Here is a 72089-nt window from a genome sequence, read left to right as displayed (position 1 = left end):
TTGAAGTTGGCGCTTGGTAGTAGAATCGGTGACCCCTGAGTTGGTGCTTTCCTCAAACTCTTTAAATTTATTTCAATTTTCTGTTAATCAATTTTATCTATTATCTGTTTAACATTTTTTTTTTACATTGCTCGAACGCATTCCAGGTATGGCATCGACGATTCGCAGAGCGAGAAATTTCGCAAAGCAGTCGAACGCTTGTGCCCGGCGTTCGTCCAAAATAAATCCGTGTGGTTGCTATCGGATATAGCGATGATCCCACCGGATTTATTACAGGATTCGGTGTCTCTTTGCCGGGCTGTGCAGAATCCGGGCGAATTTATTATAGTTTTCCCGAAAGCTTATTCATCTTCAATTGCCACGGGATACACAATATCCGAAAGTGTGTACTTCGCTACATTGTCCTGGATACACTGTCTCGGTGAAACGTTTGATGTAAGTTGAATGTTTATTCTAGTAAACTCGAACTCAAAATATTCATCTAGGTAAACATGTACACTTATGAACGTCAAAAAAAAAACAAATTAAATTTGCATTTACAACCAGTTCGCAAGTCAAGGGCGTAGAGCGGGTAAGGAGAACTGGCAAGAAACTTTCCGCCACTCTTTTCAATCGCCAAGTTTTTAATACAAATTGTTCGCCACATTTATAAAAGGCTTTATTAATTAATTTACTTTTAACGAGGGCTTTGAATTTATTTACTGATAGTTCTCTAATTTCGCTTGGGAGTTTGTTGTAAAAACGAATACAAGTAAACGCACATTTACAGACACACACACACACACACACACACACACACACACACACAAACAGTAAACCCTAATGAAATTTACTTTCAATAAACGTCACTGAGACGAATAAAAAAACACTTGACAATATCAACAATCTATTGACAAACAAGATAGCGGACGTATATATTAGTATATAATCTGTGTAATTTCAAAAGAATAACAATTACTGTGTGGAAAATGTTCTAAATGAAAGTGGGGGGCCCAGTGAGAGTGGGGTATTAACGTTTACACTGTATTTTCTGTAAGCTAATTTGATAGTAAAACTTAATAAAAATAATAAACATTTTTATTTCAATAGTTTTATTTTCAATCGAAAATTAAAATCCGAGATTTTTAAAAATTTCGTTCAATCAGTCTTCTAAGAACAAAAGCAAAGTTTTTCATGCCATATTTTTTTTTCCGTCTTATTACGACCTAAACTACCGAAATTTAATGCTTTGCAATCAAAGTGAAATTTCATGTTGATCCGTGTTATAGACAACTTATATTTTAACACAATATCATCAGGAAATTGTAAAATATTTACATTATTATTTACATTGTCTATGAAGTTGCAAATTTCGCTTGTGTAAATATACAATCAGGGAGGTGGTAAGGCAGCACCTTGCATTGTGCCTTTCGAGGCAGTTTTTGGACCATATAACATATTATTGTGTTTTACATACACTGTCCTTTCATTCAAGAAGTTATACGAGGCATATTCAAAAAATAAGGGCCGTTCGCTTATATTTCAGAATCGACAAGTCATTACACGTTTAATCTTGTACATATCTGTACGTGCACTACTCGTGCAGTTATTTCAGGTGTTGTTTTGATTCAGTAGTAATTTTACTAGTTGTGCGTACAGTAGACAATGTCCGCGATAATCGTTTCTCCCGCTAGCTGTGAAGTTCGCGCTGTAATAAGATTTTTGTGTGCAAAAGGACACATTGTTACCGGCGATGAGACGTGGATATCCTACGTCAATCCAGAAACAAAACAGCAATCAATGCAATGGCGCCACTCAACTTCACCAAAACCAAAAAAATTTAAACATTTCAGCTTTGAAAATGACAAGGAACTTCAGAACGCCGTTGAAAACTGGTTCGACTCGTGTACGGAGTGTGTTTAAACGCTTCCGAGTTCGGAATCGGGAGTGCTCTTGTGGACTTGTTACGTGGAATCCACGATGAAATATAAATATTTTTCAAACTCTCAATGGATCGTCGCCCTCGTGATGTGGCCGATCAAGCAAAACATTATCTCAAACGTGAGTTTCGAACGAGAGACGACGCTGCGACGATGCATCGCGATACAATTCTTAATTTTTCTTATTATTTTTGACAGATAGAAAAATATTCGGCGACTTGGATTACTTTTTATGACCTTCTCGACGAGGAAAACGTAAAAAACGAATCGAACACGAAGATAACTCACTCGGTCAACGACAAACTGTTGTTGTTCTTGTCGAGCAACCGATCGGCGACCACGCCGCTGAGGCTGACGAGCTTCGTCTCCTTGATTAAGCAGTATTTAAACGAGAGAGGTTCGTCGGTCTGTTCTATTCAAACGTACATACCTTTTAGAAATTTAAATTGATCTTTAGATTGACATTTTCAGGAGCGAGCATTCGGAAACCGGAGCATTTGACCCTGAAAATTCTGTCGAAGCAGAGGAACGACGAACTCATCGGTCCCACGATCTATTGGCTTATGCTCGACTGCTTGAAGTCGCTCATCGACGCGTTCGTGCTTCACAAAGACGTCGTCGAAGTCAAAAAGTTGCTGCTCGTCGCGAACACTACTTTGAAGGTGACGCCGAAAATTCTTGCGACCCTCAAGGCTGAAGTGAGTTTTTTTTATAGAACAGCTTGCGAGTGCGTTGCTAGCCTTTTAAGAATTGGTACGACTGCATTTTGTGTCCTGCGCTCGTTCTCAATTCGTAAAACACTTTTAATCGTTTCATTATTTCGTTGTCTTTTCAGGATACCGATTCGCTTCGTCGTGTGGAATGTCTCTTGAAAAGTATTCATAATCTAATAAATATAAACGAATACTCGAAATTGAGCGTCATCATCGAGGAACGAATGAAACGGGTCGCGACCCATTTGGCAGGTCGGACGTCGGTGCTGTCGAGTCCCGTGAAACTAATATTTTCTTCCTTGATTTCACACGAAGACAGAGTGATCAAGAGGCTCGTGAAGAAGATGTCATCGGATGTCGAGGCTAAAGAGACGACCAGAAAGTCGACGAACTCTAAAGGCAGTAAAAGAGTGTGAACATCGTGAACACGGTGGTCGAAAACGGAGACGCATTCGTCCAGATCGAAAGTAATTGGAAATTTAATCCGAAAAAATTAACGGAACATCAGAAGGAAAAGTTTCAAAGAAAGCGAGAAGATATTCCTGCGGACGTGGATAACCGATACCATCGAAACGACCTCTTCCAGCAAATCCTTCGGTTCCTCCGCCGCCGACAACATCACGCGGACCGACACGGCCGTTCCCGAAGTGGTAAAAACCAATGATTCAGAGTCGGCCGCGCCTAACAATTCGGACATCGCTAAAGTGACCCCGAAGATCAAAGACTCCCAACTCTCCACGAATACTTCTCTCAAAGATCGAGTGACTCGTAACGTAAAGAAATTAAGGCGGAGAAATCCTGTTTGAGAAAAGACGGCGTCAGCCAACTGGTGGTGGTCTGTGGAAAGTTGTCGCCCATGGTGCCCACCGTGGCGAAACACACGTTAAAACAGATTGGGGTGAGTCCAATAAAAATTAAGGTCGTGATCGCCAGCATCACGGATGTTAAGGTTAGGATAAATTTGGTTGTGCAATTACGTCGAAATACCAATAACAAGTACAACTTTACTCACATTAAATATAAATATTATTAAAATCTATTTTAAAAGCTATATTAAGCCGGGTCCACATTTGTAGCATGTTGGCGTATCACGATCAGTCGTATCGTATCTACTATTTGTATCATAAATATGGACGTGCGATGAATTCTCTCTATTCGATTCTCGGTGTATAATAATAAACGCCTGCTTTGTTACAACAATAACTAAGTATATTTCCAACACTTCTTATCCTTAAACAACCACACAGCTTACAATTTAACGTCCGTCTTGGTCAAGCGGATCGGTCCGAATGCCCCCCGCTGCTTTTTGATCGTCTCAAGACGACTCGTCATTTTGTTCGTGAATGTTGGTATCGAGTCAATCGACTTACTTACATCGAGTAAAACATATTTAACAAATACAATCATCAAATAATCTATACTCTAAATTATAAATAATAATTTTAAGCATAATAAAATTGTAAAATAATAATAAGTTATCATAAATTCATTACATTCGGCCGTCCGACTACGTGCGATCTCCTGACGCACGGTATATAATCATGGGAAGGTTTTATAAATTCAAATAAGTACACTAACAAAATATTTTAGTTTCATGTGAACTAATTGTAACCTATCTATACATTTGGTTTTTATCATAAATTCATTACATTTACATCATTATTACAATCATTACATTCGGCTATTATTTGGATTCAGTTTGATTGTGTGATTGTTTATTTGTCACTTTTGTTACTTTCGCTATCAGACGTACTACTGCTGCTAGCTACTGCATCTAAATAATCATTATGTTCGGACACATTTATATTGATCCACGGGCAAATCCTGTCTACCGCAACCACACTATCGAATTTATTTTTGCGTTTACTAAAGCCAGGTATTTCGACAATTTTATACCTATCATTGCCCAAAACTTTTGCTATTTTGAAGGGGCCTATAAATTTTGACATTAACTTAGTACTATTACCTTTATTACTAAAATTAGTTCTTGTTATTTTAATTAAATCCCCTACTTTATAAGTCGGGGCAGGAACTCTGTTTTGATCGTAGTTATGTTTTTGTTTAATTTGACTAGACTCAATTTGTACGAACTTCTTGCCTCACTTCTGTAAGGTTTGAATTAGGCTCGTTATTTATATCTAACATATTAGGCTATCTTTCAATCTGGTTCCAAATAATGCTTCCGTAGCTGTCTTTTGAGTGGTGGAGTTTGTTGCATTATTAATTCCCCCCTGAATTTTTCCTACACACATGTCCCAGTTCCGTTCGTCCTCACCGTCAGAATACTTTGCAAGTGAATTTAATATCGTTTGGTTATATCTTTCGGCTTGGCCGTTGGCTCTGGGACACGCAACAGCATTCAAAACATGTTTAATACCATGGGTATCACAAAAATATTTAAAAGCTGCTGAAGTAAAAGAGGTACCTCGATCTGATATAATTCGGGATGGTAAACCGAAGTCATAAAAAATATTTTGTAATACTTTAACAGTTGTTTTAGTCTTTGTATCCTTAACAGCTCTTACAAACAAATACTTGGTAAATCCATCCACTATGGTGAGAATGTAAACATTGCCTTTCTTGCTTTTGACAAATGGACCCAAGTGGTCAATGTGAATGGTGTGGAACGGGATGTTAACCTTCTCTATCGGATACAACTGACCATTCTTATGTCGAGACGTATTATCCTTATTATAAGCACACGTAATACAAGACTTAACATACTTTTTTACAAATCTACGTAACTTAGGAAACCAGAAAACAGATTGAATTTTCTCGTTATCGTTATCATCAACTCTCCTATATACTCTACTGTTCTTAATTAAATAGTTTCTCTTAATATCTTTAGCTTCTTCATCACACTCAGGCTTAAGAATTTTATATATTCGGGATATCTCAGGATCTGACATTTGTAAAGTCAAGAGCCAGTTATCAGTGTCGATACTGTAGACTGTAACTGCAGAGTTATCGATAACCTCGGGTTTTAATTTTGTGTTACGGCTCAGTGCGTCCACATGAGTCATGCGGATGCCTGGTCGGTATTCTATACTAAAATTGAACTCACTTATTAAAAACCACCACCTAGCTATTCGGGGTATTAAATCGCGTTTCGTTAATGTAGTTCGAATAGCGTTACAGTCTGTTACAATTTTGAACTCAATCCCCAACAAATATACCCTAAATTTCTTTAACGAACAAACAATTGCAAGGGTCTCGAGTTCATAAGAGTGCAAGTGACGCTCTTCCGGGGTGGTTTGCCGGCTAAAGTAAGCAATTGGCTTGAGAGCACGCGACTCCAGCTGCCATTGCATCAATATCCCACCCACGCCTAGAGAACTTGCATCCGTATGCAACTCAGTTTCAAAATTAGGATTGTATAGAGCTAAAACTGGTCGGTCAATTAACTTATCTTTTAAGGTATTAAACGAATGAAATTCTTTATCTGTCCATTTAAAAACATTACCCTTCTTGAGTAAGTTGGTAAGAGGCCTGGCTATCTCACCGAAACTTTTGATAAATTTTCTAAAATATCCTGCTAGTCCCAAAAACTGACGGACTTCATGTACGTTCTGAGGAACAGGAAACTCATTAACAGCTAGAATCTTACTTTCGTTAGGACGTATGACTTCTGCAGAAATCTCATAGCCTAAATAGTCCAGGGTATTATTGAAGAATCGGCATTTAGATAATTTTAAAGTGAGCCCATTTTGCCGTAACAATTTCAAAACATTCTCTAACCTCTCAAATCCCTCCTCCAGGGTAACCGATGGCACAAGAATGTCATCCAAATAAGCCAACGCTAACTCATCACGATTATTACCCAGCATTGTATTCATTGATCTCTGAAATACAGCTGGAGCATTCGCGAGACCAAACGGCATCCTTTTAAATTCATAATGACCATCTGGCGTCACGAACGCAGTCAATGGACGACTCTCTTCCGCCACCGGCACCTGATAATACCCAGAAATCAGATCTAACGATGAAAAGAATCTATTGCCACTAAGGTTAGTTAATTGATCATCGATTATCGGCAAAGGGAAACAATCCTTCCTCGTTTTACTATTGAGAGCACTATAATCAACGCATAAGCGCTGTTCTCCTGTATTCTTCCTTACCAATAAAATAGGACTGGCATAATTTGAATTAGACTCTTGTATAATATCATTTTGCAACAAGTCATTTATTATCTCCTTTACCTGACCTCTTTCCGAAAAACATAATCTATACGGTCGGTAAACTACAGGTTTGTCATCCAATAAGTCTATTTTCATTTTAGTTGAGCTGATACAACCTATTTCTCCTAAATTAAATGCAAAGCAATCTCGATAATTGAGTAAAAGCGAATGAAGTCTAACTAATGCCTCTTTGTTAACTTGGGGACCAACATTTATGTCAGATATTAGTAAAGGCTCATATTCCGAATTATTTTTGGTTACTTTATTTACATAGGTACTATCTTTTTCAACAAAACAAGTTCCTTTAGCAATAGGGCATTTCTTGGATAATGTGAGATTTTGACCAGATAAATTTGTCACGGGCAAATAGCACTTTCCATCAACAACCCTATAAATTCCCTGGTGCAAATAATGCTCTTTCCTAGGCTCACCATTACAATAACCTTCAATATAATATCTCTACAGAAGTCAGCGTCAGATGCGGTAGCTTCAACTAATCGTGATAATGAAATGTCGGTATCGTTATCAAGATTTAACTTCAAACATTTTACCGGCTCTGGTATGGTATCGATATCAGGGCTCTGGTAAAAAGTTAACTGACGACTATTCTTAAATACTGTAACACAAGGAAGTTCAGTAACATTATGACCAATAAGTAAAGCCGACTGAAGGAAATGATTGCTAACCACCAGTACCTCTACATTAACCTCAACTTCATCTAATTTCAAATCGACGTTGGTCCTATATACTGGAAATACTTTAGAGTTCCCGAACCCTTTGATTACTGGCAACTCCGTTGAGTTTTTAGTTAAATTCAGACTTTGAGCATCAGATTCCCTGATTAAACTACATTCACTGCCGAAATCAATAAATGCAGTTAAAGACTTATCGTTTACCTTAACCGTTTTGTAAAATTTGTCGCTGTTGTTATTGAGGGTAGATATAGTTAAAATTTTTCTATCCTGGTTATCCGTTTGTTTAGGCTCATTTCGCAAGATCAACGGCTCTAGTTTACAATTATCGCTGTTGTGGCCTACCCGATGGCATTTTACACATTTCGTAAGAGGTTTAGGGCATCGAAGGTAAGGGTGTCCCTTTGAGCGGCAATTGAAACAAGTTAACAAACTTTCGCCTGAGGATGATGCAGTGTTACCCGTTCGAACTATCGTATTATCGCTACGTTTCCTATTGAATGTTTTATTTTCTAACATAGGACGTTGGGAGCTTAGAAAATTCAACAAGTCTTCCGGTTCGCCACAAGTCTAATAGATGTATCTAGTATTCCGTGGATAATACAATCGACGGCCTTTTTGCCTCTTATTTCACATCTGTTCAACAACGTTAACTTATCGTAGAAGTACTCACGTAAACTTTCGTTACTACGAGTACTGCGAGATAACATTTCTTCGAGAAGCCGACCATAATTTTGCTCATTTGGGAAAGCTCTTGTAAGTTTGTCCTGCCACTCTGACCAATTGAAAACAACGCTAGGAAGGGCTTCGAACCACTTCTTTGCCAAGCCAGACAGTTTCTGCAGAGCAAAATGTATGGTCTGCTTCTCGTCCCATTCATAGATTAAAGCACATTCATTTACTTTCCTAACCCAACAGTCGATATTCTGAGTTTTACTTGACGGATCAATTCTGGTATTACATTATTGAGAAGATTATTATTTAAATTACTTGTCTTGCACTTATGCCCTTGAAGGGTATTAAATATATCCAGTACCTGTTCAGTAGACCAACTACCTTTTTCCTTGGATCGTCTCTTACTTGCACACCGTGAACTACGGGGTGACTCACTGTTGGAGGAGGAGGAGCTGGAAGACTCTTTGCGTTTCTTCTTTGATCGCTTTTTGCCTCTCTTAGACTTAGCTGCTGCCTTGGAGGAAGACCGTGAACGCTTTCTCTGAAATTCATCATTACGAGAAGGCGAGCCTTCGGGAGTCATCAGTATCCATACCTCAAAAATAAAATATCATTTTATTATGTTAGTATATCAATTCATTGTCTAGACGTACTAAAACTATAAAGATATATGTTTTTTTTAAACATTTCAAAATTAAGTATTTAAAGAAATAAACTTCATTTATTTGAAATTAATCCTTGACTGAAAACAAAATACAATAATGATTTCGTTAACGTTGACACGCTCTAAGGGATACAATAAATTTTATAGGCATACTTAGCTTCTTATTTTTTTTAGTTTTGCTTCTTCTAGGTACACATGACCTCTACTCTAACTTACTACACGCTCACAGATCAGGAGGCATACATAGCCTCGAGTATCTAAAGCACACTTGGCTTCCTATTGTAGGCACACATAACCTCTAACGACTAAGCACACATGGCTCGATAGGCATACATAGCCTCTAGCAGCTGAAGCACACTTGGCTTCCTATTGTAGGCACACATAACCTCTAACTACTAAGCACACATGGCTCGATAGGCATACATAGCCTCTAGCAGCTGAAGCACACTTGGCTTCCTATTGTAGGCACACATAACCTCTAACGACTAAGCACACATGGCTCGGTAGGCATACATAGCCTCTAGTATCTGAAGCACACTTGGCTTCCTATTGTAGGCACATATAACCTCTAACTACTAAGCACACTTGGCTTCCTATTGTAGGTACGCATAACCTATAACTAATTAGCACACATGGCTCGATTGACGTACATAATCTCTAGTAGCCAAAGCGCACGTGGGGCGTTCGATTTCTAATCATTTATAGAAATAACCTTAATAGTCGTATAAAACACTTGTACGCACCTTAGATTGGGTCTTGTCCCGCTTCTGAAATGCGATGAATTCTCTCTATTCGATTCTCGGTGTATAATAATAAACGCCTGCTTTGTTACAACAATAACTAAGTATATTTCCAACACTTCTTATCCTTAAACAACCACACAGCTTACAATTTAACGTCCGTCTTGGTCAAGCGGATCGGTCCGAATGCCCCCCGCTGCTTTTTGATCGTCTCAAGACGACTCGTCATTTTGTTCGTGAATGTTGGTATCGAGTCAATCGACTTACTTACATCGAGTAAAACATATTTAACAAATACAATCATCAAATAATCTATACTCTAAATTATAAATAATAATTTTAAGCATAATAAAATTGTAAAATAATAATAAGTTATCATAAATTCATTACAGACGCTCATTTTGTCCATGTCGTATCTTTAAGGCGTATTTTGTAAAAAACACGTCCATACTTAGCATAAGCTGTATCATGTCAGTGTATCGGCTTTTGCTTTACAAATATAGACGCTCACTTTTCTTCCGATGTATCATTTCCTGATACGCGTGTCTTTCAGTGTACCTTTCCCTTCTCGTACGGTTCAGTCATGTCTTCCTTCTCAAACGGTTTAGCCATGTCGGCAATTGCTGACAATTTGGCGGTGACTTGCGCCTGTTATCAAAGTCACTCTGGAGATTCAACTAGTGATGATGAAATTCCTATACGAAAGAAACAAAAGATGAGCATTTTGGATGCACCCGTGTTTCGACCTATGGTTGATGAATTTAAAGTCAGTATTGAAATTTACATTATGGATAATATAATTAGCTATGATTTAAAAGTAACAAGTGTGCTTTTGTCAGCTGTGCATAGCCAATGTTAATTTTTTAAGTAAGCAACTATTTAATCACCCTTATCTTATGAAGTACATTTCTGTATTAAATAGAAAAAGGATTGTGAAAATAGACTGAACTCAATGGCTTAGTTGATATGGCAAACAGTATTGTTAACATTTGTGCAACATTGAATTCCATCCACTGAAATAAGTAGATAATAACCCGCTTATAAATTAGTTCATGTTTTATTTTTCTTTTTAAAATTATAAAGCCATCTATTAATGTGTACCATATATATATATTTCCAATTGCAATAGTATTTTTTTATTGTTTGTGAAATTATCTATTGCATATTTTTTTCTTAATTATAATTAACTATATATACAAATTTAACTTAGAACTCCAGGCAATTGGGGTTCAGTAATTAAACCTTAGCATTTGTTAATATGTCAAATAAACAGACAAAACATTTATTGTAGTAGTCTAAAACATAAAGACTAGTTTAGTATTTACTTGGAAAGGGAGACCACTCGGCTACTGCTTAAAATGATCACCAAATAGGAATGATGTGGTTCAAGAATATGTTGAATAGATTATTATTGTGTCTTAATCTGATTCCAGGAACCACTCACATACATAGAGAAAATTTTACCAGAAGCGTCCAAATATGGCTTATGCAAAGTTATACCACCTGATGGATTCACACCACTCTGTAATCTTGATGGGTCCATGAACTTTAATGTTACAAACCAGTATGTCCAACGGATGTTCAAACGATATGGGCCAGCTGCTACCAAAAAGTTAAGCGCTTTCAAAGCCCTCTTGGCACCGCAAAAAGTGCCATTCAAGCGACCGCCATTAGTAAGCGGCTTGGAAGTGGACTTACCACATTTATTGAAGCTAGTGCAGCAAATGGGTGGCCGAAAGAAGTTAACAAAAATAGTACAGTAGAACAAAGTGGCTGAGCAATTAAAGTGTTGTAAGAATTTAAAAAATCCCGGTCAAAAAATTAAACAAATTTATGAAAAATATCTACTCCCATATGAAGTGATGACATCGTTGGAGAAAGAAAATTTGATAGAACAAGTTGAGCATTTGTGCGAAAGAAGTCAATCAAGGATGTTTAACCGTGCACGAAGTCCTTTGCACGCACAAAAGCAAATGCTGGAGCCAGGTGATTCAACAGATAATGATTCGTCTGATGAAATCCCGACAAAAGATGGTTTAGTATTAAATGCCCTTGCTGAGACTGAAGACTGCATTGTTCCCGGTCGATCAATGAAACTCCACGCATTTCAAAAAGTAGCCGAAGTCGCTTCCAATGCATTTTTGTCTTCCACAACTCGGAAAACAAATTCGATAGAAAAAGAATATTGGGACCTTGTCTTGTCGAGGACAAAGCATGTCTGTGTAAACGCAGCTTCCATAGACACGGGTGCCGCGGATGATGGGTTTCCAAATAATGATTCCACCGACCATTATAGTAGACATCCTTGGAACTTGAAGGTGAGAGATCATTTTGAAACTCAATATTCTTAATAAGTTTATCTAGTTAATTTTAATATTTAAAGAAAATTATATAAAATCTAAGTCATAACTGCAATTTTGAGTTGTTTCATATTTTACTAACACCGTAGGTATTGGACAGTATTAAAAATTATATGGAAAGTAAAATATTATTGAGTTAAATTGTGTTATTGATAATAGCTGAGTTTAATCATCCGACGTTTGTCGTTCGTTTTTGCCGCGCACCACCACTATGTGGAACCAGCTAGACACTGAAGTATTTCCAAAGCAATTCCACTTGGGGTTCTTCAAGAAAAGAGTGTACCAAAAGCCAGCACGAAGCGCGAACCCTCTGGAATAGTAATAGTGGCCATCGCCGACGGTATTACTTAACATCAACAGGACCCGTTAGACCCCTGCTCTATAAAAAAAATGCTGACTGGCATAGTACGTTATAAGGGGCTTTGCCTTGGCTTGATCAATGTTTACTTTACATTTTCTATAGCCACTACTTATGTGAAATGCATTTAAATTCTTATTAATCAATTCATTATTTCAGTGTATCAGTAGGGATTCCTTGGTCCCGTGGTTGGAATGACTGCCCCCACATTACACCTGGGAATGCTGTTTTCGACGAGTTGTTGGCACAGAGACCCTCATGGCCTCCCATGGATTGAGTATATGCATAGTGGAAAGAAGAAAGTATGGTATGTGGACGTGTGAATAATATTAAATTTTATTGATTTTTTACAAGACAATTCTTCTAGACCAGTCTGTCTTACATGTTTTCTTAATTTTTGGATTTAACGCCACGCCTACATAGAATGAAAATTTTTGATGAGACCTACTTGGGTAACAATGATCTCAGCTCTTCCATATAATATATATTTGAGAGCGGAAAATAATAAACAGCACAAATATGTGTCTCCTCCAACTTCTTTTTCTCCCCTTTGGACTAGAGCATTGGGCCATGAGGTTCAGGTGAACAGGCGCTAATTAAAGATTGAAGTTGGCGCTTGGTAGTAGAATCGGTGACCCCTGAGTTGGTGCTTTCCTCAAACTCTTTAAATTTATTTCAATTTTCTGTTAATCAATTTTATCTATTATCTGTTTAACATTTTTTTTTTACATTGCTCGAACGCATGCCAGGTATGGCATCGACGATTCGCAGAGCGAGAAATTTCGCAAAGCAGTCGAACGCTTGTGCCCGGCGTTCGTCCAAAATAAATCCGTGTGGTTGCTATCGGATATAGCGATGATCCCACCGGATTTATTACAGGATTCGGTGTCTCTTTGCCGGGCTGTGCAGAATCCGGGCGAATTTATTATAGTTTTCCCGAAAGCTTATTCATCTTCAATTGCCACGGGATACACAATATCCGAAAGTGTGTACTTCGCTACATTGTCCTGGATACACTGTCTCGGTGAAACGTTTGATGTAAGTTGAATGTTTATTCTAGTAAACTCGAACTCAAAATATTCATCTAGGTAAACATGTACACTTATGAACGTCAAAAAAAAAACAAATTAAATTTGCATTTACAACCAGTTCGCAAGTCAAGGGCGTAGAGCGGGTAAGGAGAACTGGCAAGAAACTTTCCGCCACTCTTTTCAATCGCCAAGTTTTTAATACAAATTGTTCGCCACATTTATAAAAGGCTTTATTAATTAATTTACTTTTAACGAGGGCTTTGAATTTATTTACTGATAGTTCTCTAATTTCGCTTGGGAGTTTGTTGTAAAAACGAATACAAGTAAACGCACATTTACAGGCACACACACACACACACACACACACACACACACACACACACACACACAAACAGTAAACCCTAATGAAATTTACTTTCAATAAACGTCACTGAGACGAATAAAAAAACACTTGACAATATCAACAATCTATTGACAAACAAGATAGCGGACGTATATATTAGTATATAATCTGTGTAATTTCATTTTCTGTAAGCTAATTTGATAGTAAAACTTAATAAAAATAATAAACATTTTTATTTCAATAGTTTTATTTTCAATCGAAAATTAAAATCCGAGATTTTTAAAAATTTCGTTCAATCAGTCTTCTAAGAACAAAAGCAAAGTTTTTCATGCCATATTTTTTTTTCCGTCTTATTACGACCTAAACTACCGAAATTTAATGCTTTGCAATCAAAGTGAAATTTCATGTTGATCCGTGTTATAGACAACTTATATTTTAACACAATATCATCAGGAAATTGTAAAATATTTACATTATTATTTACATTGTCTATGAAGTTGCAAATTTCGCTTGTGTAAATATACAATCAGGGAGGTGGTAAGGCAGCACCTTGCATTGTGCCTTTCGAGGCAGTTTTTGGACCATATAACATATTATTGTGTTTTACATACACTGTCCTTTCATTCAAGAAGTTATACGAGGCATATTCAAAAAATAAGGGCCGTTCGCTTATATTTCAGAATCGACAAGTCATTACACGTTTAATCTTGTACATATCTGTACGTGCACTACTCGTGCAGTTATTTCAGGTGTTGTTTTGATTCAGTAGTAATTTTACTAGTTGTGCGTACAGTAGACAATGTCCGCGATAATCGTTTCTCCCGCTAGCTGTGAAGTTCGCGCTGTAATAAGATTTTTGTGTGCAAAAGGACACATTGTTACCGGCGATGAGACGTGGATATCCTACATCAATCCAGAAACAAAACAGCAATCAATGCAATGGCGCCACTCAACTTCACCAAAACCAAAAAAATTTAAACATTTCAGCTTTGAAAATGACAAGGAACTTCAGAACGCCGTTGAAAACTGGTTCGACTCGTGTACGGAGTGTGTTTAAACGCTTCCGAGTTCGGAATCGGGAGTGCTCTTCTGGACTTGTTACGTGGAATCCACGATGAAATATAAATATTTTTCAAACTCTCAATGGATCGTCGCCCTCGTGATGTGGCCGATCAAGCAAAACATTATCTCAAACGTGAGTTTCGAACGAGAGACGACGCTGCGACGATGCATCGCGATACAATTCTTAATTTTTCTTATTATTTTTGACAGATAGAAAAATATTCGGCGACTTGGATTACTTTTTATGACCTTCTCGACGAGGAAAACGTAAAAAACGAATCGAACACGAAGATAACTCACTCGGTCAACGACAAACTGTTGTTGTTCTTGTCGAGCAACCGATCGGCGACCACGCCGCTGAGGCTGACGAGCTTCGTCTCCTTGATTAAGCAGTATTTAAACGAGAGAGGTTCGTCGGTCTGTTCTATTCAAACGTACATACCTTTTAGAAATTTAAATTGATCTTTAGATTGACATTTTCAGGAGCAAGCATTCGGAAACCGGAGCATTTGACCCTGAAAATTCTGTCGAAGCAGAGGAACGACGAACTCATCGGTCCCACGATCTATTGGCTTATGCTCGACTGCTTGAAGTCGCTCATCGACGCGTTCGTGCTTCACAAAGACGTCGTCGAAGTCAAAAAGTTGCTGCTCGTCGCGAACACTACTTTGAAGGTGACGCCGAAAATTCTTGCGACCCTCAAGGCTGAAGTGAGTTTTTTTTATAGAACAGCTTGCGAGTGCGTTGCTAGCCTTTTAAGAATTGGTACGACTGCATTTTGTGTCCTGCGCTCGAATACTCGAAATTGAGCGTCATCATCGAGGAACGAATGAAACGGGTCGCGACCCATTTGGCAGGTCGGACGTCGGTGCTGTCGAGTCCCGTGAAACTAATATTTTCTTCCTTGATTTCACACGAAGACAGAGTGATCAAGAGGCTCGTGAAGAAGATGTCATCGGATGTCGAGGCTAAAGAGACGACCAGAAAGTCGACGAACTCTAAAGGCAGTAAAAGAGTGTGAACATCGTGAACACGGTGGTCGAAAACGGAGACGCATTCGTCCGGATCGAAAGTAATTGGAAATTTAATCCGAAAAAATTAACGGAACATCAGAAGGAAAAGTTTCAAAGAAAGCGAGAAGATATTCCTGCGGACGTGGATAACCGATACCATCGAAACGACCTCTTCCAGCAAATCCTTCGGTTCCTCCGCCGCCGACAACATCACGCGGACCGACACGGCCGTTCCCGAAGTGGTAAAAACCAATGATTCAGAGTCGGCCGCGCCTAACAATTCGGACATCGCTAAAGTGACCCCGAAGATCAAAGACTCCAACTCTCCACGAATACTTCTCTCAAAGATCGAGTGACTCGTAACGTAAAGAAATTAAGGCGGAGAAATCCTGTTTGAGAAAAGACGGCGTCAGCCAACTGGTGGTGGTCTGTGGAAAGTTGTCGCCCATGGTGCCCACCGTGGCGAAACACACGTTAAAACAGATTGGGGTGAGTCCAATAAAAATTAAGGTCGTGATCGCCAGCATCACGGATGTTAAGGTTAGGATAAATTTGGTTGTGCAATTACGTCGAAATACCAATACAAGTACAACTTTACTCACATTAAATATAAATATTATTAAAATCTATTTTAAAAGCTATATTAAGCCGGGTCCACATTTGTAGCATGTTGGCGTATCACGATCAGTCGTATCGTATCTACTATTTGTATCATAAATATGGACGCTCATTTTGTCCATGTCGTATCTTTAAGGCGTATTTTGTAAAAAACACGTCCATACTTAGCATAAGCTGTATCATGTCAGTGTATCGGCTTTTGCTTTACAAATATAGACGCTCACTTTTCTTCCGATGTATCATTTCCTGATACGCGTGTCTTTCAGTGTACCTTTCCCTTCTCGTACGGTTCAGTCATGTCTTCCTTCTCAAACGGTTTAGCCATGTCGGCAATTGCTGACAATTTGGCGGTGACTTGCGCCTGTTATCAAAGTCACTCTGGAGATTCAACTAGTGATGATGAAATTCCTATACGAAAGAAACAAAAGATGAGCATTTTGGATGCACCCGTGTTTCGACCTATGGTTGATGAATTTAAAGTCAGTATTGAAATTTACATTATGGATAATATAATTAGCTATGATTTAAAAGTAACAAGTGTGCTTTTGTCAGCTGTGCATAGCCAATGTTAATTTTTTAAGTAAGCAACTATTTAATCACCCTTATCTTATGAAGTACATTTCTGTATTAAATAGAAAAAGGATTGTGAAAATAGACTGAACTCAATGGCTTAGTTGATATGGCAAACAGTATTGTTAACATTTGTGCAACATTGAATTCCATCCACTGAAATAAGTAGATAATAACCCGCTTATAAATTAGTTCATGTTTTATTTTTCTTTTTAAAATTATAAAGCCATCTATTAATGTGTACCATATATATATATTTCCAATTGCAATAGTATTTTTTTATTGTTTGTGAAATTATCTATTGCATATTTTTTTCTTAATTATAATTAACTATATATACAAATTTAACTTAGAACTCCAGGCAATTGGGGTTCAGTAATTAAACCTTAGCATTTGTTAATATGTCAAATAAACAGACAAAACATTTATTGTAGTAGTCTAAAACATAAAGACTAGTTTAGTATTTACTTGGAAAGGGAGACCACTCGGCTACTGCTTAAAATGATCACCAAATAGGAATGATGTGGTTCAAGAATATGTTGAATAGATTATTATTGTGTCTTAATCTGATTCCAGGAACCACTCACATACATAGAGAAAATTTTACCAGAAGCGTCCAAATATGGCTTATGCAAAGTTATACCACCTGATGGATTCACACCACTCTGTAATCTTGATGGGTCCATGAACTTTAATGTTACAAACCAGTATGTCCAACGGATGTTCAAACGATATGGGCCAGCTGCTACCAAAAAGTTAAGCGCTTTCAAAGCCCTCTTGGCACCGCAAAAAGTGCCATTCAAGCGACCGCCATTAGTAAGCGGCTTGGAAGTGGACTTACCACATTTATTGAAGCTAGTGCAGCAAATGGGTGGCCGAAAGAAGTTAACAAAAATAGTACAGTAGAACAAAGTGGCTGAGCAATTAAAGTGTTGTAAGAATTTAAAAAATCCCGGTCAAAAAATTAAACAAATTTATGAAAAATATCTACTCCCATATGAAGTGATGACATCGTTGGAGAAAGAAAATTTGATAGAACAAGTTGAGCATTTGTGCGAAAGAAGTCAATCAAGGATGTTTAACCGTGCACGAAGTCCTTTGCACGCACAAAAGCAAATCCTGGAGCCAGGTTATTCAACAGATAATGATTCGTCTGATGAAATCCCGACAAAAGATGGTTTAGTATTAAATGCCCTTGCTGAGACTGAAGACTGCATTGTTCCTGGTCGATCAATGAAACTCCACGCATTTCAAAAAGTAGCCGAAGTCGCTTCCAATGCATTTTTGTCTTCCACAACTCGGAAAACAAATTCGATAGAAAAAGAATATTGGGACCTTGTCTTGTCGAGGACAAAGCATGTCTGTGTAAACGCAGCTTCCATAGACACGGGTGCCGCGGATGATGGGTTTCCAAATAATGATTCCACCGACCATTATAGTAGACATCCTTGGAACTTGAAGGTGAGAGATCATTTTGAAACTCAATATTCTTAATAAGTTTATCTAGTTAACTTTAATATTTAAAGAAAATTATATAAAATCTAAGTCATAACTGCAATTTTGAGTTGTTTTCATATTTTACTAACACCGTAGGTATTGGACAGTATTAAAAATTATATGGAAAGTAAAATATTATTGAGTTAAATTGTGTTATTGATAATAGCTGAGTTTAATCATCCGACGTTTGTCGTTCGTTTTTGCCGCGCACCACCACTATGTGGAACCAGCTAGACACTGAAGTATTTCCAAAGCAATTCCACTTGGGGTTCTTCAAGAAAAGAGTGTACCAAAAGCCAGCACGAAGCGCGAACCCTCTGGAATAGTAATAGTGGCCATCGCCGACGGTATTACTTAACATCAACAGGACCCGTTAGACCCCTGCTCTATAAAAAAAATGCTGACTGGCATAGTACGTTATAAGGGGCTTTGCCTTGGCTTGATCAATGTTTACTTTACATTTTCTATAGCCACTACTTATGTGAAATGCATTTAAATTCTTATTAATCAATTCATTATTTCAGTGTATCAGTAGGGATTCCTTGGTCCCGTGGTTGGAATGACTGCCCCCACATTACACCTGGGAATGCTGTTTTCGACGAGTTGTTGGCACAGAGACCCTCATGGCCTCCCATGGATTGAGTATATGCATAGTGGAAAGAAGAAAGTATGGTATGTGGACGTGTGAATAATATTAAATTTTATTGATTTTTTACAAGACAATTCTTCTAGACCAGTCTGTCTTACATGTTTTCTTAATTTTTGGATTTAACGCCACGCCTACATAGAATGAAAATTTTTGATGAGACCTACTTGGGTAACAATGATCTCAGCTCTTCCATATAATATATATTTGAGAGCGGAAAATAATAAACAGCACAAATATGTGTCTCCTCCAATTTCTTTTTCTCCCCTTTGGACTAGAGCATTGGGCCATGAGGTTCAGGTGAACAGGCGCTAATTAAAGATTGAAGTTGGCGCTTGGTAGTAGAATCGGTGACCCCTGAGTTGGTGCTTTCCTCAAACTCTTTAAATTTATTTCAATTTTCTGTTAATCAATTTTATCTATTATCTGTTTAACATTTTTTTTTTACATTGCTCGAACGCATTCCAGGTATGGCATCGACGATTCGCAGAGCGAGAAATTTCGCAAAGCAGTCGAACGCTTGTGCCCGGCGTTCGTCCAAAATAAATCCGTGTGGTTGCTATCGGATATAGCGATGATCCCACCGGATTTATTACAGGATTCGGTGTCTCTTTGCCGGGCTGTGCAGAATCCGGGCGAATTTATTATAGTTTTCCCGAAAGCTTATTCATCTTCAATTGCCACGGGATACACAATATCCGAAAGTGTGTACTTCGCTACATTGTCCTGGATACACTGTCTCGGTGAAATGTTTGATGTAAGTTGAATGTTTATTCTAGTAAACTCGAACTCAAAATATTCATCTAGGTAAACATGTACACTTATGAACGTCAAAAAAAAAACAAATTAAATTTGCATTTACAACCAGTTCGCAAGTCAAGGGCGTAGAGCGGGTAAGGAGAACTGGCAAGAAACTTTCCGCCACTCTTTTCAATCGCCAAGTTTTTAATACAAATTGTTCGCCACATTTATAAAAGGCTTTATTAATTAATTTACTTTTAACGAGGGCTTTGAATTTATTTACTGATAGTTCTCTAATTTCGCTTGGGAGTTTGTTGTAAAAACGAATACAAGTAAACGCACATTTACAGACACACACACACACACACACACACACACACACACACACACACACACAAACAGTAAACCCTAATGAAATTTACTTTCAATAAACGTCACTGAGACGAATAAAAAAACACTTGACAATATCAACAATCTATTGACAAACAAGATAGCGGAAGTTATGTGCCAGCCCTGCACCTAACAATATAGGATTTCTGCTGACGAAGGACGCCACCGGCGACGCTAGATATAGGACTTAGTTTTAAGAATTCATTCTTGTAAGCATCGCGCTACAGATAACTCTTAATTTGTAAATTATAATAAATTAGTTTGATATTAAATTGGTTTTTTTTGGAGTGCACCGGCGGGTGAAATTTAATTGGCGCAGTCGGTAGGATACTCAAGATTTTCCGGAAAATTAAGAAAATATAACGGTTTCGAGGCCCCCCGCCTGGCCGACCGGTTTTTCTAAAAACCGCAAGCGAGTATCGAGTTAAGAAGAAAACCCCTGGAATCTAGAAATCGATGCAGCAGTCCAGAAAACCAATGTGAGTTGCACAAATTACTTATTGTGTTGTTATATATCCTAGTTTCCTAGTTGTTCCAAAATTTTCCATCCGAGGGAATTAAGTAATAAGAAGGCTGTTACTTACCAACAGTCTTCCAGAAGTAATTTTATTGATAGAATAAGAAACATAGAAGAAATGTCTTTCGACCCTTATATTATTTTTAAAGCTTTACGGGTGGTGCCCGAATTTGACGGGAACCCACATGTATTACCTAGATTTATAAGAATTTGTGATGAACTGGTGAAAAGATATTTAAAAAATGACGCCGAATCAACTCTATCGAATTTATCTTTGATTAACGGCATTTTAAATAAGATAACGGGACCGGCCGCTTGCCTCATAAATAGTAATGGCATCCCTGAGAGCTGGGGTGGCATAAGGGAAGCGTTACTTAACAACTTCTCAGATCAGAGGGATGAGACGGCGCTGTACAATGATATTTCCTTACAAACTCAGGGTAATAGTACCCCTCAGGAATTTTATGATAAGTTACAATCCTTATTCAGTACGATGATGACTTATGTCACGTTACACGAAACCCTTTCTACAACAATAGAGGCCAAACGGCACTTATACAAAAAATTAACGAAACAAGCATTTATTCGTGGCCTTAAGGAGCCACTTGGGTCTCGTATAAGGTGCATGAGGCCCGAATCTATTGAAAAGGCTCTCGAATACGTTCAAGAGGAATTAAATACTATATATCTACAGCAACGTAACGATGCTTCATCTAAGCCAAATCACTCATCTAACTATAACAGTAATGTACCTAAGCCTACATAAACCACTAACAATTCGTCAAACAGATTTACTTTACCACAAGTACCATACACTTTCCCGCCACAATTTAAACCTAACCCACCTTACCAATTTAGAATGCCTATTCTAAACCCACAATACCCACCTAGAATGCCCACACGTACCCAACAAATGTTCCGTGCCCTTCCACCTAATTATAATCCTCAAAGTAATGTATTCCGTGCACCCCCACGTCCTCAACCGAAACCCCAAACTGGCCCAACTCCAATGAGTGGCGTGAGTCATTATGTGACAAAGGAATCCGTACCTAGACACGATTGGCGTATACACGGAAATCCACCACCTACAAATTATTTTAAAACTCGTGACGTAAATTTAAATGAATGTGCAACCAATAACTTTTACCCAAATTATGACTATTATGAACCTGAGCATAACTATTACTATGATTGATATTCTGACGATTACAACTACTATTACGAAGACAGAAATCAAGAGTACTATAACGAACCTTGTGACTATAACGAAGATAACGAATCAAATCCACAAACTGACATGACTGACACCGGAAATTTTACCAAGGTCAAGAGTTCAAAAGAACCAAAATAGAAATTAACCTTCAAACTCAAAGACAGTTGCCCTATATACAAATTGAGAATGCCCACTTAAACTTTTAACAGACACCGGGGCAAATCAATCTTTTATTAGCCCCGACGCAGTTTATACTTACTTTTACCATATCCCATTGACTTACGATCCGTTTGAAGTTACTAACGTTCATGCAACATCTCGAAATAAATATTCGATTACGATACCTTGTTTCCAGGAATTTAATAGTGATAAAGAAATTAAATTATTTATGTATAAATTTCATGACTACTTTGACGGTTTAATTGGACTTGACTTGTTGACAGAATGGGAGTCTAAAATAGACCTTAAACATAAAACATTAGTGACTAAATTTGCTACTAACTCGATTCGAATGTACGATTCTAAAAATTGTAATTTATACGAAGACATAGTACCTGCAAACAGTTCAAAATTAATTAGAGTTCCTATTAATACATTAGACGGTGAAGTCTTAGTGCATGAACAATTAATATGTAACTGCATTATACATGAGTGTTTAACCACAGTTAAAAATAATCGCGGATTTTTAGAAATTGACAATCCCACAGATAATGACGTAATTATTTCATTCGATCGCCCTGCAACCGCGGAATTATTTAATATTGAAAGTTTTGACAGTCGTTCACCAAATAAAGTCGAAGAGGTTATTTCAAAATTACGTACCGACCATTTAAACCCGGAGGAAAAAGCGAATTTAATTTCAGTTTGCTCAAAATATGCAGATGTTTTTTATATTGAAGGGGAATCGCTTACTTTTACCAACAAAATTAAACACCGAATTAGAACAACCGATGAAATCCCCATATATATACTAAAAGTTATCGCTATCCGCAAATACACAGGCAGGAAGTTAGGGAACAAATTGAAAAAATGCTAAATCAAGGGATAATTAAACCTTCTGATTCAGCTTGGAGCTCACCAATTTGGATAGTACCAAAAAAGGCAGATGCTTCTGGAAAACAGAAATGGAGATTAGTCGTCGATTTTCGTAAATTAAATGAGAAAACTATTGATGACAAATATCCTATACCAAATATAACCGATGTCCTTGACAAATTAGGGAATTGCCAGTACTTCACTACTCTCGATTTAGCTAGTGGTTTTTACCAAGTGGAAATGGACCCAATCGACATTTCAAAGACCGCATTTAATGTAAAACACGGGCATTTTGAATTTTTGAGAATGCCCATGGGACTTAAGAACTCGCCATCAACCTTTCAAAGAGTTATGGACAATGTTTTACGTGGCTTACAAAACGTTATTTGTCTAGTATACTTGGATGATATAATCGTATTTAGCACTAGTTTACAAGAGCACATAATTAACCTTGAAAAAGTATTTCAACGTCTCCGCGAATCTAACTTTAAAATACAAATGGACAAATCAGAATTCCTTAAATTAGAAACAGCATACCTAGGACATATAATAAGTAAAGAAGGAATTAAACCAAATCCGGACAAAATTAAAGCTATAACAAAATACCCAGTCCCGAAAACTACAAAAGAAATAAAACAATTTTTAGGTTTATTAGGCTATTACAGATGTGCAGATTTAGCACGTGTTACCAAACCATTAACTAAATGTTTAAAAAAAGGTAGTAAGATTATTTTAAATTCAGAATATATGGATTGTTTTGAAAAATGTAAAGCTCTTATAACTAATGACCCGATTTTGCAATACCCCGATTTTACAAAGGATTTTATACTGACCACAGATGCATCTAATTTAGCTATTGGCGCCGTTCTTTCTCAAGGCCCAATAGGCTCAGATAAACCTGTCTCATTTGCCTCGCGTACTTTAAATGAAAGCGAAATTAATTATAGTACGATAGAGAAGGAATTGTTGGCTATAGTTTGGGCTACAGAATACATTAGACCCTATTTATTTGGCCGGAAGTTTAAAATCGTTACAGACCATAAGCCTTTACAATGGATAATGAATTTGAAAGAGCCTAACTCACGTTTAACCCGTTGGCGATTAAAACTTAGTGAATATGACTATACGGTTGTGTATAAAAAAGGTAAGTCGAACACGAATGCAGATGCTTTGTCACGTGTAGAATTAAATAACGAGACAGTAGAATCATTAGTAGTTAATATATCTGACTCCGTATCGACTGTGACATGTCCTGACGATAGACCTCTTATTAGCCTTTCATCGACTGATACTGCACCAACTTTAAGAGCCTACAGCACTGACGGAAGGGGTGATATAAATCAGGTAGGTACAAAACATACTAGTCGCGAAAGTCCAATACTTGACATCCCCATAAGTGAAGACCCTCTTAACTTGTTTCGAAAGCAAATCCTAATAAAAATCACAAATAACTCACCCTCAACTAAACCCGTTCTTAATAGACCTGTATCACAAAGAACGGTTCGGTGGCCGTCGATACGTAATCTTATACTAAAATAAGTCCTGAGTACATACCTCAAGGTATTGCTTCTTATTAGGGCGAAAGGCACAAAAAAACACGTCAGCCGTAAGGATGGATAGATTGTTAGTTTTGGGAACAAGAAATGTTAGGCTGATGTTGAACTTGCCTTACAATAATAGTTCACGCACAAAAACACTCACTATAGGTTTTAATGGAGGACGAAACTATTAGCAAGAAATGCACAAAAAAACACTATAAAATTGCATCTAACTTTACGCAACGAATGTTCAACCACGACTCATTAACAATGCGCGGATCAGCCGTGTTAAAAATATTTTTGGGACCACCCTCATGGCCCTCAATTAATTTTATAAACTAAAAATGATTCTATTCCGAACAAGACCTTTTGAGAATTTTTCGCGCGTCTCTGTACAAATTAATGAGAACAGCCTTCAACAAGAAATTATCGCCATAATTAAAAAATATGTAGATCCGAAAATACGTACTGCTATACTCGTCGAACCCTTAGGAAAAATGTTGAGTATAGTACCTATTATTCAAAACACTTTTCGAAGCTCATCTATGAAATTATTACTTGTTAAACGGCAAGTTGAAAATATTAGAGATTATTTAACCCAACAGGACACGATTAGAAAATATCATGAAGGTAAAACCAACCACCGCGGAATAAATAAATCATATATGTCCTTATCCCAAAGGTATTTCTGGCCTAAAATGAAACATGATATAGTTAATTACATAAGCATATGCCCAATCTGTAACTCCGCAAAATACGATCGTAATCCCGTACGCCCAGAGTTTAAAATTGTACCGCCACCTTCTCGACCATTTGAAACAGTTCACATAGACGTCTTGACCTTAGAACAAGATAAATTTTTGACGCATTTTCTAAGTATGCTCAAGCATACCGACTTAATGACTGTACAGCTCCAAACATAATTGATAAACTATTAACTTTCATGACACATCATGGATCACCTATGACTTTAATTTCCGATAGAGGAACAGAGTTCACAAATCAAGTATTTGCTGAATTCCTACGCCTACATAAAATAAATCACCATATGATAGCACCTCACAGTCCTAATGAAAACGGAATGATAGAGCGTTTACATAGCACCCTTATAGAACATAGAATATTAAGATTAAAGCACAAAAACGAATCGGCAGCCAATTTAATTTTATACGATATGACATTGTTACTGGACATTATGACCCTAGAGACCCTACAGATTTAAACTTAACAGAAAGACTTTTACAACAATACATACAAAGTCACCATAACAATATGCTAACAGTGTATAGTATGATACATGACTCATCGTTCGCAGAACGCCAAGCGATAATGCAGAGACACAATTCCCATAGGGAACCCGAGACTGATTACACACCTGGACAGGATGTTTATATAAGTAATCCGATAGCTGCGAGACAAAAGTTAGCTCAACGTTATATACAAGACAAAGTTGTTACAAATTTACCCATACATAAATATACCTCTAAAAAACGATTACCTGTATCGAAATCCCGACTATAACGTGTTCCAAAAAGTAGTAAATTGTTACAGGATGCTGCTGACAACCCTGGTGTTGTCCCTGGACATAGCAATGACCCAGGAGATAAGACTTGAGAATATGGACAACGGACCTGGACTATTACCGTTTAATATCGGACTTACTGACATAATTACCCATTATCATACCTTTTTGCATTTCATTGACTTGGATAAAATTGGCCTGAAGATTGAAACATTAAAGACTCAAATTCATGACATTGAGGGTTACTTTGACAATCACAACATTTAACGGAAAAATTAGATAAAGCATCGTTGTTATTAAGTACATTAAAACCTGGTCGCGTTAAAAGAGGTTTATTTAATGGTTTAGGCTCTATTATTAAAAGTGTAACCGGTAACTTAGACTACAGCGATGCCATTAAATATGACGAGGCCATTAAAATTCTTCAAAATAATCAAGATAATATAATTTCCGAATTTAATAATCATATAAGTCTTAGTAAGGCGTGGATGTCCGAGCACGCGAAAATTATTGATAAATTAGTGGAAAATCAAATTGATTTAAATAAAACAATGTATTTTATGATTTCGAAATTTAATACTGAACATGTAGATACAGTAATCTTCGCAGAAATTTCCCAATTATTAAATTCATTTGATGATAATATTAATGAGCTACTATTAGTTATAAGAAATATCGAAGATAGTTTAGCTTTTACGCGCACTTATACAGCGCACCATATTATGTTAGATGTAAGTATGTTACGTAGTATGTTAGGTACTTTAAGTTCTGTTTATAAACCGGAACAGTTATTAGATTTAGAACTCCGCGAATACTATAGCGTAATTCGCACTGGGTCATATTTTAGTAATAATAGAATAGTTATAGTGTTACGGTTTCCCATAATATCCCCTAATACTTTTACCCTTTTTAAATTATCCATCTTACCAAATCATTACGAACACATTATTATACCTCCCTTTCCTTATATAGCAACCAATAACGATAATTATGTGTACATAGAGGCTGAATGCCCGAAGTCAAGAAATCGGTTTCTGTGTGAATAGACACTTAATCATCATATAAAACGCTCACCTGATTGCATAGCAGACCTTGTCATCAGCCAGCAAGTGTCAAATTCATGCATACCTACCGCGTTGACACTCGCCAAGCCTGCCATGGAAAAATTAGACGACCAACATTACTGCGTTACGTTTCCAAGTTTAACTAAAATATCCCTGTCATGTAAACGAAGAGAATATCTGAATCTGCAGGGCAGTTACCTTGTAACAATACCGCCGAACTGTTCTCTACATACTAAGGACCTCACCATTGTTAACATAAATAACCAATTAAAAGGGGAGCCTTTGAAGATTTTGCTACCAATGAACTCTACCCCTACGACACCACAGCGATCCTTAAAGATACATACGATTGATTTGAATGGATTACATAATTTAGAGAAGCAAATCGAAGTACAAATGCCTATTATTCCGGAAAATCCAACCATCATTTACCACACCACTTTACCCTTCTACGTAATGCTCCTGTGTTCAGCTATTTTTGTAATATACATCGGATATCGTCGACTCCATAAAAGGACCCAGAATGCTGGAATTCAAGAGCAACAGGGACACCCAGAAGGTGATCCAGCCGCAACATTTTCCCTCAACGTCCTCAAATAGTTGCGGATCTGCGGGGGGAGGAGTTATGTGCCAGCCCTGCATCAGTTATGTGCCAGCCCTGCACCTAACAATATAGGATTTTTGCTGACGAAGGACGCCACCGGCGACGCTAGATATAGGACTTAGTTTTAAAAATTCATTCTTGTAAGCATCGCGCTACAGATCACTCTATTAATTTGTAAATTATAATAAATTAGTTTGATATTAAATTGGTTTTTTTTGGAGTGCACCGGCGGGTGAAATATAATTCGGACGTATATATTAGTATATAATCTGTGTAATTTCAAAAGAATAACAATTACTGTGTGGAAAATGTTCTAAATGAAAGTGTCGGTTTAATTAGGTGTTTAAATTTAGATACTTTTCAAACTCTCCATGGTAAATGTGGTAGAAGATGCAGAGAGTCACATATCTCTACTCGTCGCCAATGGATCAAGCTGCTCGGAAAGTGACTGGTCGTTGACAATTCCAAAATTCGTCCTTACAACAGACGCATCCAATGTCGCTTTAGGTGCAGTACTTTCCCAAGGTCAAATTGGCAGCGATAAACCCATCGCCTTCGCAAGTCGTACGCTAAATGATGCGGAGACACGCTACAGTACAATAGAAAGAGAGTTATTGGCTATCGTCTGGGCGACATAACTTTTTTGACCTTATTTATATGGACATCAATTTACGATATACACCGATCATAGGCCGTTAACCTGGCTTAACTCAATAAAGGAACCAAATACCAAATTAACACGTTGGAAATTACGTTTAGCTGAATTTGACTATGATATTGTATTTAGAAATGGGAAACAAAATTCAAACGCAGACGCATTATCCAGAATTAGGATTAACGCCTTGGGCAATGACAATACAGGCAGTCCTCGTACTTACGGCATGTTAGGTTCTTGAAATACGCGACGTAAGTCGAGAGTCGAGACATATTTTTTCATATGTTTACATGTAAAACTCAAGGGTTAGGTTCCATACGGACTCGAAATTGAAAGAAAAATACTTTATTATCAAAAGTAAGTTCTTAAAATATTTTTTTTGTATTTGAGTTATTAATTTTAATAATTATTATAAAACTTTAATATGTAATCAAAATATGCAATGAGAAATAAAAAATTAAACTTTTGGCTTAAAGAAACTATAGCACAACATCCGCACACCGCAGTAACTGCAATTTCAGGCAAACGGTTAGCCAAATGAACAATGTCAGTTGTGATTTCATTGATATTTGGTTGATCTGTGGATGAAGAACTTTCAGATGGCTTGAAAAAAGTGGGCATAACTTTTTCCAAACTCCTTTTAAATTGTTGGGTGTCACCTCATCCCATAAAGCAGCAATATTTTTTACGGATTGCAAGATATAACTTTTCCAAAAATCTCTCAGCTCCATACCATCATTTTCATTAGCCTTTACAGCCTGTGAAAAAGTTCTCCTGAGATAATAGGCCTTAAAAGACGCTATAACTCCTTGATCCATCGGCTGTAACAACGAAGTGGTGTTTGGTGTGCCGTCCCCACGGACATTGAGCTTGCGACAAGTGAATTCTCCTATGCCGTAAATCGAAACAAATGACGTATCTTGAGGAATAGTATCAAAAAATTGTTCGACGTAACTTGAAACGACGTAAATCGAAACGACGTAAGTCGAGGACTGCCTGTATCTCACTAAAGGTAAATGTGGACAGTAATGAAAGAAACCTTCAAAATCATATTGATAATTAATCTCACCGAAGAAATAACCCGTTTAGCTGGAAACCAAAATCAAACAAATCCCCCAACACCTATGGAAGTGTCTCCAGTTTCTGAACGAACACTCAGTGTTAAATCATTAGGGTCTAGCACTATTACGGCATCTGAAAAATCAATAAGTGAAATAATATAGTATCTAGGCCAAAACAAAAAATATTAGAAGTACACTTACCTGTGAATAATATAGAATTAAAGTAATTTATGTAGCTAATGAAGAGGAACAGCTAGATATAGTTCTTAAATATCATGATGGGAAAAATAGTCACCGCGGTATCAAAGAGACTTTAATTCATTTAAAAAGAACCTATTTCTGGAACAACATGGAACAGACCGTTGCTTTATTATAATTAACGCTTGTGAAACTTGTAAAAAGATGAAATACGATAGAAGACCTCAAAACCCGAATAACAATTGACACAGACACAAGATAGACCATTTCAGGAGTTATTCATAGATACATTTTCAATAGAAGGACAATATAACCTCACTATAGTCGATGGTTTCAGTAAACTAGGACAAGCATTTTTAATAAGTTCACGTTCAACTCCCGAAGAGGTTAGAGCTCTAATCAAATACTTTTCTTTATACGGCGTAGCTGGACGAATTAGTGCTGATCCCGGAGCCGAGATTAATAATGCATTATTCAGAGATCTTTTGTCATTTTACTGTTAACTGTGTGAAAACCCATTTGCTTCCAATTGGCTTCGCATTTTGGGGCTTTTCTACCAATATCCATGTTCCATTTTGCTTATGAGATTCTATTTCTTTTTCTATTGCATGTTTCCAATATTCAGACTCGGGTGATATGATGGCCTCACTATAGTTTAGTGGTACAGAAGTATCTTCACTATGACACAGGTAAACTTTTCCTTGATCATCTTTTTGGTTTAAGGGTAATTCTCTATTTCTTGGTCTCAATGTTATGTTGGGGTGAGAGACTATTTCAATTTTCCGGTTTGGTGAGTAGTCACTATCTGTACTGTGATCTTGTTTAGAGTAGTAGTCAGTACTCCCAAATTGTAATGTGTCTTTAGAGCTCTCAGATGCAGAATTATCAGATGGTTCAGATGATGAGTCAAACATTGAGCTATTCTGTATCAAAACCTCCGACACATAATTGAATTTCGAATCGAATTCTTTAAATTTTTCTAGTGTATCAGATTTCTTGTGAAGAAAATAAACAAACACTTTCTTTGAATAGTCATCAATTACAGTCATAAAGTATTTGGCACCGCCCAGCGAGCTTGGCTCCATCAGACCACAGATGTCAGAGTGCACCAGTTGAAGTGTCTTTGTAGAATTTGTTTCACTTTGCTTTAGAGGTAAGCGTGTTTGTTTGTGATATTTTGATAATTGTACACCTTCTGTATTATCTACTTATTTCTCCAGACTTTCAAAATTCAAGTGGCTCATGCGTTGATGCCAGAGGTACATGTCTTGCTTGTTAACAGCGGATAAGTATGCATGTTCACTTTTCGCATTTAGCCTATACATATTATTGACTAAGCTTGCCGTTGCAACAACCACATTGTTTTTATTGAATATCAAACAACCATTGTTCTTGAATTTTACCTGACCTCCATTTTTTATAATCTGACTGACTGATAGTAGATTTGCTGCTAGTTCAGGTACATACAAAAGATTTTGAAACAGAATTTTGTTGTACTGACCTTTATTATTGCACACATCCAATGTCAACTGACCAGCACTGTGAACTGATAATAACTTGTCATTTGCTACCTTTATTGTTTTAATGGGTGGCTCTTTCTCATGTTGCAATATATGTCTATGTTTGGTCATATGTACTGAAGCGCCTGAGTCTATATACCATGGCACCTGTTCAAAACTATCTGTTGAGACTGTAAAAGCTGCAGCATAACTTGAACTCTCTTGATTCTTTTTTGTAGATTTTGACTTACACTCGGCAGCAATATGTCCATATTTATTACATTTATAGCAACGAGGCCCTCTTCCAGGATGTCTCGTATTAGCCTTATTCTTGAGATTATAGTTTGCAGCAAATGCAGATGTATCATTTTCACACACTTTGACATCTTGTAGAATTTTCGACTTAACAGAGTCTGCGCTTATTTTCATACCAGAGCTTTCGATTGCTATAATCATGGGCTTGTATGTTTCAGGTAGACCAGAGAGTAGTAGTGTCCCGATCCACTCTTCATCTACTTTAAAACCGATGTTACGGAGCTTGTGAGCCGTGGTCATAATTTTGCTCACATATTCTTCTACATTTTAAATACAAATCTTACTGGATGAGATTTGTTGTACATAGATCTCGAAGTAAGCCCACGCGGCGTGTTAGCCCCGAATCGTCAGATGACATTGCCAAGCAGTCCCACACTTCTTTTGCAGACTTTGCATCTTGTATGTGAACGTAGTTTACGGAGTCCACCAGCAAGATTATCTTTGATTTTGCTTTAATGTCACGTTTCAAGTCGATAGGTTCATCGGGCTCATGTTCGACACAGTCCCACAAATCCTCATGTTGGAGATATGTTTTAACTGCGAATCTCCATGTAGAATAGTTTTCCCAACCTACTGGTCAGCTTTTCGATCATTACTAGAGGATTCCTTACGACATTCTGATACGATATTTGCATAATGTTTAATGATATTTCGATCCGTAAAATCAACAGTCACTTTGAGGTTATTTTTACCGGCGTGCGATAATTTTATTTTTCTTTTATTTTACGAATATGTATTCACTATTCCTTTTCAAACTTTCATTCTTTTTATCAGGGCTATACTGGACCCATAACCTGTTACAATAGTGGATTTTCCTTTGGGTAATAAAAGTTATCTAGTACAACAAACTGTCTTTATTATTATATAACAGAGCAGAGAGAGATGTTACAACAGTCATAGAAAGGCGCGAAATTTACCATAGATTATACAGGATAAATTATAGACAACTTATGTTTTAACAAATACTTTGCGATATTAAAACGGAGTGCTGAACGGACTCACTGTGATTCCGTTACACAAAGTAGGAATGGCGCCAAATGCGATATTTAAAACTCCATACGCTTGGTATTAGTAAAATATTTGTGTACCGGGCTATTGATAGGTACCTAAATTGAAAGACAGAAATATCTGGCTGCGTAATGTTCGTACAAAAAAGTTGTTCAAGTTATCAGGATATTGAAATTTCCCACCTCACAAAAAAAGGTGGGATGAAGTAGTCGAAGAGGCAGGTAGACTCTTGTTAAAAGAAATATTATTATTAAGTATTCTTTGTTGGTCCAAATGTTGAATTTCAGTTTTCTTTAGTTTTGTTAATGTCTATTTGTTTTATAATGTGTATATAAGCTGTAAAATTACTTATAAATAAATAAATAATGCAGTAAGGAAAAGAATTCCTCGACATGTCCTCTCCATAAGACCTCATATACATGTAAGCGATCTCAATTTCTGCCAGTGCCTCAAATATTATTGCGAGTGAGAAATATGTATAGAGATGCATACTGGCTGAATTCACAAGAATTGTATTATTTATAATAAGTTATAAAATGGTTTTAAGTTTTTACTTGTTATGTGTGTTATTATTAAGTTACTGTAATAATAGGAAATAAATAAATATGTTGTAAATGGCACAAGAAAACTTTAGAACTAAACTTAACTTAAATAAACAAATGAAGCTTACTTATACACTTTCATAATATGGTAAGTAATAATAATCATGTCACCTTTATTCTATCTTATAAACAAAATACATATTAAATGGGTGTTAGTTTTCAAAGTCAAAAATGTCAAATAATTTATTTCAATTCAGCCAATTGAAAGGGAACTTTTGAAAATCAAAAGTTAAAAATATATTTAAAAAAAAACTCTAATTGCCCCTTCAAAAAGGTTTCATTTGAAGCAGAGATAAGAGAATGGGCAAGACACTCCATACTTACTCTTTTTCATTCTGTTATTATAAGTCTACAGTAGTTGTTGATATATCTGTTATTATATAATATTATAATTATTATATATTAGATTATATTGTTTGTGTGCAGGATGGACCCCTTTTTGGGTTAAGGCCTTACAGTAAAATCTTGTAAATCTTTATATATTGAGAAAAAAATACTCACAGCTAACTCTTGTAGTAGTACATTGATGCCATCAAGTTCTCCTAAAAATTTTCTCTTCTCGGGTGTATTCTGCAGAAGAATTGACAAAATCTCTGTTGCATATAATTTATTGGCATCGACTGGCATTTTCATCTGAAAATATTATCATAGATTATTTAGTATATCACAAACATTCAAAAGAAAGTAAACATATTTTTTCTACCTTCAATCTCTTAAGAATCCACTGAATGAAACCTTGTTTTGCATCTTCAACCCATAATTCAGGACGAAACTCAGTTATATTTTCAACTATCCCTGCAATTAACAAAATACATATTAGGTATCTATAGTATATATTTTAAGTGTTTAGGGAACCTTTGCATTAAAAGTATCACAGATTAAAATTATAATATAAACTATTAATGTTTAGAATCAGAAGCTGTTTCCATATACATAATATTATATAATGATGAACATTCAATGCTTGTACATAATACATACCTAAAGTATTATGTACAGCATCTCTCTCATCTGGCACTAGTTCATCAAGACGAGCCAAATTATGTAAGAGTACAGATGAACACTCTGCATCAGCTAAAGCATTGATTAGCTCCTCTGCACCTTCCTCACTCTCATGCAATATATCAACATCCGTTAACTCCTAGAATTGTTATTACCTAATTTTATACAAATATATTCACAACAGCTATTGGGAAAACAAATAGTTGTTACACACTTGTGGCATTAAATGTAATTGAATCTAAATATTGCACAAAAATGCAGGTATACCTGTAACAAATTCACAACTTTTGTTGAAACATCGGTGTTATCATGGGATAGGAGTTCTAAGAGTGAATTTAGGCATTTCAAGCGTACAAGTAGTGGATACTGGTCACGTGCTGTTGCAAGACTTCAGACAACTTTCAAGAATATATTATTTTTAAACAATTACATTGCACACAAAAGCCAAAAACGGAATACACATTGAAACAGAAACATAAAGCACAGTTGTAAGATTGATTGATTGATTGATTGGCAGATTAAAATATATATTTAATATGAAGGAACAAACAAAGCCATTATTAGTAAAAGATACCAGAGTTTTTAAGAATTTTCTGGTCACATTAAATATATCAATTTGCTGGTAATTTATGTTGTAATCTGAATTTCGAATAATTGGATTTACCTTGTATTGTGTAATGAAGGGGTCATCAAAAGTAAAAGCGATAACAATATTATATAAAATAATTATTGAAAAATATATAGATTTCTAATGACTTTATAGACTTTTGTGTAGCTTACCTCTGTAACAACATTTTCTACAAATTTTAGAATATCTTCGCGTTCTTTGTCAGTTACAGTAGGTTCTTTGGGTAGATGATGATGGTTGGGATCTTTGCAGATCTTTCCAATTCCGAACCGACTGCTCGTCGACGTACTTTTTTTTCGAACGTACACTTTCCTCATCAGAATCTCCAAGTTCATCTTCATTAGGACGCTTAGGTGTTGGGGTAGGCTATAGAAGAAATTAATATAAGTGCGTAACGAACTGATAAGACAACAACTCACAAATAAATAAACTAACCATAAAAGTCAATAGTTCGCCGACGTCCATTTTAATTGTTGTATAAAAATTATTCATTATTGGCATTTCTTTGCAATGGCGTGTCAAATGTCACAATAAACGTCAGCAGTTAGCACAGATTATTAATAGCAAGATCTGTCAACTGTTATATATACAATTTGGGAAAAAAGCGCGGTTAAGTTCGAACAAGGGCGCCTTTTTAAAAAAATTAAAGTTAAAATAATACAAATTGTTATTGTTGAAAGTTTTATTTACTTATAAAGTGTGATTGTTGCCGCGATGTCCCGCGGTAGAAAAGGGCGTAAGAAAAAAGATGTCGAGGGAGACTCCGAGGAAAGCGCTGCGGTGCGGGACTCTGAGTCGGACTCCATCATTTCTGAGTAAGATACTGATAAGTATATTTCATTTAAATTACCGAATTATGTCCGTTTCTATCCTGAAGCTCGTCGACGTACTTTTTTTTCGAACGTACACTTTCCTCATCAGAATCTCCAAGTTCATCTTCATTAGGACGCTTAGGTGTTGGGGTAGGCTATAGAAGAAATTAATATAAGTGCGTAACGAACTGATAAGACAACAACTCACAAATAAATAAACTAACCATAAAAGTCAATAGTTCGCCGACGTCCATTTTAATTGTTGTATAAAAATTATTCATTATTGGCATTTCTTTGCAATGGCGTGTCAAATGTCACAATAAACGTCAGCAGTTAGCACAGATTATTAATAGCAAGATCTGTCAACTGTTATATATACAACTAGCTGACCTGGCAAACGTCGTCTTGCCAAACTACTACCTTTAACTCAGCGCCATCTGTTAGAATTGTATCAAATAATAAACAAATGTTAATGTTATCGTAATTTTAGTAAGGATGCCTATTTTTTTTAAAATGAAATATAGCCTATGTCACTCAGGAATGATGTAGCTTTCCAACAGTGAAAGAATTTTTCAAATCTGCCTAGTAGTTTCGGAGCCTATTCAATTCATACAAACAAACAAACAAAAAATCAAACCTTTCCTCTTTATAATATTAGTATAGATTTGGGAAAAAAGCGCGGTTAAGTTCGAACAAGGGCGCCTTTTTTAAAAAATTAAAGTTAAAATAATACAAATTGTTATTGTTGAAAGTTTTATTTACTTATAAAGTGTGATTGTTGCCGCGATGTCCCGCGGTAGAAAAGGGCGTAAGAAAAAAGAAGATGTCGAGGGAGACTCCGAGGAAAGCGCCGCGGTGCGGGACTCTGAGTCGGACTCCATCATTTCTGAGGAAGATACTGATAAGTATATTTCATTTAAATTACCGAATTATGTCCGTTTCTATCCTGAAGATGGTGGCAATTTCGAATATATTGTCTTTCTAGAAAACACTGACAAAGACAAACCAATTGGCTCGAGAGATATGATGTCACTCACCAACGCAATAAAACGATACAATAAAGGCGTAAAACAATTAAAAAGAATCAACAAAGCAAAAGTAGGAGTGATATTTGAGAGACCAGCTTTGGCTAATGCAGCTCTAAGCAATAAAAAGTTTCTGGTTAACCACAAACTCTACGCTAGTATACCAGCTGCCGCAACAGAAACAACTGGCGTTATTAGTCACGTGCCAATAGATCTTTCAAACAAAGAGATTTATAGCGCGTGACCAGCACAAAAAATATAGTCTCGATCAAACGCTTCATGCGTAGGATTACCGAGAACAGTAACATCAAATATAAACCTACAAAAACTGTGTCCATCACATTCTCTTGTCCAAACTTACCTGAGAGTGTTGACTTGAATAGTTGGAGATTTGAAGTTCGTGCCTACATACCTCCAGTAAAACAGTGCCTCCGTGGCTTGAGATAATATGGTCACATCGCCAAATTTTGTAAATACGCTGAAAGGTGCTCCATCTGTGGAGAAGGTCACAACTTTAAATCTTGCAACGTTAACCCCAAAGAGGCCTCTTGTTGCCATTGTAAAGGGAACCATATTTCAATATCTTCTATTTGCCCTATCAAAAAAGAAAAAATTCAGCAAACTAAGGATAAATTTCAAAATAAAAGTTATGCACAAGCTCTTAATAGCACTAATTTTCCCTCACATAGTAAAACAGACCAATTTCTTTCATTACTCAATTCAGAAATAATACTTAAAACCATTACTGAATCACTTGTTAAATTAATCACCCTCAACAGGACCAATGAATCCAAAATTTGCTCTGAAACCATAAAACGATGTTTTAAAAGATTCTTTCAAAAAGCAGAATAGTAAACAATCTTTAATTATATCCTAATGGATACTTTAAATATAGTACAGTGGAATGCTCAGAGTATATTGCACAATCAACATATTTTCAACCATTTTCTTTTTGATAACAATATTCATGTGGCCATTCTTTGCGAGACTTGGCTTAAATCTCATCATAAATTTAAATTGCATAATTTCGATATAGTAAGACTACACTCAGGAAACTCTCACAATGGTGTAGCCATACTTGTACATAGATCTATCTCTTACTCTAATGTAAATACTGTTTATGATAATTCTCTTCAAAATATAGCTATTAGAATTAAATATTCAAATTGCAAGGAATTAACTATTGTAAGCCTTTACAGCCCAGGTAATTGCAGCCCTCCTTTTTCACCACATAAACTGAATAATTTAATTAAAAGCCTCCCTCAACCAATTTTCTTGGCGGGGGATTGTCACATTTATATTATTATGTCAATTTTGAATCTATATCAATATTGAGGGGGAACTGTCATAATATAGTTTGGGGCAGCCAAACCTCTGATTGCAGGGGCAAAGACATTTTAGATGTCATTCATAAAAACAATTTAGTCCTACTAAATGATGGTCATGTTACTACAGTCGGCTCTCACATATGGAGACCTAATGTCTTGGATTTAAACATAGTCTCTCCTTCCATCTCTTTACAAGGTGACTGGATGGTCTTCGACGATCCATTAGGCAGCTATCACCTCCCTGTAATAACAAAAATTCTACTCAGTTTTAATAATTCTTATTCTATAGATATACCTGATAGAAATCCTCTCCCTTCTTCTTGTAATTTAAAATTAGTTGATTGGGATCTGTACTCCACTAAAGTTGATTTGTTATTTCATAATTTATCTTTAAATACTCAAGATCCTATTTTAACATACAACAATCTTATTAAATGCTTAAACATGGCTCTATCGGAATCTCTTCCTTTCTCTTCATCTGGTCATAATGATTCTCGTTTAAAACCAAACACAAAAACAAAAAGAAATCCACTTCCATGGTGGAATTCAAATTGTTTTAAAGCTCTCACAGATAGTAAAAATGCATACTTACAATTCAAAGAAGACCCAAGTGATGAGAATTATATAAACTATAAAAAGCTTCAAGCTAAGAAGAAATACATAATTAGATCTGAAAGAAGATTAGGTTGTTACAAATTATGTGAATCCTTTAACAGAACTACACCTATTTCAATTATTTGGTCACATATGCGTAAATTTAACAAAACTTACTCACCTTCGTCTGTGTTTGATAACCATTATGATTGGATTATTCATTTCATCAAAAAATACAGTCCAGATACTGTTGAGCTAGCATCCCACATTGACAATCAAGATTGGTCTTGCCCTAATCACAGATACTTTTTGGAACCATTTTCATTTGCCGAATTAATGTCAGCAATATAATATAATATCATCTAGAAGAGACACGACAGCCGGCTTAGATGGTATTCCATATAAAATGCTAAAGCATCTAAGAGTGAATTTAGGCATTTCAAGCGTACAAGTAGGTGCTGTTGCAAGACTTCAGACAACTTTCAAGAAAGCCAAAAACGGAATACACATTGAAACAGAAACATAAAGCACAGTTGTAAGATTGATTGATTGGTAGATTAAAATATATATTTAATATGAAGGAACAAACAAAGCCATTATTAGTAAAAGATACCAGAGTTTTTAAGAATTTTCTGGTCACATTAAATATATCAATTTGCTGGTAATTTATGTTGTAATCTGAATTTCGAATAATTGGATTTACCTTGTATTGTGTAATGAAGGGGTCATCAAAAGTAAAAGCGATAACAATATTATATAAAATAATTATTGAAAAATATATAGATTTCTAATGTCTTTATAGACTTTTGTGTAGCTTACCTCTGTAACAACATTTTCTACAAATTTTAGAATATCTTCGCGTTCTTTGTCAGTTACAGTAGGTTCTTTGGGTAGATGATGATGGTTGGGATCTTTGCAGATCTTTCCAATTCCGAACCGACTGCTCGTCGACGTACTTTTTTTTCGAACGTACACTTTCCTCATCAGAATCTCCAAGTTCATCTTCATTAGGACGCTTAGGTGTTGGGGTAGGCTATAGAAGAAATTAATATAAGTGCGTAACGAACTGATAAGACAACAACTCACAAATAAATAAACTAACCATAAAAGTCAATAGTTCGCCGACGTCCATTTTAATTGTTGTATAAAAATTATTCATTATTGGCATTTCTTTGCAATGGCGTGTCAAATGTCACAATAAACGTCAGCAGTTAGCACAGATTATTAATAGCAAGATCTGTCAACTGTTATATATACAATTTGGGAAAAAAGCGCGGTTAAGTTCGAACAAGGGCGCCTTTTTAAAAAAATTAAAGTTAAAATAATACAAATTGTTATTGTTGAAAGTTTTATTTACTTATAAAGTGTGATTGTTGCCGCGATGTCCCGCGGTAGAAAAGGGCGTAAGAAAAAAGATGTCGAGGGAGACTCCGAGGAAAGCGCTGCGGTGCGGGACTCTGAGTCGGACTCCATCATTTCTGAGTAAGATACTGATAAGTATATTTCATTTAAATTACCGAATTATGTCCGTTTCTATCCTGAAGCTCGTCGACGTACTTTTTTTTCGAACGTACACTTTCCTCATCAGAATCTCCAAGTTCATCTTCATTAGGACGCTTAGGTGTTGGGGTAGGCTATAGAAGAAATTAATATAAGTGCGTAACGAACTGATAAGACAACAACTCACAAATAAATAAACTAACCATAAAAGTCAATAGTTCGCCGACGTCCATTTTAATTGTTGTATAAAAATTATTCATTATTGGCATTTCTTTGCAATGGCGTGTCAAATGTCACAATAAACGTCAGCAGTTAGCACAGATTATTAATAGCAAGATCTGTCAACTGTTATATATACAACTAGCTGACCTGGCAAACGTCGTCTTGCCAAACTACTACCTTTAACTCAGCGCCATCTGTTAGAATTGTATCAAATAATAAACAAATGTTAATGTTATCGTAATTTTAGTAAGGATGCCTATTTTTTTTAAAATGAAATATAGCCTATGTCACTCAGGAATGATGTAGCTTTCCAACAGTGAAAGAATTTTTCAAATCTGCCTAGTAGTTTCGGAGCCTATTCAATTCATACAAACAAACAAACAAAAAATCAAACCTTTCCTCTTTATAATATTAGTATAGATTTGGGAAAAAAGCGCGGTTAAGTTCGAACAAGGGCGCCTTTTTTAAAAAATTAAAGTTAAAATAATACAAATTGTTATTGTTGAAAGTTTTATTTACTTATAAAGTGTGATTGTTGCCGCGATGTCCCGCGGTAGAAAAGGGCGTAAGAAAAAAGAAGATGTCGAGGGAGACTCCGAGGAAAGCGCTGCGGTGCGGGACTCTGAGTCGGACTCCATCATTTCTGAGTAAGATACTGATAAGTATATTTCATTTAAATTACCGAATTATGTCCGTTTCTATCCTGAAGCTGGTGGCAATTTCGAATATATTGTCTTTCTAGAAAACACTGACAAAGACAAACCAATTGGCTCGAGAGATATGATGTCACTCACCAACGCAATAAAACGATACAATAAAGGCGTAAAACAATTAAAAAGAATCAACAAAGCAAAAGTAGGAGTGATATTTGAGAGACCAGCTTTGGCTAATGCAGCTCTAAGCAATAAAAAGTTTCTGGTTAACCACAAACTCTACGCTAGTATACCAGCTGCCGCAACAGAAACAACTGGCGTTATTAGTCACGTGCCAATAGATCTTTCAAACAAAGAGATTTATAGCGCGTGACCAGCACAAAAAATATAGTCTCGATCAAACGCTTCATGCGTAGGATTACCGAGAACAGTAACATCAAATATAAACCTACAAAAACTGTGTCCATCACATTCTCTTGTCCAAACTTACCTGAGAGTGTTGACTTGAATAGTTGGAGATTTGAAGTTCGTGCCTACATACCTCCAGTAAAACAGTGCCTCCGTGGCTTGAGATAATATGGTCACATCGCCAAATTTTGTAAATACGCTGAAAGGTGCTCCATCTGTGGAGAAGGTCACAACTTTAAATCTTGCAACGTTAACCCCAAAGAGGCCTCTTGTTGCCATTGTAAAGGGAACCATATTTCAATATCTTCTATTTGCCCTATCAAAAAAGAAAAAATTCAGCAAACTAAGGATAAATTTCAAAATAAAAGTTATGCACAAGCTCTTAATAGCACTAATTTTCCCTCACATAGTAAAACAGACCAATTTCTTTCATTACTCAATTCAGAAATAATACTTAAAACCATTACTGAATCACTTGTTAAATTAATCACCCTCAACAGGACCAATGAATCCAAAATTTGCTCTGAAACCATAAAACGATGTTTTAAAAGATTCTTTCAAAAAGCAGAATAGTAAACAATCTTTAATTATATCCTAATGGATACTTTAAATATAGTACAGTGGAATGCTCAGAGTATATTGCACAATCAACATATTTTCAACCATTTTCTTTTTGATAACAATATTCATGTGGCCATTCTTTGCGAGACTTGGCTTAAATCTCATCATAAATTTAAATTGCATAATTTCGATATAGTAAGACTACACTCAGGAAACTCTCACAATGGTGTAGCCATACTTGTACATAGATCTATCTCTTACTCTAATGTAAATACTGTTTATGATAATTCTCTTCAAAATATAGCTATTAGAATTAAATATTCAAATTGCAAGGAATTAACTATTGTAAGCCTTTACAGCCCAGGTAATTGCAGCCCTCCTTTTTCACCACATAAACTGAATAATTTAATTAAAAGCCTCCCTCAACCAATTTTCTTGGCGGGGGATTGTCACATTTATATTATTATGTCAATTTTGAATCTATATCAATATTGAGGGGGAACTGTCATAATATAGTTTGGGGCAGCCAAACCTCTGATTGCAGGGGCAAAGACATTTTAGATGTCATTCATAAAAACAATTTAGTCCTACTAAATGATGGTCATGTTACTACAGTCGGCTCTCACATATGGAGACCTAATGTCTTGGATTTAAACATAGTCTCTCCTTCCATCTCTTTACAAGGTGACTGGATGGTCTTCGACGATCCATTAGGCAGCTATCACCTCCCTGTAATAACAAAAATTCTACTCAGTTTTAATAATTCTTATTCTATAGATATACCTGATAGAAATCCTCTCCCTTCTTCTTGTAATTTAAAATTAGTTGATTGGGATCTGTACTCCACTAAAGTTGATTTGTTATTTCATAATTTATCTTTAAATACTCAAGATCCTATTTTAACATACAACAATCTTATTAAATGCTTAAACATGGCTCTATCGGAATCTCTTCCTTTCTCTTCATCTGGTCATAATGATTCTCGTTTAAAACCAAACACAAAAACAAAAAGAAATCCACTTCCATGGTGGAATTCAAATTGTTTTAAAGCTCTCACAGATAGTAAAAATGCATACTTACAATTCAAAGAAGACCCAAGTGATGAGAATTATATAAACTATAAAAAGCTTCAAGCTAAGAAGAAATACATAATTAGATCTGAAAGAAGATTAGGTTGTTACAAATTATGTGAATCCTTTAACAGAACTACACCTATTTCAATTATTTGGTCACATATGCGTAAATTTAACAAAACTTACTCACCTTCGTCTGTGTTTGATAACCATTATGATTGGATTATTCATTTCATCAAAAAATACAGTCCAGATACTGTTGAGCTAGCATCCCACATTGACAATCAAGATTGGTCTTGCCCTAATCACAGATACTTTTTGGAACCATTTTCATTTGCCGAATTAATGTCAGCAATATAATATAATATCATCTAGAAGAGACACGACAGCCGGCTTAGATGGTATTCCATATAAAATGCTAAAGCATCTAAGAGTGAATTTAGGCATTTCAAGCGTACAAGTAGGTGCTGTTGCAAGACTTCAGACAACTTTCAAGAAAGCCAAAAACGGAATACACATTGAAACAGAAACATAAAGCACAGTTGTAAGATTGATTGATTGGTAGATTAAAATATATATTTAATATGAAGGAACAAACAAAGCCATTATTAGTAAAAGATACCAGAGTTTTTAAGAATTTTCTGGTCACATTAAATATATCAATTTGCTGGTAATTTATGTTGTAATCTGAATTTCGAATAATTGGATTTACCTTGTATTGTGTAATGAAGGGGTCATCAAAAGTAAAAGCGATAACAATATTATATAAAATAATTATTGAAAAATATATAGATATCTAATGTCTTTATAGACTTTTGTGTAGCTTACCTCTGTAACAACATTTTCTACAAATTTTAGAATATCTTCGCGTTCTTTGTCAGTTACAGTAGGTTCTTTGGGTAGATGATGATGGTTGGGATCTTTGCAGATCTTTCCAATTCCGAACCGACTGCTCGTCGACGTACTTTTTTTTCGAACGTACACTTTCCTCATCAGAATCTCCAAGTTCATCTTCATTAGGACGCTTAGGTGTTGGGGTAGGCTATAGAAGAAATTAATATAAGTGCGTAACGAACTGATAAGACAACAACTCACAAATAAATAAACTAACCATAAAAGTCAATAGTTCGCCGACGTCCATTTTAATTGTTGTATAAAAATTATTCATTATTGGCATTTCTTTGCAATGGCGTGTCAAATGTCACAATAAACGTCAGCAGTTAGCACAGATTATTAATAGCAAGATCTGTCAACTGTTATATATACAATTTGGGAAAAAAGCGCGGTTAAGTTCGAACAAGGGCGCCTTTTTAAAAAAATTAAAGTTAAAATAATACAAATTGTTATTGTTGAAAGTTTTATTTACTTATAAAGTGTGATTGTTGCCGCGATGTCCCGCGGTAGAAAAGGGCGTAAGAAAAAAGATGTCGAGGGAGACTCCGAGGAAAGCGCTGCGGTGCGGGACTCTGAGTCGGACTCCATCATTTCTGAGTAAGATACTGATAAGTATATTTCATTTAAATTACCGAATTATGTCCGTTTCTATCCTGAAGCTCGTCGACGTACTTTTTTTTCGAACGTACACTTTCCTCATCAGAATCTCCAAGTTCATCTTCATTAGGACGCTTAGGTGTTGGGGTAGGCTATAGAAGAAATTAATATAAGTGCGTAACGAACTGATAAGACAACAACTCACAAATAAATAAACTAACCATAAAAGTCAATAGTTCGCCGACGTCCATTTTAATTGTTGTATAAAAATTATTCATTATTGGCATTTCTTTGCAATGGCGTGTCAAATGTCACAATAAACGTCAGCAGTTAGCACAGATTATTAATAGCAAGATCTGTCAACTGTTATATATACAACTAGCTGACCTGGCAAACGTCGTCTTGCCAAACTACTACCTTTAACTCAGCGCCATCTGTTAGAATTGTATCAAATAATAAACAAATGTTAATGTTATCGTAATTTTAGTAAGGATGCCTATTTTTTTTAAAATGAAATATAGCCTATGTCACTCAGGAATGATGTAGCTTTCCAACAGTGAAAGAATTTTTCAAATCTGCCTAGTAGTTTCGGAGCCTATTCAATTCATACAAACAAACAAACAAAAAATCAAACCTTTCCTCTTTATAATATTAGTATAGATTTGGGAAAAAAGCGCGGTTAAGTTCGAACAAGGGCGCCTTTTTTAAAAAATTAAAGTTAAAATAATACAAATTGTTATTGTTGAAAGTTTTATTTACTTATAAAGTGTGATTGTTGCCGCGATGTCCCGCGGTAGAAAAGGGCGTAAGAAAAAAGAAGATGTCGAGGGAGACTCCGAGGAAAGCGCTGCGGTGCGGGACTCTGAGTCGGACTCCATCATTTCTGAGTAAGATACTGATAAGTATATTTCATTTAAATTACCGAATTATGTCCGTTTCTATCCTGAAGCTGGTGGCAATTTCGAATATATTGTCTTTCTAGAAAACACTGACAAAGACAAACCAATTGGCTCGAGAGATATGATGTCACTCACCAACGCAATAAAACGATACAATAAAGGCGTAAAACAATTAAAAAGAATCAACAAAGCAAAAGTAGGAGTGATATTTGAGAGACCAGCTTTGGCTAATGCAGCTCTAAGCAATAAAAAGTTTCTGGTTAACCACAAACTCTACGCTAGTATACCAGCTGCCGCAACAGAAACAACTGGCGTTATTAGTCACGTGCCAATAGATCTTTCAAACAAAGAGATTTATAGCGCGTGACCAGCACAAAAAATATAGTCTCGATCAAACGCTTCATGCGTAGGATTACCGAGAACAGTAACATCAAATATAAACCTACAAAAACTGTGTCCATCACATTCTCTTGTCCAAACTTACCTGAGAGTGTTGACTTGAATAGTTGGAGATTTGAAGTTCGTGCCTACATACCTCCAGTAAAACAGTGCCTCCGTGGCTTGAGATAATATGGTCACATCGCCAAATTTTGTAAATACGCTGAAAGGTGCTCCATCTGTGGAGAAGGTCACAACTTTAAATCTTGCAACGTTAACCCCAAAGAGGCCTCTTGTTGCCATTGTAAAGGGAACCATATTTCAATATCTTCTATTTGCCCTATCAAAAAAGAAAAAATTCAGCAAACTAAGGATAAATTTCAAAATAAAAGTTATGCACAAGCTCTTAATAGCACTAATTTTCCCTCACATAGTAAAACAGACCAATTTCTTTCATTACTCAATTCAGAAATAATACTTAAAACCATTACTGAATCACTTGTTAAATTAATCACCCTCAACAGGACCAATGAATCCAAAATTTGCTCTGAAACCATAAAACGATGTTTTAAAAGATTCTTTCAAAAAGCAGAATAGTAAACAATCTTTAATTATATCCTAATGGATACTTTAAATATAGTACAGTGGAATGCTCAGAGTATATTGCACAATCAACATATTTTCAACCATTTTCTTTTTGATAACAATATTCATGTGGCCATTCTTTGCGAGACTTGGCTTAAATCTCATCATAAATTTAAATTGCATAATTTCGATATAGTAAGACTACACTCAGGAAACTCTCACAATGGTGTAGCCATACTTGTACATAGATCTATCTCTTACTCTAATGTAAATACTGTTTATGATAATTCTCTTCAAAATATAGCTATTAGAATTAAATATTCAAATTGCAAGGAATTAACTATTGTAAGCCTTTACAGCCCAGGTAATTGCAGCCCTCCTTTTTCACCACATAAACTGAATAATTTAATTAAAAGCCTCCCTCAACCAATTTTCTTGGCGGGGGATTGTCACATTTATATTATTATGTCAATTTTGAATCTATATCAATATTGAGGGGGAACTGTCATAATATAGTTTGGGGCAGCCAAACCTCTGATTGCAGGGGCAAAGACATTTTAGATGTCATTCATAAAAACAATTTAGTCCTACTAAATGATGGTCATGTTACTACAGTCGGCTCTCACATATGGAGACCTAATGTCTTGGATTTAAACATAGTCTCTCCTTCCATCTCTTTACAAGGTGACTGGATGGTCTTCGACGATCCATTAGGCAGCTATCACCTCCCTGTAATAACAAAAATTCTACTCAGTTTTAATAATTCTTATTCTATAGATATACCTGATAGAAATCCTCTCCCTTCTTCTTGTAATTTAAAATTAGTTGATTGGGATCTGTACTCCACTAAAGTTGATTTGTTATTTCATAATTTATCTTTAAATACTCAAGATCCTATTTTAACATACAACAATCTTATTAAATGCTTAAACATGGCTCTATCGGAATCTCTTCCTTTCTCTTCATCTGGTCATAATGATTCTCGTTTAAAACCAAACACAAAAACAAAAAGAAATCCACTTCCATGGTGGAATTCAAATTGTTTTAAAGCTCTCACAGATAGTAAAAATGCATACTTACAATTCAAAGAAGACCCAAGTGATGAGAATTATATAAACTATAAAAAGCTTCAAGCTAAGAAGAAATACATAATTAGATCTGAAAGAAGATTAGGTTGTTACAAATTATGTGAATCCTTTAACAGAACTACACCTATTTCAATTATTTGGTCACATATGCGTAAATTTAACAAAACTTACTCACCTTCGTCTGTGTTTGATAACCATTATGATTGGATTATTCATTTCATCAAAAAATACAGTCCAGATACTGTTGAGCTAGCATCCCACATTGACAATCAAGATTGGTCTTGCCCTAATCACAGATACTTTTTGGAACCATTTTCATTTGCCGAATTAATGTCAGCAATATAATATAATATCATCTAGAAGAGACACGACAGCCGGCTTAGATGGTATTCCATATAAAATGCTAAAGCATCTAAGAGTGAATTTAGGCATTTCAAGCGTACAAGTAGGTGCTGTTGCAAGACTTCAGACAACTTTCAAGAAAGCCAAAAACGGAATACACATTGAAACAGAAACATAAAGCACAGTTGTAAGATTGATTGATTGGTAGATTAAAATATATATTTAATATGAAGGAACAAACAAAGCCATTATTAGTAAAAGATACCAGAGTTTTTAAGAATTTTCTGGTCACATTAAATATATCAATTTGCTGGTAATTTATGTTGTAATCTGAATTTCGAATAATTGGATTTACCTTGTATTGTGTAATGAAGGGGTCATCAAAAGTAAAAGCGATAACAATATTATATAAAATAATTATTGAAAAATATATAGATATCTAATGTCTTTATAGACTTTTGTGTAGCTTACCTCTGTAACAACATTTTCTACAAATTTTAGAATATCTTCGCGTTCTTTGTCAGTTACAGTAGGTTCTTTGGGTAGATGATGATGGTTGGGATCTTTGCAGATCTTTCCAATTCCGAACCGACTGCTCGTCGACGTACTTTTTTTTCGAACGTACACTTTCCTCATCAGAATCTCCAAGTTCATCTTCATTAGGACGCTTAGGTGTTGGGGTAGGCTATAGAAGAAATTAATATAAGTGCGTAACGAACTGATAAGACAACAACTCACAAATAAATAAACTAACCATAAAAGTCAATAGTTCGCCGACGTCCATTTTAATTGTTGTATAAAAATTATTCATTATTGGCATTTCTTTGCAATGGCGTGTCAAATGTCACAATAAACGTCAGCAGTTAGCACAGATTATTAATAGCAAGATCTGTCAACTGTTATATATACAATTTGGGAAAAAAGCGCGGTTAAGTTCGAACAAGGGCGCCTTTTTAAAAAAATTAAAGTTAAAATAATACAAATTGTTATTGTTGAAAGTTTTATTTACTTATAAAGTGTGATTGTTGCCGCGATGTCCCGCGGTAGAAAAGGGCGTAAGAAAAAAGATGTCGAGGGAGACTCCGAGGAAAGCGCTGCGGTGCGGGACTCTGAGTCGGACTCCATCATTTCTGAGTAAGATACTGATAAGTATATTTCATTTAAATTACCGAATTATGTCCGTTTCTATCCTGAAGCTCGTCGACGTACTTTTTTTTCGAACGTACACTTTCCTCATCAGAATCTCCAAGTTCATCTTCATTAGGACGCTTAGGTGTTGGGGTAGGCTATAGAAGAAATTAATATAAGTGCGTAACGAACTGATTAGACAACAACTCACAAATAAATAAACTAACCATAAAAGTCAATAGTTCGCCGACGTCCATTTTAATTGTTGTATAAAAATTATTCATTATTGGCATTTCTTTGCAATGGCGTGTCAAATGTCACAATAAACGTCAGCAGTTAGCACAGATTATTAATAGCAAGATCTGTCAACTGTTATATATACAACTAGCTGACCTGGCAAACGTCGTCTTGCCAAACTACTACCTTTAACTCAGCGCCATCTGTTAGAATTGTATCAAATAATAAACAAATGTTAATGTTATCGTAATTTTAGTAAGGATGCCTATTTTTTTTAAAATGAAATATAGCCTATGTCACTCAGGAATGATGTAGCTTTCCAACAGTGAAAGAATTTTTCAAATCTGCCTAGTAGTTTCGGAGCCTATTCAATTCATACAAACAAACAAACAAAAAATCAAACCTTTCCTCTTTATAATATTAGTATAGATTTGGGAAAAAAGCGCGGTTAAGTTCGAACAAGGGCGCCTTTTTTAAAAAATTAAAGTTAAAATAATACAAATTGTTATTGTTGAAAGTTTTATTTACTTATAAAGTGTGATTGTTGCCGCGATGTCCCGCGGTAGAAAAGGGCGTAAGAAAAAAGAAGATGTCGAGGGAGACTCCGAGGAAAGCGCTGCGGTGCGGGACTCTGAGTCGGACTCCATCATTTCTGAGTAAGATACTGATAAGTATATTTCATTTAAATTACCGAATTATGTCCGTTTCTATCCTGAAGCTGGTGGCAATTTCGAATATATTGTCTTTCTAGAAAACACTGACAAAGACAAACCAATTGGCTCGAGAGATATGATGTCACTCACCAACGCAATAAAACGATACAATAAAGGCGTAAAACAATTAAAAAGAATCAACAAAGCAAAAGTAGGAGTGATATTTGAGAGACCAGCTTTGGCTAATGCAGCTCTAAGCAATAAAAAGTTTCTGGTTAACCACAAACTCTACGCTAGTATACCAGCTGCCGCAACAGAAACAACTGGCGTTATTAGTCACGTGCCAATAGATCTTTCAAACAAAGAGATTTATAGCGCGTGACCAGCACAAAAAATATAGTCTCGATCAAACGCTTCATGCGTAGGATTACCGAGAACAGTAACATCAAATATAAACCTACAAAAACTGTGTCCATCACATTCTCTTGTCCAAACTTACCTGAGAGTGTTGACTTGAATAGTTGGAGATTTGAAGTTCGTGCCTACATACCTCCAGTAAAACAGTGCCTCCGTGGCTTGAGATAATATGGTCACATCGCCAAATTTTGTAAATACGCTGAAAGGTGCTCCATCTGTGGAGAAGGTCACAACTTTAAATCTTGCAACGTTAACCCCAAAGAGGCCTCTTGTTGCCATTGTAAAGGGAACCATATTTCAATATCTTCTATTTGCCCTATCAAAAAAGAAAAAATTCAGCAAACTAAGGATAAATTTCAAAATAAAAGTTATGCACAAGCTCTTAATAGCACTAATTTTCCCTCACATAGTAAAACAGACCAATTTCTTTCATTACTCAATTCAGAAATAATACTTAAAACCATTACTGAATCACTTGTTAAATTAATCACCCTCAACAGGACCAATGAATCCAAAATTTGCTCTGAAACCATAAAACGATGTTTTAAAAGATTCTTTCAAAAAGCAGAATAGTAAACAATCTTTAATTATATCCTAATGGATACTTTAAATATAGTACAGTGGAATGCTCAGAGTATATTGCACAATCAACATATTTTCAACCATTTTCTTTTTGATAACAATATTCATGTGGCCATTCTTTGCGAGACTTGGCTTAAATCTCATCATAAATTTAAATTGCATAATTTCGATATAGTAAGACTACACTCAGGAAACTCTCACAATGGTGTAGCCATACTTGTACATAGATCTATCTCTTACTCTAATGTAAATACTGTTTATGATAATTCTCTTCAAAATATAGCTATTAGAATTAAATATTCAAATTGCAAGGAATTAACTATTGTAAGCCTTTACAGCCCAGGTAATTGCAGCCCTCCTTTTTCACCACATAAACTGAATAATTTAATTAAAAGCCTCCCTCAACCAATTTTCTTGGCGGGGGATTGTCACATTTATATTATTATGTCAATTTTGAATCTATATCAATATTGAGGGGGAACTGTCATAATATAGTTTGGGGCAGCCAAACCTCTGATTGCAGGGGCAAAGACATTTTAGATGTCATTCATAAAAACAATTTAGTCCTACTAAATGATGGTCATGTTACTACAGTCGGCTCTCACATATGGAGACCTAATGTCTTGGATTTAAACATAGTCTCTCCTTCCATCTCTTTACAAGGTGACTGGATGGTCTTCGACGATCCATTAGGCAGCTATCACCTCCCTGTAATAACAAAAATTCTACTCAGTTTTAATAATTCTTATTCTATAGATATACCTGATAGAAATCCTCTCCCTTCTTCTTGTAATTTAAAATTAGTTGATTGGGATCTGTACTCCACTAAAGTTGATTTGTTATTTCATAATTTATCTTTAAATACTCAAGATCCTATTTTAACATACAACAATCTTATTAAATGCTTAAACATGGCTCTATCGGAATCTCTTCCTTTCTCTTCATCTGGTCATAATGATTCTCGTTTAAAACCAAACACAAAAACAAAAAGAAATCCACTTCCATGGTGGAATTCAAATTGTTTTAAAGCTCTCACAGATAGTAAAAATGCATACTTACAATTCAAAGAAGACCCAAGTGATGAGAATTATATAAACTATAAAAAGCTTCAAGCTAAGAAGAAATACATAATTAGATCTGAAAGAAGATTAGGTTGTTACAAATTATGTGAATCCTTTAACAGAACTACACCTATTTCAATTATTTGGTCACATATGCGTAAATTTAACAAAACTTACTCACCTTCGTCTGTGTTTGATAACCATTATGATTGGATTATTCATTTCATCAAAAAATACAGTCCAGATACTGTTGAGCTAGCATCCCACATTGACAATCAAGATTGGTCTTGCCCTAATCACAGATACTTTTTGGAACCATTTTCATTTGCCGAATTAATGTCAGCAATATAATATAATATCATCTAGAAGAGACACGACAGCCGGCTTAGATGGTATTCCATATAAAATGCTAAAGCATCTAAGAGTGAATTTAGGCATTTCAAGCGTACAAGTAGGTGCTGTTGCAAGACTTCAGACAACTTTCAAGAATATATTATTTTTAAACAATTACATTACACACAAAAGCCAAAAACGGAATACACATTGAAACAGAAACATAAAGCACAGTTGTAAGATTGATTGATTGGTAGATTAAAATATATATTTAATATGAAGGAACAAACAAAGCCATTATTAGTAAAAGATACCAGAGTTTTTAAGAATTTTCTGGTCACATTAAATATATCAATTTGCTGGTAATTTATGTTGTAATCTGAATTTCGAATAATTGGATTTACCTTGTATTGTGTAATGAAGGGGTCATCAAAAGTAAAAGCGATAACAATATTATATAAAATAATTATTGAAAAATATATAGATTTCTAATGTCTTTATAGACTTTTGTGTAGCTTACCTCTGTAACAACATTTTCTACAAATTTTAGAATATCTTCGCGTTCTTTGTCAGTTACAGTAGGTTCTTTGGGTAGATGATGATGGTTGGGATCTTTGCAGATCTTTCCAATTCCGAACCGACTGCTCGTCGACGTACTTTTTTTTCGAACGTACACTTTCCTCATCAGAATCTCCAAGTTCATCTTCATTAGGACGCTTAGGTGTTGGGGTAGGCTATAGAAGAAATTAATATAAGTGCGTAACGAACTGATAAGACAACAACTCACAAATAAATAAACTAACCATAAAAGTCAATAGTTCGCCGACGTCCATTTTAATTGTTGTATAAAAATTATTCATTATTGGCATTTCTTTGCAATGGCGTGTCAAATGTCACAATAAACGTCAGCAGTTAGCACAGATTATTAATAGCTAGATCTGTCAACTGTTATATATACAATTTGGGAAAAAAGCGCGGTTAAGTTCGAACAAGGGCGCCTTTTTAAAAAAATTAAAGTTAAAATAATACAAATTGTTATTGTTGAAAGTTTTATTTACTTATAAAGTGTGATTGTTGCCGCGATGTCCCGCGGTAGAAAAGGGCGTAAGAAAAAAGAAGATGTCGAGGGAGACTCCGAGGAAAGCGCTGCGGTGCGGGACTCTGAGTCGGACTCCATCATTTCTGAGTAAGATACTGATAAGTATATTTCATTTAAATTACCGAATTATGTCCGTTTCTATCCTGAAGCTGGTGGCAATTTCGAATATATTGTCTTTCTAGAAAACACTGACAAAGACAAACCAATTGGCTCGAGAGATATGATGTCACTCACCAACGCAATAAAACGATACAATAAAGGCGTAAAACAATTAAAAAGAATCAACAAAGCAAAAGTAGGAGTGATATTTGAGAGACCAGCTTTGGCTAATGCAGCTCTAAGCAATAAAAAGTTTCTGGTTAACCACAAACTCTACGCTAGTATACCAGCTGCCGCAACAGAAACAACTGGCGTTATTAGTCACGTGCCAATAGATCTTTCAAACAAAGAGATTTATAGCGCGTGACCAGCACAAAAAATATAGTCTCGATCAAACGCTTCATGCGTAGGATTACCGAGAACAGTAACATCAAATATAAACCTACAAAAACTGTGTCCATCACATTCTCTTGTCCAAACTTACCTGAGAGTGTTGACTTGAATAGTTGGAGATTTGAAGTTCGTGCCTACATACCTCCAGTAAAACAGTGCCTCCGTGGCTTGAGATAATATGGTTAATTTTGAAACGATTAATAATTATTTGTAGATAATATGGACAAAAGAACAAGAACAAAGGCCGGTGAATGTTCACCAATCGAGTTAGAACATGTTCAAAGTTCCATATTATTATTACAAGCCCGACAAAATTCGTATTTTTCTAAGATGCAATCATTATACGATTTGTCGTTAAATATTAATAGTAAGGAAGACGAAAAAAATTTCCAAATTAAAACGTTTAATATACAAGTACTTCGTAGTGAATTTAATGAGTTAGTAACTCAATTAAATATTGAACAAATGAAGCATAACCCTCAGTTCACTCCTTCTTTTCAAACATGGGAGTCCTTTGAGGACCTGTACGTAACCATACAAAGTAAGCTGCAGGAAATTAAAAATACTTCACCTGAGGAGAAATTAGATCACCCGAAATTGAAATTGCCTGCAATTAAATTAGCACAGTTTAATGGCGACCCAAATAATTGGACGTCGTTTTATGAAGCCTTTAACCATTTAGTGCATAATAATGGGTCAATTTCGAACTCAGAAAAGGTGTTTTATCTTTGTGGGCAACTAACAGGTAAGGCCCTAACTGTGATCGCTGGCATAAATCCAACCGCGAATAATTGTAAATGTATTTGTGGGTAGGCGCAACGTCAACTTGCACTCCTCACAAATAAATCATTTAAAAATAGTAATTATTGAAGATACGGATTAAAACGTAAATAATAACCTTTAACAGTGAAACAGATACCACAGTGAAAGATATTTGCATCCTCGAAAGTGGATTTAACAGGAAAATTTACATTTTAATTTTTAAATTCATTCGTATTTGACAAAAGAACTAAAAGTGAGTGAACTAGAAAAGTGTGTTGCAAGTGACATATAAGTAAGAAATTCTATGTAAGACACTTGGAACTTTTATGTGGACTCGTTGTGAAAAAAAAGTGCGTCCGTAACCTGCAGCAAGTAAAGCAAACAATCATTATTTTCACACGTCATACGTTAAAAGAATAATATACAAGTAATTCAAATTCTTAAACATTGGTCGTGTGGCAGCGCCGGCGTTACGCATACTGAAGAGATACGTCTTTGACGATCTGAGTTCAATTCCAGTCGCCGGGTAAAATATAGTTTTTTATTTTTTTTTTTTTTTTTTTTTTTTTTTTCTTCCTGATAAAACAAGAATTGGATTAATGGATTGCAACAAATGCCACAAGAAGATAGTTAATTTTTTATATTTAAAGTGTTGCAGAGTACATTGTAATAAAAGCTTTCATATTGAATGCATCAAAGTTAGCAAAGAAAAATTGGTTTTAATGAATAAGCACGAGAAAGATATTTGGAAATGTCCAGACTGTTTGTGCAAGGTCTCAAAAGGCGATCGGTATATAAGTGAGGCGAGTCAGGATCCTATGTCACCAAATAAGGCAAGTCAACGAATAATTGAAGCTTTAATCCAAAAGTACCATAGTATTTTGCTAAAAGAGGTGCAGGAATTCCGTCAGGAAATGAATAGTCGTTTTGAAGAGCAAGGAAAGCAATATAAGGCACTTCAGGAAAGATTTGACAAGTCTGAAAGAGAATTAAAGGAATTGCGTAAAAGTATCATTCAGGAGAAGACCTTAGAAGTGAATACACTACAGGTCCGCGAATTGAAACAAAATGTAAATTCCCTTAAAAGCTGTTCTTTGGACAAGAGCCCGATAGTCGGAACACTATGTGAGATAAGTACTTCGCCGGTGGTATCGTTTGCGAACGCCGCTAAACAGAACCCGAACCAAATAAAAAACAATAAGTTGAAGCAAAGTGCTTTCACAAATAAGGTACCTGAAGATGTAGCAGAAATAAATAAAGAGCAGGAATTGGAAACCCATGTTGAAAAGGAGAACAGTGGCGATAAGATAAAGGAAAGAGTTGGAAAATATCCCAGTTGTGCAGTAAAAAAAGGAGGTAGAAGTGATGTAGTGGAGATCTGTGGAGCTGAGCGGAAAAAGTTTCTGCATGTGTGGCGCTTAAACAAAGATACAAGTGTGGAGTGTCTAGAGAAGTATGTCAAGAATGTAATATATGGCAAGGAGGTGTCTATAAGAGTCGAAAAAATTAATCATAAAAAAGAAAAGGATTACGCATCATTCATTATTGGGGTACCAGAATGTGAATATGAGTTATTATGTAAACCGGATAATTGGCCGATAAATGTTGAATGTTGTGACTGGGTGTGGTTTCGGAGATCATCTAACAAACCAAAAGGATGGAAGTAGACATATTAAGATATGTTACCAAAATGTGAGGGGTCTTAGAACCAAGTTAAAGGAATTTTATATGAGTGTCTCATCTATCTCTGTAGATTTGTTTGCAGTTACAGAAACGGGATGTAATGAATCTATAGCTGACGCTGAGTTAGTCCCTCCTGGATATACGGTATTGCGATGTGATCGCGCGGATGGGCGCAAGCATGGATGGTGGCGTATGTCTTGTGGCTTCCCCGCGCCTGGAACTGCGTCACATAATTTTACCCTCTGATTTGCAAATTGAATCTCGCCCCTTCGAAATAGTTTGTGCAACTGTCTATTTGAAAAATAGATTTATGTTTCTGTTATGTATTGTTTATACTCCTCCAAATACGCATGATGAAGAATACTTTTTATTACTCAAAACAATTGAAGAATTTTGTTGCAAGTATGATGATGTATTAGTAATTGGTGACTTTAATTTATATTCTTGCTCAAATAATGTAAATACTTATTTTTGGAATTACTTTAGTAACTATTGTGAATTCAGTCAGTGTAATAATATAGGGAATGTTAATGGTCGTTTATTAGATTTGGTATTAAGCAAAGGTAAAGGAATTCAAAGTGTTGGGGTGTGCGAGACGGATGAACCTTTGGTATCTGTAGACGTCCAGCATCCTCCGCTTCTTGTGTGTGTGTGCCCACGCGTTGCGTCAGTTCTGTCAAGGAATGACCCGGCTATAACACACGAGCGCTTGTTACAATGGAATTTCAAGAAAGCCGATTTTAGTTCGTTGTATTCCAAGGTTAGAGAAGTGGATTGGTCTGATGTGTACTCGTCAGATTTAAATCAGAGTCTCAATTGCTTCTATTATAAGTTGAACTCTGTACTTGAGGAATGTGTGCCAAAAAAATCCAGGAACCTACGATGCTCAAGGTATTTATATCCAAAATGGTATACAAGGGAAGTCATTAAAAGAATTAAACAAAAAGCCACGCTGCATAAGAGATACAAAGTTACTAAATCCCCAGGAGATTACGAAAAGTTTAGCCGGTGCAGAGCTGAAGTTAAGAAATTAATTGCATTGGCTCTTGAAAATTATACTAAGTCTGTTGAATCAAATATCATTGAAGATCCCAAGTCATTCTGGAGGTTTATTAATGGTAACAGAGTCAACAGAGAACCATCGGGTATTATTGAGAACGGAGAGGTGTTACCCCCTGATGATAGTGTTAGAGCATTTGCCAAGTATTTTAGCTCTGTTTATGCTACACAAAAGCCAAAGCTTGACGTCAGCGCAGCTGTTGCGGCAGCGGGTTGTTCAAACGGGGCTGCACGAGTTCATGTTGGGAGCTTACAATTGAGCGATGTACAGGAGGCACTTAAGCTACTTAAACCAAAAAAGGCAGCTGGCCCGGATGGTATACCGCCTTATATATTACGAGATTGTGCCGTTGTACTTGCTGAACCACTGCTCCACATTTATAACCTATGTCTCAAAGCAGCAACATTTCCCACATGTTGGAAAACCAGTCGGGTGATCCCAATTCCTAAAGTAAGATGCCATGATAAAGTAGAACAGCATAGACCGATAGCTATTTTGTCATGTCCGGCGAAAGTATTGGAAGCGGCACTTCAAAAATGCATATTCAATCAAGTGAGTTCCCAACTATCGGAAGCGCAACACGGGTTTCGGCCTATGAGGAGTACCACTAGTAACCTCTTGAATTATGTGGCTAATATTAGCCCAGCTGTGGACAGTGGAAAACAGGTAGACGCTGCTTATTTTGATATCAAAAAAGCGTTCGACCTGGTCGATAATGACGTGCTTTTGCAGAAGTTTGCACATATAGGATTCACTCCACACTTATTAAACTTTATGGCCAGTTCTATGGAAGATCGAACGCAATACGTGGATTACGCGGGGTGTAGGTCAGAGGCCTACTTTACGAGATCAGGCGTGACACAAGGCAGCAATTTGGGACCGTTAGAATTTCTGATAATGCTGAATGACCTACCGAAAGTTGTCAAGAATGCAAAGTGCTTGCTCTTCGCTGATGATCTCAAACTGTACATGCCTATAGAGAGTATAGATGACTGCATTCGGCTGCAGGAAGACATTGATCGAGTGGTTAACTGGAGCAGGAGAAATAGATTGGAGTTTAATTTGGCAAAATGTAAAGTGATATCTTTTTCAAGGGCACGGTTAATCACTCGGTACAATTATACCATTAGTGGGCTAACCTTGGCGCAAGTCTCAGAGGTCAAGGATTTGGGAGTTTATTTTGATACGAATCTTGGTTTCGCGCGACATGTAGAGATGGTATGCAAAAAGGCGTACAGAAATCTGGGGTTCGTATTAAGAACAGCTTGTGGCCTTGAAAACATCGGTGCGATCAAAATCTTATACAACGCGCTAGTGAGAAGTCACTTGGAGTGCAACGCAATGGTGTGGGCCCCATATGAGGCTAAATACAGTCTCATGTTAGAGCGAGTACAAAATAAATTCACTCGCTACCTCTACAAGAGACTGTATGGAGTGTATCCCTTGTATCCGCTTATGTACCCGACCCTGTTTGTTCTGGGTATGGTGGGGTATGACCAGCTACGCCTCAGAAGAGAGGTAGCTGTGACCGTTTATATATTTAAAATACTTACGGGTCGGGTGCATAATCCGGATATAATGGAGAGACTGGGTCTACGGGTACCAAGTAGAAACCTGAGGCTTACGTCCAAGCTTTTGGATGTACCGCGCGCACATTCCAACTTGGTGAGCAAAGCGCCACTCACGCGAGCAATACAGATCATTAACAAAATTTCCATTGAGGTGGACCTATTTGTTTGTACGCTGGCTGAGTTCACAAGAGTTGCTTGCTATATTGTTAGTTATAAGGTTTAGGAATTTTAGTTTAATTTTTTAATGTTTGTATGTAGGTTAGTTGGTGTGGGTAGTATAATGGATTTCTATCGCATTAGTTTTAACTGTAAAGATAGGAAAATTTAATGGAAAATAAAATAAATAAATAAAAATAATTATAATTTAATTTATTCTACCTTGGTTGATAAATATCAAGATATACGGTCTCTCGGGTTTCAGTATTTAGATAATATATATAATTTCAAAACATTAACTAGTTCTTCTACAGAGGGTTTAAATAATTTTCTTGATAATTTTGTTACATCAATCGCAGCATTTGAAAACCTAGAAATACCTAATAAATTGAATTTTTTATTTTTATTTTTGGCACTTAAAAAATTAGATAACGAAACAATTATTTCATTTGAGAATTCCGTTAGAAAAGAAAAATTACCCTGTTACACGCAATTAGTTATGTTTTTAAGAGAACAGTGTAAAGTTTTGGATCGAACAAATTCTATTATTATTAAACCGGCTAATAATAAATATGCCAAAACCGTGAAATTTTTGTAACTTCTAACTCTGATCAAACTAATTTAAAATGTCCTTTATGTCATAGTAAAAATCATGATCAGTTATACGGTTGTCCTGATTTTTTAAAATTAAATGCAAAAGAACGATTCAATATCATTAAAAAACGAAATTATTGTGTGAAGTGTTTAAGCGTAAAACATAAAACCACAAATTGTAATTCTGTTAAAAGTTGTAAAACATGTAATTCTAATACGCACAATACATTGCTGCATTTTTCGTTAAATTCCAGTTTGTTCAATAAACAGGAGAAACCGTTCGAACCTGCTATCGATGGACTGCGATCAAACGCGCAAGCCATTGAGTCGCAGCGTGAGTCATTGCTAGTCGACAGTACCCCGCGCGTCGCGTCTGGCTCCTTTGACGAACCTAATAACAATCACGCGCCGATTTCTCTGTGTTCATTGCAGAATGAAGCGAATACTTTAATATCACAACCGTCAACGGTTTTACTTGGTACTGCCCGCGTATGTACTCTTGATATGCGTGGTAACCCGCATATTTTGCGTTGTCTTATAGACAACGGCTCTCAAAATCATTTTATAACGACTGAGTGTTGTAAAAAGTTACTATTAAATTACAATACGTTTTCCGAACCTTTGTTTGTGAACGGGTTTGGTGGCTGTTCGAATGATATAATAGGAGCAACCAATATTGTTATATCCTCTCGTTTTGATAAAAATATTAAATATTCTATTAATTCTTTAATCGTGAAACGCATTACGGATTATTTACCCACTTCTAAGGTTGATAGATCGAAGTTGGAGTATTTGTTTAACGTACCGCTCGCCGATGATATATTTCATGAACCCGGTCAGATTGATATGTTAATCGGTGCGCAGCTGTTTTCGAAACTACTCAAGCAGGGTCGTATCCAGGGACCGCCTGGTATGCCTGATGCTGTTCAAACCACATTTGGTTTTATTTTAATGGGTGAAGCGCCTATTTTGTCTACAAATTTTAATATAAAAAGTTCATCGGTTTTATGCGCTTACTCGAGTATCCCTTTAGAAAACATTTTGCGAAGATTCTGGGAGCTTGAGGAGCCGTCATCTAAGTCTTCCGCTTTCCTTAGTGAGGAAGAGGAAGAGTGTGAACGCATATATAAGACTACCACGTATCGTGAATTGTCAGGTCGATATGTTGTTGCACTTCCATTCAAGAAAAGCCCTCTTAATCTGGGTTCATCTATGGACATAGCTAAAAAGCGGTTTATGTCACTCGAACGTAAATTACAGTCATCGCCTAGTTATCGTGAGGCATACGACAAAATATTCATTGAATATCTGGAAAAAGATTATATTGCTCCTGTAGTAGATCAGTGCGACAATATAGGTTACATTATTCCACATCACGGTGTAATTCGTGAGTCATCTATAAGCACCAAAGTTAGAATGGTGCTCGATTCCAGCGCGAAGACTGATAATAACATATCGATTAATGATATTTTACATGTCGGTCCTAACTTACAGCCTGACTTATTTGCAGTTCTACTTCGGTTTAGAACGTTCCCTATCACCTTTTGCGCTGACGTTAAACAGATGTATCTACAACTGAAAACCCTTCCTGAACATAATAAATATCAACGCGTTTATTATAGATTTGATCCGTCTGATCCGTTACAATTATTTGAATTTAAGCGCGTTTGTTTTGGATTTTCTTCAAGCCCATATTTAGCGCTTCGGACTTTGAAACAACTAGCCGATGATGAAAGGGCCAAATATCCTTTGGCTGCTGACGTTATTGATCGTGGTAATTATTATATGGACGATATTTGCTGTAGTTGCGATTCGATTCCCGAAGCAGTTGAAGTATCCTCTCAACTTATTAAAATGTTTTCAGCTGGTGGATTTGATCTTTTAAAATGGTCTAGTAATTCTGAAAAGTTACTTTCTTCTTTACCTTCCCATCATTTGCATCCGCAAGCAGTTCATTTTGACTCAAATGAGTTTCATAAAGCTATACGTAAAACTTCTAATAAAGGAGCTTTGGCTTTTAAAACTGGATTGGGATGAGATTGCTCCTCCTCATATTATTAAAGCATGGAAGAAATTCTATAGTGATTTATCATATACCCCTATTCGTAGACGGGGTAGTAAAAGTGAAAAGATTTATATCTGCGTATTTATATGTCTTGTGACAAGAGCGATTCACATAGAAACCGCAACTGATTTAAGTACTAACTCATTTCTGAATGCTTTAAAACGATTCATGTCGCGCAGAGGTCCAATCCAAGTCATTTATTCTGATAATGGAACTAATTTTATTGGTGCACGTTCCTATTTAAGCGAACTTCAAAATTTCATTTTTTCTAACGCATTCAGTGAGGACTTTCGCTGCGTATTAAACGAAAATCGTATTACATGGCAAATGATTCCGCCTAACGCTCCACATTTTGGTGGTAGTTGGGAAGCGGCAATCAAAAGTGTAAAGACTCATTTATACCGGGTGATAGGTGATCAAATTCTAACGTTCGAGGAGTTCAGCACGGTACTTGCACAGATCGAGGCAGTGATGAACTCGCGGCCACTGTGTCGCACGCTATCCAATGATCCTTCGGAACCTCTCGCGTTAACACCCGCTCATTTTTTTAAACTTAACACCGCTTAAGTATCTACCAGCTAGAGAAATCGAAGAAGATAGGTTACATTTGCTTTCACGCCATGAGTTAGTTGATAAGCTAGTGCAGTCCTTCTGGAAGCGCTGGAAGGCTGACTACCTTCATACATTGCAAATGCGGAACAAGTGGAACACGCCAGTTAACCCAATTTCTAACGGTGATGTTGTTATTGTTATTGTTGACAATGCACCGCCGCTTCACTGGCCGTTAGGAATAGTGGAGGAAGTTTTTCCTGGTTCAAACGGTGTCACACGTGTGGTCCGCGTTCGTACGGCTACAGGTTCCTACATACGTCCTGTAGTACGTCTCTGTCCCTTACCTCGAGAATAGTTAGTTTACATTTGTATAGATTAGATTAATAGATCACTAGGTAGATTAGTAAGCTTAATGAACTTTTCGATTATTGTATTCTAGTTTATTTTATTGTTTTTTTTTTTTGAAGGCCACCCTTTAAGCCCGGGGGAATGGTTGCGCCAAATGCTAGTACCGGAACGGGCTGTAGGTGACGCACAATAATGCGTCGACATTTAAGAAAAAGGAAAATTGAGCAGCGGGTAGTATTAATTTGGTCGCCTCGCAATGTGTTGATATTTGTTTCGGACTCCGCACGCTCGTATCGTTTCATTTAACCTTATTAATTATTTATCTTGTTTATTGTAATAATTGTTTTGTGATATATATATCGTTACATACTTTTTCGGTGTCTGTGATAAAGTTAGTGGAAGAAGCTCAAATCCAGCAGCAAGAAGCCACATCCAGCCATAAGAAAGGAAGCCGAGAAGGTTGAAGGTACTGTGCCGTGTCCTTTCTTTCTTTCTCCAATATAAGATCCAAATATTGAGCAACCGTATTTAGAAAATTACAGTCCACTTTAAATTGCAATAAATATAAATAATATAATCAACAACCAGCGCCGCCACCTTTATTCGGATATACTCACCAGAAACCCTCAAATTCTCAGACAGTGGGTTGAAATTGAAGTAATTATGGGTGATTCGCCAGCTATCGTTATCTCTCAGCGAATACACAATGATACCATTTGTTGTCAAATCCGGGACATAAGCATACGCGTCTGCGCAGTTGTTTCTTATATCCACTGTTATTGATGCAAGGCCTAGAGAGTTAATTTTATTTATTTATATATTAAATCAATCAATCTCAAAATAAAAAAAAAATACAATTGGAACGAATCACTGATGGCGGCTACAAAATATTTTCAAAAACGTTACGTTAAAAACTTTAATAATATAACTACATAATAGCGTATTGATAATAGAGTGAGTTATGTACTACAGTTATAAAGGCGACATCAATATCAACAAAAAATACATGTCATTTTTAATAAAATACTGACCGCTAATTAATAAATATTATTACAAATACCGGCAAACTCCCCCCATATCTCCCCGATACCCGAAAATAGCTTCTGCGAATCCAATGCCATCTGTTCAAGATGTTTGCCGGTATCTGTAGTTTGTTACACACCTGTTGGAGTGCTTGCTGAAGGGATATCCGATTCCTTGAAGGTATACCTAAAGATCACCTGGTCCGTCTTCAGGTCATATACAACTATGGCTGGCGGCTGCAACTGTCGACGATTAACTGCAAATGTAAAATGCCTAAGCGGTTTTAAAATAGGAGGATATTTATCCTACTGTCTCGGAAAGTAATATCCAGATTTTTTATTATAGAACAAGGAGAAACGGGCAGAAGGCTCATTTGAGTAATACCACTGGCAATCTTGGCTTTTAATTTTTTTCAGTTATAAATTAATTGTTAATTAAGATGATATGGGAACATCGCGTGACGGTTGCAAATCGTTACAAACAATATGTAAAACAAAATCTTGGTGATTAAAAAGAGTGGCGGAGAGTTTATTGTCAGTTCTTCTCTTCCGTTCCCTTGATTTGGGAACTGGCAGTAAACGTAAATTTAACTTTTTATATGTATTTCTTTATTGACGTCCATAAACTTGTACATTGTACATTGCTGTCCTCTTGAAGGACCCGTATCGTATTGGTTTAGAAATACTTCAATGGGTACCACATAGTGTAGTTGCGCGGCAAAAACTGTCTTAAAAAGGTGTAGAACGATGGACGTTAAGACAAAACAGATGGAATTTCGTTTATGCCTCGACGTCCGATGGTGACACTCACATTCAGGTCTGAACAAGTCCACTCCATCTACTTACCTAGAGCCTCAGGCGTTAAAGTTCAGCGGCTCATTAGTTCTAAATTTAACCATGCATTTCTAGAGGAGATATTTATTACCAAAATAAATAAAGTGGACATGATACATAATGGAAGTCAAGTAACTTTGTGGAACCAGCTGCCCACCGAAGTATTTCCGAACCAAATCGACTAAGGGTCTTTCAAGAAAAGAGCGTGCCAATTCTTAAAAGGCCGGCAACGCACTCGGGAACCCTCTAGCATCGAGAGTGTCCATGGGCGGCGGTATCACTTAACATCAGGTGAGCCTCCTGCCCGTTTGCCCCCTGTTCTATAAAAAAAGTCGGTCTAATTAGGCGGTCTTATTTATTTATTTATTTATTTATTGGGAAACCAAACAGAGACATCCTTAATAAAAACACAGTCAAAAATAAAACAAATACAAACACACTGGATGCATCTACAACAGGTTACACTTATATATGATACAAAAAATAATACATGACAACAACACACATAAAAGTAATATTAAGTTAAGACATTAAGAGTTGCTTTATTTTATTCTTAAACAAAGCAGTAGTGGAGTGCGAAAAAGGGTCAATGTTTTTGATTGAATCTAAGGAAGAACACATCCTGTGAAGAGGCTCGCGGAACCCAATGTTGGTTCTGGGAGTCTGAAAATTAAAAGTTCTATGTAAGCGTAGAGACCTGGCAGGAACATTAAATGGTATGAGTTCAAGAAGATCTGAACAACTTATTTCATTTACGCATATTTTTCTCACTGTGACACAATCTATTAGATTACGCCTAGTACTCAGAGAAGGTAATTTATATCTTTTTAAAAGTTTCTTGTAATTAGCCCTACCACTATTCATCCGATAATTTAAAATGCGTAAAAATTTCTTTTGTACAGCCTCCAGTTGTGCGACATATATAGCGTAATGCGGATTCCAGATTGGACAGGCGTACTCCAACTGGGATTGCACGAGCGTCTTATAAAGGTGGATGTATGTGGTTTTGTCTTTGAAGGGTCTGGTGACTCGTGTTATGAAACCTAACATGCGGTAGGCTTTATTAATAATTAAGCCTATGTGCTTATCTAGGGTTAATTTGGAGTCAAAAAGGACACCAAGATCCCTTACAGACCGCACACGTTCGAGGGCATGGTATCCAAGGGTGAAGTTGGTGGTGATTGTGTTATGTGTTTTTCTTGTAAACACGATATGCTGACACTTACTATATTTCAAGAATAATTTGTTTATCTGGCAGTAGTCATCAAGCCTATCGAGATCCTCCTGGATAAGTTTCACGTCAGAAAGTGTAACTACCTTTCTGTATAACTTTAAATCGTCTGCGTAGAGCAAGTAATTGCAGTGTAAGAAACATTTGGATATGTCATTAATATATAAGGAAAAGAGCAACGGCCCAAGAATGGAGCCCTGGGGGACGCCGGATGTCACTACTATTTGAGAAGAAGTAAACCCATTTATAACCACCGATTGAACACGATTATGTAGGTATGCTGTAAACCATCTTAAAAGATTGCCCTTAATACCATTAAAAGACAGCTTTTGTAAAAGCATCATATGGTCAACTTTATCAAATGCCTTCTGAAAGTCTGTGTAGATTGTGTCTATCTGGTGGTTATTATCTAAACCGTTAAAAATATAATTACTGAAAACAAGGAGGTTTGAGAGAGTAGATTTACCAGCTGCAAATCCGTGCTGTTGGTCTATAATAACATGCCTTAGACTGGAATAAATGCGTTGGTGAACTAATCTTTCCAGAACTTTAGGGATTGCAGAGAGTATTGAAATCGGTCGGTAATTTTCGACATCGCTCCTTTCACCACCCTTAAAGATAGGCGTTATGTAAGATAATTTCCAGCAGTCAGGGAATGTGCCACTGGACATACACTTATTGAAAATAATCTGTAAGGGGGCACATAATGACCGATATGTACGCTTAAGAAAAACTGGTCTAATTTGATCTGGACCAGGACCTTTATTTGGATCAAGCAAAAATAATTCTTTGCTGATTTCATCTTTGTCGAAAAATAAATTATTCAGAAGGATCTGAGCGTTACTGGAAAGGCTCTCATCAACGGTGTACATAGTGCCTCCACCTAAGTCAGTTTGAGATTCAAATACTGACTGAAAATAGTTTGAAAATAGCTCAACTATTTGTTTAGGGTCGTCAGATGAAATACTGCCATATTTTATTAGTTTAGGGTATCCTAAGTTAGTCTGTTTTAGTGTAGACGTGTACTTCCAAAAATATTTGATATTTGTTTTTAACGATAATTCAATTCCTTGTATGTAACGATTATAGCAGAGTTTCATAAGACCCTTAACGCGCGCCCTTAATAAAGAAAATTCTTGATAGTCGAGCAAGTTTTTGTAGGTCTTCCAACGACACCAAAGTTTCTTCTTACGATTAAGAGCTCTTATCAGCCCTCTGCTAAACCAAACTGGATGCTTACGGGATTTAGGTCTAGAGAATGGCACGCTAGTAGCAATAATTTCATTTATTTTTGAGTAAAAGATGGCAACAGCATCTTTAGAATGGGGCGAGGCTAGTAGTGTCACCCAATCTACCCGATCAATAGCAGTATTTATTAAGTCATAATCTGCATTAAAGAAATTTCTTTGATTGAAAATAATTGATGTCATGACAGTTGACCTATCAACAGTGCTAAGTATATCTAAAGGCGGATGATGAGGAACAGGATTAAGCAACGGATCATCAGAGCAATCAACACGCCCAGGAAGTGTTGTTAGGACTAGGTCTAAGAGCCGCGCATTGTTATTGTAGACTACATTAATTTGTTTTAAATTCATAAAAGATATAGTATGCAACAATAATTTTGATGACTCAGTATTTGCAGATTGTAGTAGGGTATCTGGAGAGGATGACCAGATGAGATGAGGTAAATTAAAGTCACCTGTAATTATGTAATTAGAAAATCGAGCACTAGCGTGTATGTCATGCAGTTTTTGAAAGAATTTTATGTATGCAGAGGTATGAGTTACGGGGGGAAAGTAACAAGCATTGAGGAGGAGACGAGCGTGAGATGGCAGGTGAATGTATATTTCCTCCAAATCCGGGGCCTCAAACTCAGTCAATCTGATAGATTTAATTCCTCTTTTCACCATGACCAAGACACCGCCGCCACTCTTTTTATGAGAGAGCTGGAGGTTTCTGTCCCGTCGAAATATATCATAACCGCCCGAGTGTAACTCTCCATCAAAGATAGAATCCACTAACCAAGTCTCTACCAAAACAATAATATCAAAGTTGCTAAGAAGAATACTATTTTTGAGTTTATTTATTTTACTCTTTATGCCTCCACAGTTCTGATAGTAAATTGATAAGGCATTAAGAGCCATTACCCATACTCAAAAATATGAAGGAAGAAAATGAAGATTATAAAAAAATCCAGTTTCGCACTCCGCACCGCAATAAAAGAACAAAAAAAGAGCAAGATACCAACTAAACATATAGAACACTCGAACACAATACAAAAAATATACAAAATGTAAATAGGGGAATATAGTCATATTAATTTGGCTAGATCATCACTGGATCGCACTTGGATGGCTTTAGCTTCATCAGTTTTTCTAACAAAAATACAACAGTTTTTTATCCAAACATACTTATACCCTCTTTCCCTTGCAAGTTGCCTGACCTTACTGAAGAGTATTTTGTTTTTCAAGGTAAGGTGTTCATTGACGTAGAATCGATTGTTGCCAGAGGCAGCCACAGATCCAACCAGCAATTTATCAACTGTTAGAGAGCCACGCACACGTGCAGCAGCGATAAAATCATCACGTTTTCTGCGAGTTGTCAACTGCAGTATAATATTTCTCGGGCGACCCGTAGGTACTCCTGGCTTAACGCGGTGAACAGTTTTTATGTCTGAGTCTTTTAATTCGACGTTTAAAATGTTGCTTAGTGTAAAAGAGAGTTGCATAAGGTTTTCACCTTTAATTTCGGGCACATTTTGAATCTCGACATTGCAGTTTCTAGAGGCTTGATCGAAGTTGTCGAGCCTGTTACTCAAGGTTTCAAGCTCGTGACGTAGTGACGCATTTTCTTCTATGAGGTTGGACGGCAGGGAAGAGGAGTTTGTCACTGCCGCTGATTCCACTTGAGCAACTCTTTCTTCGCATGTGTTTATGCGATTTTCTAAGGCAATTATATCATTCCGAAATGTTCGCGAAACCTCTAAGATTGCCGAGTTGAGATCATCGCGCCACTGTTGACTTAAGTTCGCAAACTTTGAGTCCATATATTTAGTTAACACCTCCGTGTCCACGTTCAAGGGCGAAGCCGAACTAAGGGTAGGTGAGTTGGTCGTCGAGAGCGTTGTTTTCTTTTTAGACTTACATGCAGAACACTTCCATTTTATTCTGTTCATAGGTAAAATCTTTTTAAACTCTGATTCCGACAGTTCCGCACAATAGAAATGTAGCCATGCTAGGCAGGAGGTACATTTGATACTCTCTGCATCAGGCGCAATTTTTAAACACTTACGGCAATCCATTATTATTCTTTCTGCTCAAAACCGTATGTAGGAATAATCGAAAGAGTATGTTATAATAATTAGGTCCAAAATCCTTGTATCCAGCCGACAGGTCCACTAAGATGGCAATAATGCCGGTGTCAGATGTCAAACGCCAATAATAAAATTAACCAATGGCGTTGACTGACGTGTTTGGGTGTATGTATTTATTGTGGACAAAACAATATGAGGGTATTTAAAAAATTATTTATGTGATGTATCGCAAAGGTTTTTCTTGTTAATTCAGCAGTTCCGGATGTGTCAGAAGAATCTCCAATATATATGGTTCACAATACCTTTATGAAGTAACGGATGCACTTTTTGTTGAGACTCACTCGGTATTTACTAGATAATATAATAAATATGCACACACAATGATACTGCTGTCATGTCACAATGTCAAATTTAGTCGGTCTTGAGTCTTGAATAAACAGAAGTTTACCGGGTTATCGGGTTATATAACGTTGACAAAGGCGGTTCAACTTACCCGGTAACTCCAGTAATCCAGTATCCACCATCCACAGCCTTCCGCATGTCTGCTCGTGTTCGATAAACAGATATAAGGGATCTACCTGAATATATATTCGGATAGGGTTTCAGGGCGAGTGATCGGCCATTTTGATCGTTCAAATCTATGTAGTTCAACGTGGCTGGTATTCCTGAAATTAATAATTCACACTGAAAATGTTTAGAACTGGCCAGTTAGAAACATTGCTAATTAAAACTTTTTTGAATTTCAATTTTAGAACTCTTTGGAAACATAATTAAGTATATTGCTTCATTTGTCATTTGTTTTTTGTGAATTGGCGGCAAATCTAAAACTCTTGTTACACGTGAAAATGAACCTAACTCGAGATAATTTCCTGCAATGATTTAACCCGACTTTGATTGAGGGCTTACTCAACAACAAAGCTATGATTCGCTGCGATTAGCATTTATTAATGGGATTAGGTGGATCACTAATTGAACATAATGTTTTCATTTCGATATTTTGTCACCATACAGATTTTATGTAACTACATACCTTCAATATTTAATTAATTTAATTTATGATGGCAAACGTATAAGTTCTTGACTTGACCACGATCCGCCCTTGACTCTACCAAAACACAATCTTTAAAAAAAAAATACTATACCATATCTACGTCGAGGTAATGCGATGAATAATCTATGCCCAACTTTCTCGGCACCCATGGGCACATTGTTGTATTGTATGAAGAGTTTGTTCGCGTCAGCTGTAATAAAATTCACATTATAAACAAAATATGTTTAGTATGTTATACTTATAACAAAATTATCACTAACATTACAAAAATCACATTACATACATTTACTAAAAATCTCAAACAATATCTTGTTAAGCTGTCCTATACTGATACAGAAAATATTCTTATGGTACAAAAATAGTATAAATATAAATGTGTTACTTAGAAATAATTAAGCATTACTGTTAAGATGTGAAAAGGAACAGACTGGCTGCCCACAACACAGGGAATCCTAGTGTGGGGGCCAGTGCACTCTACTTTATCGAAATATTCCTGTATATTGTGTCTCATAAAGTTGTTTCTTTCTATGTAACATAAGATATATAGGTATCACTTATTAAATTTGAATCTTCATTACATGATATACCTCGCTTGTTGCTCGATTATGCTGTGATTCAAAATCTGATTTTATTATTATTATTACTTGTATTAAATCAGTTTATTGTATTAAATACTTTGTTTGTTTGTTCCCTTTTGTAAATCTTTTTATTATAATGTATCATGTATTCCATCTGTGGCTATGTTCTCGGTGTATTTGTTTTTTGTGTTAGCTGTAGGAGTACAATATAAATAAATAAATAAATAAATAAATTACAATACCCAACAAAATGGAAAATATCATGTGGCCGTTCCTCAGCCTGATGGACCGATATCCAGATCAAAATAAACGATGTATGTTTGGATAGCCGCCACCACAATTTGAAATAAATCTTCCTTTAGTTTTGTAGTGTTTTGTTTGTGATTTTCACATTTAACCTTCTCTCCCTTTACGTAGCAAAAAATCAGTTTGCCGAATGCTAATTATATTATATTATATAAAATGAATAAGATAAAAATAATTGCTTACCATTTGTATCAGGCGGAGTTGTCACAGGTCCTTAAAAAAAGACATAAAAGTACACATACACAGACAGAACTATTAATATATAAGTAGTATATTATGTAACCGGGTACTACCTCACCCCTTATTTCTTAGTTAGAGACGAGTTTAAAATTACCTGAATTTTTCTCTTAAAAATTGTGAAAATAAAAAATACTAATTTCTTAAAAGAGACTTAAACTAAATCGATATTAAATAATTTTTGATTTTGAAAGATGTTCTTGATTTCACCGATGCAAGAATATTATTCAAGTGATTACTAATTAAATAGTTTGTATTGTGTATTTCTAAAATAGCTCTTGTTTTGTGCAATGGCTGCTGCCCTGGGGTCGTGCAAGTTTTACGTAAGCACCATAGGGGGTCTTCTGGGGGGTCAGTAATTATTTACTTTTCCACACATTACCCACACATTGTCTATGATTGAAGACGAAAAGCATTTTCGAGGATTCATACAAACTATTAATACATTTATGTACTATTATTTTTGAGAGCATTGCTTACTTTTGGTGACTGCTGAATACTCTTCTGATGTCTGGACTTACCATGATTCGAGTTCTGCTCCTCCGCAGTGGAGAAAACCAGTCTGTCTGTCTCTCTCTTCATACGCTCATCATCAACATCACCGTATCGATCTTGCAATACTGTAAAGAACAATTTCATCAGAAATGTTTGACATTCAAAAGCTTTAACACAAACAGCGTTGCATTGGTCTTGCCGGATCTTTGGACTCCTTGTGACCTGAGAGACTTTTCTTAGTTATACTCCATTTGCTATCTCTTTCAGAAGTTCTCTTCTCTGCAATCTTCAATAAGTTCAATTAAATGTTGATTTAAGTAAATAAGAATTGTTTTGTGTGTAAATGAAATGAAAACCGTAAAAGGCCAGTTAAGAATTATAAATAGATTTTAAAAGTAGAACAAATTGTAATCTAAAAATTAACTACTAATGACTACTTTACAGAAAACTACCTAAAAAAAGAGTGTGTGTACTTACTTATGTACACGCGTTAGAAGATATACTTCTGTGGTGTATGGAAAAAAATAACTAAAATGCAGTAGTGATTAACGATAAATATTAAAATAAATCAAAAAGATTTTATTTAAATAAATAAA

At 36.1% G+C, this 72089-nt stretch overlaps 1 protein-coding gene, 4 long non-coding RNA genes and 1 pseudogene across 18 annotated transcripts; 1 reads left to right on the top strand and 5 right to left on the bottom strand.

Moving 5' to 3' along the window:
• Positions 1–18082: 18082 nt before the first annotated feature.
• LOC123690443 (protein Jumonji-like) lies at positions 18083–19845 on the top strand. The gene is made up of 3 exons (XM_045633871.1): positions 18083–18427; positions 18969–19105; positions 19548–19845. The coding sequence occupies exons 1-3, from the start codon at positions 18170–18172 to the stop codon at positions 19843–19845; spliced, it is 693 nt and encodes a 230-aa protein (XP_045489827.1). The 5' UTR covers positions 18083–18169.
• Positions 19846–35347: 15502 nt separating this feature from the next.
• On the bottom strand, positions 35348–39581 carry LOC123690520. Of its 3 annotated transcripts, none has more exons than XR_006751135.1 (5): positions 39533–39581; positions 39250–39463; positions 38429–38792; positions 36246–38077; positions 35348–35638 (listed from the first exon to the last, which is right to left on the bottom strand). It is a non-coding gene; the product is annotated as an uncharacterized LOC123690520 (long non-coding RNA). The 3 variants fall into 3 exon arrangements; XR_006751136.1 differs by lacking the exon at positions 39533–39581 and having other exon boundaries at positions 38429–38506; positions 38612–38792; positions 39250–39522; XR_006751134.1 differs by lacking the exon at positions 39533–39581 and having other exon boundaries at positions 39250–39522.
• A 192-nt stretch (positions 39582–39773) lies between these two features.
• LOC123690521 lies at positions 39774–44007 on the bottom strand. Of its 4 annotated transcripts, none has more exons than XR_006751140.1 (5): positions 43676–43948; positions 42855–43218; positions 41296–42503; positions 40672–40807; positions 39774–40064 (listed from the first exon to the last, which is right to left on the bottom strand). It is a non-coding gene; the product is annotated as an uncharacterized LOC123690521 (long non-coding RNA). The 4 variants fall into 4 exon arrangements; XR_006751139.1 differs by having other exon boundaries at positions 40672–40795; XR_006751137.1 differs by lacking the exons at positions 39774–40064; positions 40672–40807 and adding an exon at positions 43959–44007 and having other exon boundaries at positions 41837–42503; positions 43676–43889.
• A 192-nt stretch (positions 44008–44199) lies between these two features.
• LOC123690522 lies at positions 44200–48433 on the bottom strand. 4 transcript variants are annotated; one of them, XR_006751144.1, is made up of 5 exons: positions 48102–48374; positions 47281–47644; positions 45722–46929; positions 45098–45233; positions 44200–44490 (listed from the first exon to the last, which is right to left on the bottom strand). It is a non-coding gene; the product is annotated as an uncharacterized LOC123690522 (long non-coding RNA). The 4 variants fall into 4 exon arrangements; XR_006751143.1 differs by having other exon boundaries at positions 45098–45221; XR_006751141.1 differs by lacking the exons at positions 44200–44490; positions 45098–45233 and adding an exon at positions 48385–48433 and having other exon boundaries at positions 46263–46929; positions 48102–48315.
• Positions 48434–48625: 192 nt separating this feature from the next.
• LOC123690460 lies at positions 48626–53801 on the bottom strand. Of its 6 annotated transcripts, none has more exons than XR_006751090.1 (5): positions 52562–52834; positions 51707–52070; positions 50148–51355; positions 49524–49659; positions 48626–48916 (listed from the first exon to the last, which is right to left on the bottom strand). It is a non-coding gene; the product is annotated as an uncharacterized LOC123690460 (long non-coding RNA). The 6 variants fall into 6 exon arrangements; XR_006751089.1 differs by having other exon boundaries at positions 49524–49647; XR_006751086.1 differs by lacking the exons at positions 48626–48916; positions 49524–49659 and adding exons at positions 53100–53223; positions 53724–53801 and having other exon boundaries at positions 50689–51355; positions 52562–52775.
• A 6621-nt stretch (positions 53802–60422) lies between these two features.
• Positions 60423–71670, bottom strand: LOC123690442 (annotated as a pseudogene).
• Positions 71671–72089: the final 419 nt, after the last annotated feature.

The sequence above is a fragment of the Pieris rapae genome, chromosome W (genome assembly GCF_905147795.1).
Source record: "Pieris rapae chromosome W, ilPieRapa1.1, whole genome shotgun sequence".
Classification (NCBI taxonomy): Eukaryota; Metazoa; Arthropoda; class Insecta; order Lepidoptera; family Pieridae; genus Pieris; species Pieris rapae.
The sequence above is the reverse complement of the archived record's forward strand: the minus strand, read 5'-3'. Positions and strand labels throughout refer to the sequence as shown.

Bases quoted from the DNA above. Each gene is read 5' to 3' on its own strand.
- LOC123690443 (XM_045633871.1), top strand. From the start codon at position 18,170: ATGAAACTCCACGCATTTCAAAAAGTAGCCGAAGTCGCTTCCAATGCA. The intron at 18,428-18,968 runs TAATAAGTTTAT...GTGTATCAGTAG, and splicing joins ATTTTGAAACTCAATATTCT to GGATTCCTTGGTCCCGTGGT. The intron at 19,106-19,547 runs GTATGTGGACGT...AACGCATTCCAG, and splicing joins AGTGGAAAGAAGAAAGTATG to GTATGGCATCGACGATTCGC.